Source organism: Alnus glutinosa, chromosome 5, assembly GCF_958979055.1.
Source record: "Alnus glutinosa chromosome 5, dhAlnGlut1.1, whole genome shotgun sequence".
NCBI lineage: Eukaryota > Viridiplantae > Streptophyta > Magnoliopsida > Fagales > Betulaceae > Alnus > Alnus glutinosa.
Window position 1 is genome coordinate 29637548 of NC_084890.1, and position 56626 is coordinate 29694173.

The window sequence follows — 56626 nt, forward strand, 5'->3', positions numbered from 1 at the left end:
CCAAATGTGTAGCCTTCATGTTGACAAACTTTTTAGTGATACATACGTTCTCTAAATCAGCTGGTCCTTAGAACTTATCATAAGATTATGATTAAGAATAATCATTTCATTTCAGGGGTCTATTCCACTGGTGGTTGAGTTCTAGAATGGCATACCAATCCCTATCTTCAGCTCAGATTAGCAGGATGTTAAGCCAAGTACTTCCAACTTTCTTGTGGAGTTAAGTGAAAAATGGAAGAAGAACCTGAGCCTTGAGACGTGGGGAAATTAAGTAATCCTCGTAGTTGATGTTTCTTTCTTGTTATTTCAAGTCTGCAGTAACAAAATGTACAGAGACAACTAGAATAGAAAGGGTAGATACATCTACCAATATTAAAAGCTGTAGACTGTATGTCTGTATACATGTAATGTAATGTAACATTTACAGTCATCTAGAGCCAAGCTATGTTGAATCTAATGACTGAATAAGGCTATCAGCTTCACTGATCACATCAAATGGGTGTCTAAAGGCTTTAAACCTCAATTCCTCGCCAAATATACTTGGATCCGTTATAAGTTCATTAACCGCAGTTCGGCCTTCGAGCATGCTTACTACTGCAGACATGGCGGGTCTAAGTGCCGGTGATGAATTAGTGCATAATACAGCTACTTTGATCATTCTAACTGCCTCCTCGTTGAACTCGGAACCCAACTTTGAATCGACCAGCTCCATTAGATTACCCTTTTGCATTAGAACAAAGGCCTGGAAGAAGCATAGAGAAGACAATGGAAATGAAATGTAGCAAATCAAAAGATATATATGTATCGTAGCCAAATGTACATAATAGAAAAATAAAAATATACACGTCATTAGCTGAACTCACGCCTAAAGCGAATGAGTCAATCTCAGCCTAGTTAGTTTATTTTGCTGCTCGAATCTAGAGTTACATATCACAATGACTAAGTCAGAAGGAAAGCCACAACGAAGCAACCATTCTTTGGGCTATGTTTCAAATTCATTTATTAAAAGGAAAAGATCAATCTTACCCAATCTAGCAGGCAGACATAATCCTCATTTGGTCGATATTTCATGTTGTTCTTCCCAGCAACAAGTTCCAATGCAACAACACCAAAACTATAAACATCTGCTTTATAGGTTAAATAACCCCATAGTGCATATTCTGGCGCCATGTATCCTCTGCAAAATAAAGATTTTATTTTGACTCCTGGTTGACTAGTATGAACTTCTTATCTTATATATTCGAAAAAGTCCAACATGAATAGAAACTTAGTTACCATCTCATATTTCTCTTGCATTAGCATTCAGTTATGCAATTGATTAGCTACTAGAATTGATTGGTAATCCATTCCATCAAAGATGCACAAATTATTACCGACAGGGAAGAAGATAATTTCATCACTTTTGAAACTTGCTAATAAATAAATAATGCCCACACAAGTTGTCTGGTCATTAAGCTCAAATTTAATGGGGTTGGTATTACATTTTTTTTTTTTGATGAATGAAAATCTGTGAACAACAATGTACAAAACACTCTAGCAGAGTAATCTACTAGAACCATAGGCCCAGAGGCCCTTACAACACAACCCACTATCTCAGCTCAACCAGTAGCCACTATACAAGCTACTCCCAACCTGACAATCAAAACAAAATTATATCAGAATTCAATACAGACAAACCACCTATACTGAAGACCCCATCAGCATCAAAACCCTGTTCCAGGAGAACCAGCAGCAGCCAATCTATACAGTAAGAAGCCAAGAACTGAAGCCCCTCAACCAGAAAAACAGCAGCTATACAAACAAAAGTGCGCACACCAGCACGACCCTTATTTCCAGCCCTATTCAGATCAAAAGAGTCAAAACCCAGACCTGAGCAGCAATACCAGCAACCAACAAAACAGCCAACACCTCAACCAGAATCAGCAACAAGCAGCCCAATCAGATCAAATCAAAACACGGATGGGAATATCCCAATTAGCACACAGCCGCATTTTCTCCACTGCTTTTAAACTTGCCCTTCCACATGATTCGGGATCTAACCTCCCAACTAATCCTTTGAACCATTTTCTCCTCCGAGATTAACATATTCCCAAACTTGACATCATTTCTTTGCCTCCACAAATGATAAACCACTGAGCCTCATGCAAGCCTACAAATCACAGCTTTTAAACTTTTTCCCTTTCAATCTTTCACGCCCTTTTTAATTACATCTTCCCACTCAAAAGGGATGTTATCCAGGTTGCATTTTTCCACAATGGCTTTCCAAATTCACGTGCTAAAACCACAACCAAAAAATAAGTGGTCCCTACATTCTATGCAACCTCTACAAAATAGACATTTAACCTCGCCTTTAGCTCCCCATTTCAGTAACCTATCCCCTGTAGAGAGGCTAATTTTTAACATCTTGTGGCTTTATAATTCCACAAGGTGTCAAGAATTTCTCTGTTTCACTTGGTGATGTAGCAGTTTTTGAGAATATTTGAAATGAAAGCATTGTTATAGGGAAACAGAATATTTGAACACATGTTTCTCCAAATTATATAATTCTTATTTAAGCCAAGGAAGTATATGTTTATGGGTAGAACTTATGTTAATGGTCGAATAGACAAATTTTTCTCCTTTTTTTCCCAATCCTGCAAATTTTAAGCTACAAGGAAATTGAGCTAATTGTTTGTTGCATAAAGTATTGGAGCATAAGAAATCTACAGCAGATGATTAGTTCATGTTTCATGCTTAGACCAGTTTGCAAAGCATGAACATAGGTTGATAACTGTTGAATCATGTAGTTATGAATTTCTCAGCAAGTATGTTTGTGTTGCGAATGTAGAAAGCGAGCATCCTACCAAATGCTGAATTCAGGCTTTACAGAACTTTCCACATGGAAACTTTCAAATATGCAGCCTTTAAATGCTTCTTTGTTCTGGCTTAGTTTCAAGGCAGCATCTCACATAGACATTAAGGTTAATATCTGTCTGAATTATCTCTTAGTCGATAACTACAGAGACCAAAAAGAAAAGCAACAAGTAGGTGTAACTTACATGGTTCCAGCAACTCGAGTGCTGATGTGGGTCTTTTCCTCTTCGTCAAGCTTGGCCAAACCAAAGTCAGAAATCTTTGGACTAAGGTCCGTATCCAGCAGCACATTGGTAGTTTTGATGTCTCTATGAACAATTCTCAGGGTTGATCCCTCATGCAAGAAAGCCAAACCTCTTGCTATGCCAATGCATATTTTCTGCCTCGTAGCCCAATCCAATTCTAATCGGTATTCCTCTGGACCTGCATTTTTCATAGACAATCCAATGGGGAATTCATCAACTTAGTCTTTGGACCATTTGTAGTGTTAGGTTCCAATGCTTCGGTCAACATAGAATACGAAAGTGAAAATAAAGCTTACCAAACAAAGCACGTGCTAGGCTATTGTTTTCCATGTATTCATATACCAAGAATAGTTGATTTCCTTCAACACAACATCCATACAATCTAACAAGATTTGGGTGTTGTAAAGCAGATATCATTCCTATTTCGTTTACAAATTCACGATTTCCTTGATTTGACTTTGAAGAAAGTTTCTTAACTGCAATTATAGTACCATCCAACAATATACCCTGCATCAGAAATAGAAAAATATACATTTTCAGGTATGTATTCATGATCCAATGAGATGCCTCTAGGTATGTAACAATTCACTCCCAACGCCACAATATTATCCGCTTTTGATTCCCCTAAACCAGACTTTACAGGAGGTCACCCATTCAGATACTATTCTTGTATAAGCACGCTTAACTACTGAGTTCTGATAGGTTTACGGCCATCACAACTTTAAAACACGTTGTGTCAAGAAGGGTACGAATATACATATAAGCACATCCCCATTTATATACTCAGGCGATGTGGGACATCACAATCCCCCCCTCTTGGAACCCAGTGTCCTCGCTAACGACCCTCAAAGGATCACCCCATTCTTGACGTCCCATCGAGTGCCCGCTAGCGACCCTCATAAGGTTGTGCACACTCCCCAAATCTTAGGTTGGACAATAACTCTGATACCATTTGTAATGACCCACTTTGTGACATTCCACATTGCCTGGGAATGGGAATGAGGATGTGCTTATATGTATATTTGCACTCTTCTTGACATAATGCATTTTAAAGTCGTGATGGCTATAAACCTATCAGAAATCAACAGTTAAACGTACTTATTTGAGAGTAATAGCAGGATGAGTGATCTCTTGGGAAGTCTAGTTTGGGAGAGCAAAAAGTAGACAATATTGTGTCGTTGGAGGTGAGTCGTTACAAGGTATATCATGGATAAGTCAAAAAAAAAAAAAAAAAATAGACATCCTAAAATTGAAGGAAGATGACATTGTGGGATACCTTGTATACAGATCCAAAACCACCTTCTCCAATCTTGTTTGCAACATCAAAGTTGTCAGTGGCTGCTTTGATTTGCCTATAGGTGAAAAAACCAGTTTGCAAATCTAATCCTCTCAACTCTGTTAACGGAATGAAAAGATGAGGCTAAGAAGTTAGATTACACCTTATAAATGATATAATTAATTTTTTTAATTGGTATTCTTGTGTCTATTGACTACTTAGAAGATGTTAGATAGAACGTGACCAAACAAACGCGGTGAGAAAGTAGTACCATACTGCTATTGGTCATAAACCCCAAGTTTACAAGATTTAGGGTTTCATTTTTTTTTCCTATGTCTGCATAGCAGTCAAAGGTGTATTGAAAAAATTAAAAAAAAAATTAAAAAAAAATTAAAAAAAAAAAAGGAGGGCAGTTCATTGGTGCCTATTACCAAGAGATGTGCCTTTTGGTTCTTCAACACTTATGATAAGATCATTTAGAGGACATTTCAAAAAGAGAGTTAATTGAAATCCATAATATTTTATCTCTCACATTTTTTTATATGGGTCCTTCTTAGACATTTACCAACTCAATGACCTCAAGCCATCCATCTCTCATGTAAATAAGCCTTCATTTAGATTTTATTAAAAACAATGATCCTAAATTTCTGTATGATCTGGTCACATCATATATGATTATGATTGAAACTAACTAACTCCAATACAAGTACCGGAAAAGCCAAAGAAAACTGTCAGGAAGACAGATTCTCATGTCTGCAATCCAGCAACGGTATAATTGCTTTGATGATCAACTTTGGATTGCTGGTTTTTCATCAAGGGACAAATGTTAAATAATATAACATGCAGACTGCAATGGTATATACAGCCCTTGGGAAATTGCTATACATTGTTTCAACTTCTTGAATAGTTGAAGAAGATAAAAATTATCCTATCTAATTTCTACATCAAAATGAGCGCCTGGTGATTACCTTTTTCCCTTGATATCCTGCCTCCTATGTATATTTTCCACATTAGAATGCCCAAAATCATAAAAATGAGCAATAGCACTGATACTACAGCTCCAACAATAATGAATATCTTCTTGTCATCATTGGGGGGACTGAAATCTGCAAAAGAGATAAGTAGTTAAGGAGATTGATTATAAGTTGCATTCTGGAATACAAGTAGTACCATACAGATAGACATAGGTGGACCAATCTAAAACAAGATATGAATGGATGGTTCAAACACACGGATATCAGAGTAAGAGTATAAAGATCATAAGAATTTTGATTTCTTCCATCAACTAGTAGTTTAATCTTGTTTTCAGTAATACTTTTTACAGCAAATAATCATGGGTTTTACCTGAACTATATCTTGCTATGTTTTTATTGTTTATCAATCTAATAATGAAGAAGCTGGATAGTAAAAAGATTCTCATACTTCATGAGATAGTTACCAGATTCAACAGAGATAGCTGAGATGAGAGGACCATATGTTCCTCTCTCTGGTGCACCTGTTGTCCCTTTCCCAGCCCAGTGAAAGCGGATTTGTAAAACTTTATTCCTCACAATTGCTTTAAATTCCCGAACAACTACTTTATCAACCCCTTGTGCAGCATTTTCAACATCAAAATTCTTTAACGCGAGTTTTTCCTGTAACAAATTAAATCAATAAAATTGTGTTCTATATATAAGCAAAACAAATATAAACTTGTACCTGGATATAAACATCAAATATCCGTCTTCCAAGACTATAAAAAGATTTGTTGTCTCTGAATACTATCTCTGCAAAGTATAGTTTCACAGTATAATTTCCATTTGCCAAGCAACGTGCATAATACGTCAGAGAAAGAGGAGAGAGTCGTGCACTCGTGAATAATTCAGAGTTATTCATTCTCAATATTGACACATTATTTGCTATGTATTGATCTGAGGTACTATTGACATCCCAAAAACTTCCACTGCTACTGAATCCCCAACTAGCAATGTTAGGAACAAATTTTGCTGGACCAGCTTGGTTTTGATCCCCTTCGTACTCTATGTTTCCAATAGTAGTTGCACTTCCACCACAATTTATATGCAATGAATACCGATCTACCCAGAAACAAAAACAACTTTTTAATGAAATAAAATATAAGCAAACATTATAAAGCAAAAAGGAAATAACTTTATCTTGCTTCATTTACTCAGTTGCCAATAAAAAGATGAAATATTTATTGTATTTTTTTCATTTATGAAAGAAAATATTAAAAGGAAGGCCTGGCAATATAATAAAAGCATACACCTCATAATTTGAATAAGGTAATATAAATATAATATAAATACCTTTTGAGCATGGATAGGTCTGCAGGCACTCGCGGCCAAGTGTTCTTAATTAGTGTCATAAAAGAAAGAAGTGAAAACTTAGCAAAATTAGAAAGAAAAAAGGAAATGCTTCTCCAAAATAAAAACGAAAAAAAAAAAAAAATGGTTCTTATAAGTTTACAAGCTAGAAGCTTACAAGTTGTTTTGTCCAGAGAAGCTCTCAAACAGATTCCTGATGAAATGAGAACCTAGTTAGTTTTCAAAAACTAGAATGCTTATGAAGAGGGTAAGTATGCAAACGTTAAGTAAACTTAAATTAAGATTAAAAAGGATAAGAAAAGCTCTAACAGGGTTTCTCGACAAGTAGGTGGTGCAGAGCTTTCTGAAAAGTTATTGTAAGAAAGATCTATTTGGCTGCACAAAAACTTATTTTCATTAATAACTCATTATAATCCCATAAGAAAAAGTATATTTGAAAAGGTTTTGATAAGCTAAAGATAATTGTAAAAGGAATTCATTTGAATATTACAGAAACACCTAGACAGATAACATTTGACCCTTATAGAAGTAGTATGACTAACCGCATCTAACATGTACTCTAAATCAGTAGTTTAACCTGTCAATTCCAGCTAAGACCACCAAATTTCCGTAACCAACTCAAAATTAATTGTCAACATCGTGTTTCCAAATATCAAAGATCCAACATAACAATGGAAAAAAAAAAAAAAAAAAAAAAAAAAAATTTCCCTCTCTTCTTTTTTACTGGATTCACATGGTGCAAGAAGAAAATCTATGCTGGTAGCAAAATCAATGGAATTCACCCATTCAATATGAATGACGGAGATCTCCCACGGGGCATAAAGGGATCATGAGATGAATCATTGTCCAAAGTAATGTATTTGAACATTATGATGTCTGTAAAGATTATATATCTGTAGCAACATTAAATAAAAATAAATAAATAACATTACAGAAAAAGAAACATGTCATGCAAAATTCAAATAGAGTTCAAGATGAAGTATATACTAGCGACTATCTCGGCTTTTGATCCAGTCTGGAATAGGCCCATTGAGCAAGTTGCTTGTCAGAAACCTGTTCAAATAAGCAACATAATCACGCTCTGGTTGAACACTTATCTATATCATCACTAAGGGAGAAAATTTTGAACGTAAAATATACCTTTTGATCATATGTGTGTGTGTATGGTAATCATAAGCACTATAATCTCTTTGATGGTAGTGAAATTCCTTATATCTTCACCTATAAATATAGGAGAAAAGCCAAATAATTATTCTGACTGTGCTTTGAGCAGCTTTTTAATTTATTATTTGAGCTTCTCTGCAATAGAGCTAGATTTAGGGTTTGACTCTACACTTACAGGGATTGCAAGTATGCTAGACCTTCAAAATCTGGAACCTTTCCTTCCAATCTGTTGAAGCTGAGATCTCTGCATGGATATAATGATGAAGGTGTTACACAAACAAAAAAGGAACATAGGGGTATGTTTGATAATGAACTTAAAATGTGGCTTTTGTGTTTCCTTTGAAAAGGTGTTTTAATGTGGTATAAAGTGAAGTTTTTTGGTGGGTGAGAAGTGTCTTTAGGTGGGGTTCACTTAAGAATTGTTTCGTTGAGTTTAAAAAAAAAAAAAAAAAAAAACACAAACACAAACACAAACAAACAAACAAAAAAACAAAACAAGAAAAAAAAAATTAAAATGGCCATATGGCTACCTTACATGGAGGAGAGGGATGGTTGCGCAGCAACCCCTATCTGGTCAAGGTGTCCGCACGAACACCCATTCTAGTCAGGGTGGTTGCTTGCCACCCCTAACATGTTATGGTGGTTGCACGCCCACTTCTAACTAGCATAGAGGTGGCCGTGCAACAAACACTCTTTTCTTTTCTTTTTCTTCTTTGTTTTTTTTTTTTTTTTTTTGAGTTTTTTAATTTTTCATTTTTTAAAGTAATAAGTTAGCCCCTAAACCTACAAAAATTTAAGAACTTGTTTTGTCAAAATACTCCTATAAGAAGGTGTGTGTTCTCTAAAAAATTGTTTTGGAAAGTGCTTTGTATTTTAAATTGTTTGTTAATGGTTTTGAGAAAAGTGTATTTTAGATTTTGAAAACTGAAAGTGTTTTCAAATACAGTACCAAATAAAGCCATAATATACACGAAGAAAAAAATTGAAAGAGAGAATTAAATGTCTATATAACAATGGAGGTGTAGCTTAAAACAGATTCACAATGCAAGGACTTTTATTATTTTCATTCTAATGAAAAGAATGCACCATAGACAGCCTAACTATAGTGTGCATTGTTCAAAGGTATCTTATAGCAGTTGCCACAATGGGACAAAGGAGTAGGAGGGGTGGATCATGGCTGACATGCCTACAATGAGTATTGGTTGACAACCTTAGATAGCTGCTTTCTAAAAGAAGTAGGCTGTAAAGATTAGAAGCAATCACTATAGTTTTTCCAAGGATAAAGGATGAAAGCAGATAACTAATTACTACATATTTATAAGATGACCGACGTTTCCTACCCTTTTTTTAAACTAATCTGACTCCAAAACTACACCTCGGTTTAATGGTTTCAGCAGATGATCTTAATTCTAGAAGATAATGACCAAAATCTTTATTTGAAATAGTTATCCACTATTAGCTTTAAGAATAGAGTACCATGAAAACCCAAAGACCATATATTTTAAGGTGCCAATATCTACTTATACTACTCAAAAACAATTAGGAAAAAAGAAAACTTCACGCATCTGTATGTATGAACAGTATAATGTTCCTAATGGGGATAGTCCAACCATCTGGGGTTTGTAGTTCAGTAATATTTCAGTAAATGAAAAAAAAAAAGAGGAAAACAGAAAAGAAAGAAGAACTACAGAATTTGCAGTGGTGTCATTTCTGATATATGTGCGGGGATTGGTCCAGAGAGATTGCAGCTCCTCAACATCCTGCAATGTCAACTGCCATCATCTAAGCAAAATTGCTCAAGTTTGTATCACTTTAGTTCTTGAAACTTTACAGAAAAAGAATCACTTACAATCTTGTCATGCCTTTCATGTTACTTAAGGGTGGAAATTCAGAACCCTCACCAAGTAAGTCACTAATCCTTCTGCACTAAATTGCATTATTAATAACTGTTAGTGTCTTAAGCAACAAGTCTTGTTAATTTGAGTATCACTTGAAGATGCGAAATAGATTATGCAACCCAAGGGTATTTCGAAGGCAGAACTTACAGCTCGGTTAAACTACTTAGGATAGAAATGCTAGAAGGAATGGGCCCCTGAAGACCACTAGCTTGAATCTCTCTGTTAAAAACAAAATTATAATGGGTTAGAACCTGAATGTTCTACTAGAAGAGATTTTAACATTATCAGGAAAAATAAAAAATAAAACACGTACAATTTATGAAGTTGTTTCCAACTTTAAAAGAAGTCAGGTATTCTTCCAGTGAAGTTGTTACTGCTAATCCTACTGCATATAGCCAAATTGGAAATGAGACTGAATAACATAGAAAGCTGAAGTTTTTCGAGTAAATGTATCAAATTACTATAAGTATAGAAATGGGTTGTAACCACTTACAGTTCCATTAATTTGGTTAGATTAGTGAGAGCTTTTGGCAACTCTCCAGTGAGATTGTTAGCACTAAGAATACTGCAGTCATCAATTGCGGTGTTCAGACTAGTTCAACTTAGTGGATAATTAAGAAAAGAATAATGAAATATGATTTGAAAATGAATAGAAAGATTAAAAAAGAACACTGACAGATTCTCCAGGTTAACTAAATTCCCAAGCTCAGGGGGAATAATTCCAGAAAACAGATTGTTCTCTATGCTCCTGAAAATATTCGTCAATAATAAAGCTCAGCCAAAGCAAATCAAAGTTTAGAAAAAGGGTGAGCATGAAAGATACAATACGAGCATACATGTATATAAGAGTGGTAATGTTTCCCAGGTAGTTTGGGATTTGTCCTGATAACTTGTTTACAGTAATGGACCTGCAATGGATCAGCTTAATGCAATAAGAAAGAGCATTCACTAGCCAACCTAAGACATGAATTCAGTGTTTTAAAATGGTAACAGAGTTAAACGTCCTGAATTCGAACCTTGTTTCCAATCACTTCTCATTTTAATTAGATATTTCACATGTTGAACCTCATTAATTAAATGAGAGTTTGGATTCACATGTAAGGAGGAGAGAGCTTTCAAATACAAATTAAAGGATTAAACTAACCCATTTCTATGAGCTGACTCTTTTTAGAATAAGTAGTGATTTTACGTTCAAGAAGTAACTTACAGGTATTCCAACTTTGTAGAACCCCATTCGGGTGGTATTGTACCAGCGAGGTAGTTTCGAGTGAGGTCACTACAAGCAAGAAGAAAGTGGGCTGTTACTGTTGGATTAGAAGCTCGAATCAATTTTCAGGAACAAATTGTTGGTGACTTCTTACATCGTCTTTAGGTAGGGTAGCTTCACCAGGGAAGGTGGAAGCACACCATCAAGATCCTGCCCTTTAAGAAATCTGTAACAAGAATAGTTATAGGTAAAAGATAAAATGTCATCTGATTATTACTAGGAGAAGGATCATCTTCACGAATTTATGTTTGAACAGACAATGGCAAAATCCAAAATTTCGCTGGCTCAGAAGTAAACTATCCTTCAACCCAATCTGCAATTTCCCAGATTATGGAGCTAAAAAGCAAGGGCTAAAGAGCATACATCAGAATACTAGCCCTCAACCCATCGAACTACAGAATCATAGTCTCCCTTTCCCGAGAGCGCCCCTTTGTCTACAGAGACAAGCGAGCGTCCCTTCATCTTCTAGAGCTCGTCTCTCTCTCTCCCCTCCTCCAATGGGCTCCTTCTCTCAGTCAGTGTTTTGATCTTCCTAAGAGAGCATCCCCCCCGCCCCTTCCGTTTTTTTTTTCTCTCTCTCTCTAACGAACTTGACCCACGCGCCACCCCCCGCAATTTCACCGGCCCCCACCGCTTCTGTTGGCCTCATATGCCTGTGCGAGTGCACACCCCTGCTTCTTTTGCTCACGTGGCACATTCACTTTTAATTTTAATTAAATAATTAAATTTAATATTTTTTTTTTTAAATAGAGGTTTGAAATTCAAACTTATACCTTAATTCATCTCTTATTTTGATTAAATGATTAAGTTTAAGAAATGAGTAATGTTATATTCTCTTTCAAATTAGTAGGTAATTTGTAATAAGGGTGAAAATCCAGGTGGATAATAACCACAAAAACCATTATAATTCACATATACAGCTACATATAGTGGTTATAAAGAATGCTGATGTAGTTAATAATCATGTCCGCATTTCTTTAATATAATATATATATAATTAAATTCACCAAGACGATATGATTTTGGTTTTCGTTTTGGATTCGGTAAGTTTAATACCTTTAAATTATGTTAGAGTTTTTTCATTATCATCTTAAAGTCATACCTCACTACATTTACTTTCTTTTTCTTTCTTTTTTTCTTTAGGGAATCCAAATCTCAATTACTTTATAAGACAATGACCTTCTATAGCTAATAATCATGAATTGTTTAACTAGTAAAATATTAATTTATTTAAGCTCACATACAAATTTGGATAGTAATCCAAAACATTAACTACATCATATGAAGATAGTGGATAATAACCGTATTTAATAACCGCAATAACTGCGCGTATATTGATAATAACCGCATGATACAGATACATATACGGATATCTAAAAGTAATAACCGCATTATATGAATGTAGATACAGATACAAATACAAATATTAGTAATAATTGTATCCACATTTTCGCTCCTAAATTTTGTAATATCTTTCTCAAACTTATTATAATTGAAACAATATTTCTTACAAACTATCAAAAAATTGCAATGTACCATTTTTGTCTCATGAAAAGACTGTAACACCTCCAAAAAAATCTCAAAAAGACAAATTCTCTTATAAATTTCAAAAAAAAAAAAAAAAAATGGCGCCATGGGATGATGGGTCACCAATTTTTTTTTTAAAAAAAAACATTTTTTATGTTTTAATATTTTAATGTTTTGAAAATATTGCATACTGACTACAACTACCAAGAATCAATATGTGTACATTTTCTCTTTCTTTCTTTTTTTTTTTTTCAAAAACAAACAAAAAAAAAAAAAAAAAAGAAGAGTATGGATCGGTAAAGTTAAGGGATCACAATCCCCTATAATTTTTTCTTCTCAAATTTCGAAATTTTGGCTATTTCTAAGCATCAAAACATTTGGAAATTGCCACATAATAATAAGGTGGCATATTACATTTGAGAATTGAGTATATTTTTACTAAGTTCTTGCTCTCTATTTTGTAAAAAAAAATTGAGTCAAAATTTATCTTTTAATTTTAAGAATAGATGTTTTTGCAAAAGTGAAGATGAAGTCTTTTGTGAGGAAATTCTTTTGTAGTTACATCGATAACCTACTACCTTTTTAATAAACGACAATTTTCCATTTAAAAATAATAATAATAAACAAATAGCATTTTTCAATACTTAAAAAGGGCTTAAATTGCATAATTTGATAATTTACAATTTCTTTAAAATTTTAAGATTCTAATCCAAAGTTAAGTAAGGAGCTTAGCCTAGACGGAATTGCATGGGAGGAAAGGTGATGTCATCTGATTAAAAGGCCATTAGGGACTTTGTATGTCAAGTTTAACTAATTTTTCTGATTTTGGTTGAACAAAAACTTGATCTATTCATAATTTCAACATAGTTGGATCATGGATGGTACAAGGTAAATGAAATGGAAGGGTACATACAATTTAACCACGTGACATAAGCCAGCAGGGAACGAGCAATTGCAGATTAGAGAATTGTTGTACAGTGGCCTCAAATCCAATTTTGGTGTTGCCCAGCTTGAGTCATTACTAGTGCATGGATCTACGCTGAAATTCCAATCTTTTTTCCCCACTTGTATACCTATTTCACCAAGGGCTTCCACTGCATTTATAAACCAACCTCATCAATTTTTTTTTTTTCCCATTAAATTTGCCTTAAAATGCTCAATAATTTAATCTCTATTTTAAAAAAAAAAAAAAAAAAAAAAAAGAAGACAATCTTATATTCAACGTGAAAATTTCATGTTAAGCACTTAAATATACTGATTAAAGGGATATAAGTCAAAAAGCACTTGAATTGGCCGCTCTCAAGAACTTTCTGCACAAATAGCCAATCAATGACCCATGACCCTTCCAACGGGCTGTACTTGAAAAACTAAAATAGAGATCTTTGGATAGCAGATGTGAAAGAGGTTTCATGGAATCATTTACTCAAGTGAGTGGTTAGACGGTCTAAAATTTATTTAGACGTATACATCTTATATAGACTCCATCTTTTCCAATATTTTGCCCAAATCCTAATTATCCGAATAACCGTTACTTTGCCCACCTTCATACCACAAATTAGCCTTAATATTCATCCACCCAAAAAGTTCATTGGCCAAAAATCCACTTTCACCCTTAATAAATTATTGGCCTCAATAAAAATATAAAACATATATAGAAGAAGAAGACGAAGAAGAAACTGTATTTAATTACCTTCATCAGCAGGAAGACGTCCTACTTGGGCTTTGACTGTGAATATTGCTCCCATGCATAGAAGCAATAATATGAGCTTTTGAAGGGTGAAGCTGATCATCCCTGGTCTTACCATTTTGCCCTCCGCCTCCACCTCCACCGCCTGCTTTGTTTGCCGTGAGATCTGTGTGGAAACCTGTATGAAAAAGATGATACACATCTCGCCGGAATGCTTGAATGCGACGACTAATTACGGCAACTTTTTCTTCTTCTTTTATATATAACCAGTTTCTGTATTAAAAGCTTCTTTGACTTTGAACATATATATAAAATGTGAAAGGTTTATATATTTACGCCATGCTCGATCTAGCTAGTCTTACTGGCATGGATAGTATGTCTATCTTCTCTAAGCTTCAATTCACTGGGTAAACCCTCCCCATGTCGAACCGACAGGCTGCCATTCTCTTCGGTTCAAAAAGCGTGCATGTCTCATTCACATTAGAGCGAGTCTTGGAATAATTTGTTCTTGTCCAGTTTTGCCAAGTTGATCCATTTTTATAAGAAAATTTAAATCGAGATTTAAATTATATTTTGGAAAAAATTAAATTTAGTCCTTAGGTTTTTTATCTTATTTGAATTTAGTCCTTGAGTTTCTAATTTCAAGAATATGGTCTTTAGGTTTTGCACAAATTTTAAATAAGCCCCTCTATCATTTTTTTCTTTAAAATTAATAGTTTATCATATTTCATGTATATCTTAATTGACACATTAGTGTCCATATTAGCACCCAATATCAATGCCACATCATTAAGCGAAGAAGAAAAAAAAAAAAAAAAAGAAGAAGGCCCGGCCAACTCTAGAAACAAAAACCATCTTCTTCGTTATCTTAATCTTTTAGATTTGTAACATTAGATGGAAAACCGTTAAATTTAATACTGATATGGACATTGACATTGTATTGGATGCTAGCATGAACCCTAAAGTGTCAAATGAAATACATATAACAAAAAAAATATAATTGTTAACTTTGACATTAAATTAATAAAGGGATCAATTTGAAACTTGAGCAAAAGCTAATGACCTTATGTTTAAAAATTGAAAACTTAAGGACTAAATTCAAATCATATGAAAACTTAGGGATTAAATATGAATTTTTTTTTCGTATATTTTTAATGTGAAAGAGACACGTTTAAAACCTTTAGGGATAGACTATAAATTAAGATTAATGCTAAAAATTATATTTTTATCCCATAATGCATGCCGACCTGACAGTCTTAATCAATTATTGAATCATACATTATTTAAAAATACAAAAAAAAAAATTAAGAATTAATTAAAACTACCACATCAACAATATAAAATTGTTATAAAATAAAAATATAATTTCTAACCTTCCTTTTAAATCAAACCAATTATCATACCATAACGTACGTAAGCCAAGAAAATCTTCGTGAAGTCATGAAACTAATAAACTATTATTGGAAAAGATAATGCAATCGATCATCGGATTTCTATATATCATCACAAGGACATTGATATTGGACCAGTCAAAGTTTAGCCAAATTGTAGTTTATTTTTTAAAAAAATAAAAATCTCTTTTCTAAAACGCCATATATTATATATATTCCACCCTTTGAATCTTTCTTTTCTTTATTAAAATAATTCTATATTTATTTTTTATTTTATCACATCTTTCTCTCTCAACATTTGCTCTCCACATTTGAAGAGTATTTTTTAAAAAATAAAATAAAATAATTAAAGAGCATTCAATAAATTTATTTAGAGAGTCAATATTGGGAGCTTTTTAGCGATTAGCTATCAAAATCAACTAAAAAGTGTAGTCCGTTGACGAATTGTTAATGGTCACTACACACACGCAATTGGCTAGTCAACGTAATACCCTTTTTGTTTGTAGCCTTGCCACTTTTCGACGAAAGATAGAAAGTCGACTCTAAAAATTTTCATCCTTTTTATATCGCTTCTATTACTCTTTAACAATTTTTTTCATTTTTCATATCATATAAATTATTTTTTAACAATTTTATTTTATTTTTTTATAAAAATAAAAAATAAAAAATTAAACAATCCCATTTACTTTATATTATATCAATCATTTTTTATTATTATATTAAAAAAAAATTACAACCCAAATATTTACCAAAACACACATTTCTTTTATTATAACCGGCACCGATGATGACTGCGTTTATAAAGCAATACCCTTTTCTTGCTGAATTGCCTGTTGGATAAGTTTTAGCCGGGAGCTTGAAGTGGAGTTTCTCTTAATTGAGTCTAAGGTTTCCAGCACATGATTTTCAAAGGGAACTCGTTGCAGGTAGAAATCTGATTTGAATTGGAGCTCTATTGGGTCTTTGATTGATGATACAAAAAGCTTTGCTCCCTAGTTTCAATTTTGCTGAGGTCAGATATATTAGGAGGACTGCTAATCAAGCGGCTCACCTTTTAGCAAAGCATGCGTTACTTTGTTCTTAACATTTTTAGAATTCAGACTGTTTAGTAATTTGCAAAATAACACTTTGAATGAAAAAAGTGTAGAAAAACAAAAGGATAACAATGGTATTAAGTTTAACTGAAGTCTAAAATTGATATGACAGTTATGATTATGACACACCCACTGCTCTAAACAACAATACAATATTTTTTTTTTCAAGCCACAACTCACAAGATTTGATCCGTCCATATTACAAAAAATAATAAATAAAATAAAATAAAATAAAAAACCTAATGATCCGTACTTGTAGCTGTAGTCCCATAGAGTTGTAGGCTTGTAGTTGTTCAGATCAAGTCCTTGTAGCTGTAGTCCCGTAGAGTTGTAGACTTGTAATTGTTTAATACTTGAGTTTTCGTAAGTTGTGCATTTCAATTATTTGATGATTTAATTATATTAAACAATTATTTTTATATTCTTTTAACCTTGGAGTTGTTGACAACTTCTAAACTTGAGACTTTCTTTGACTGTTAAAAAAAAATTGCCATGTAGACAGGGAAAAAAATATATATCTGCCTTGTCTTCCACTTCGTCCCTTCTTTGACCTCTGGACTGCAATTTTTTTATTTTTTTTTACCTAGTTATAGAGATGAGTCGACGTTTATGAGTTATGACAGAAAGAAAAAAATAAATGAAAAAAAAAAAAAACTACGGTAAAAGGGGGGCAAGTTTGCCCATTAATAAATTGCTGAGGGCATTCCAAGGATAGAAAAAAATTATACCAAGGTTTTTTTTTTTTTTTTTTTTGAAATGAGCTTGTATTCAAAGAAAGCAAGGTTAGGTGATATTTTAAAAGGTGGGGAAGATAATTGACCCTCTCGACTCCCTCCTTCCACCCCTGGTCTATAGTAAATACGTCTTTCAACCAGTTTGAAAGTCTTTTTCAGTCCGAGACACATGATTGAACTTGTAGAATTAGACTGCATTGTATTAAATTGGATTAAACTGTGATTGCAAAAGACAAATGTTGACCGAATTGTATTAAACTGTTTTATACGAGTGGAATAGATAAAGGCTATCCCAATTTTATATTAAATTTTTTTGTTTTAATCAAAATAGTTTTTGGTGAAAAATGAAAATACAGACAAGTTTTCATATTAAATTTTTTTTTAAGAATTTTTTTTTTTTTAAAAAAAAAAAACTAAAATGTAATATTTTCTTGAATAAATTAGCTCTCAAAAATATAAGATTTTTATTGTAGCAAATAGCATGCTATATGATTTGACGTGATTAGCATTTTAATACCAAAAATAAATAAATATTTAAGCTTATTGGGGAAATTACTATTCCCGAGAAAAAGTGGGCCCGCAATCGGATCGAGACCCGGTCGGGTCAGCCAACTCGAGATGATTCGGTCGAACGTCTGAATATCACATATGAACCACATGATTTATCAAATGTCCTGACCACCTGTTTGGGAATGTATCCCTGCTTATGGAGCTTTGCCTCGGGATCACCTTAAGAAGACATAAGAGGGATATGCGGAGGTCCCTGCCCTGATAGCTCTACGGAGATTCACGTTACCAAGGTAAATCTACTCTGACGCAACAAAGATTTACAAGGACAAAAATAACTCTAGTCATGTCTATGGATTTGCAGGGTCAAATCAAGCTGACAGTCTCAGAGGAAAACCCAAGATCTCTAAAAATCCAAAATCCCTATCCCTCCACTACTCCGGTATGCCTAAAAATACGGAATCCCTATCCCTCCTACTTGAAGTCATCTAGTAGTTGGACATTGAGAACCTTAGGGTTAAGCCCAACTAGGCCATAATGTTCCATCTGAACATTTTGATTTATCTCATTTTACTCCTAAGAATTCTCTGTTGACTTAGGCATCAGAGGGAGAAACGTTGGCCAACCACCAATGTGTTCTCGCTATTTTGTAGATTATTGAAGGCTCAGGGCATCGAAAGAACGAATCATGAGTTGACAGGTCACTAGACAGAAAACTGCACCAACAAAGCTCAATGCTCTTTTGAAAAAAGAAAGAAAAAAAAAATTCTTCAATTCGATAGGTGTTTTGGTGGGGTTAATGACGGAAAAAAGGAGAAGAAAATAGAGTGCATAAAAATATCATAATTGGTGAGCCCAAGCACTGAGTAATGCTACAAGCCAATTTTTTTTGTCATTTTTTTTTTTTTTTTTTTTGTCATTTTTTTTTTTTTTTTTTTATCATCTTGAAGTTGGTGTGACTTTTAAAATCATTATTGACTTTGTAATGGATTATTTTGAATTTTGATCCAAAAGTTTTTTTAAAAGTCACGTCAAGTCATCAACTTTGATAGAATAAAAAGAAAATAATAATAAAAAAAATTCCTTGCATTACTCGTCAAAATTGTTATTATTTATTGATTAGGTAATTAATTGAATTACTAACATGATTATGGGAAGCACCATTCATTCCACTTAAGGCCCGACAACATACTACTAGATCTACAACGAATTAGGCGCTGTAGTTTTTTTATCTAGTGAAAGGGACTTTTACGACCGGAGTTCGTTCATCCTTGTCGGTAGTGCCTCCCCCTCAACAACTTGCTTTTGATTGTTGTTGCAACTATCTAGTGCGAGTTCGGGAAGGGTTGATGGACATTTTGAAGTTCATGCCATTTGTTGTGCCTCTTGCCTATGCTGTTAAGGTAGGACTGGCAAAACAAGTACTCGACACGACCCGTGGAGACTCGCGATCTGTTTAAGCTATACCCAAACATTACCCGTTTATGTTAATAGGTCAGGGCTCCAGACACGACACGACAATTTTACGGGTCACCCGATACGACCAATAAAACTCGTTTAGCATAATGGGTCGTATCGGGTCGGGTCGACACGATCCGTTTGACCCAATTTGAATCTTGGGCTTTTGTTTTTAAGTTAGGGCTAATAATAATCTAATCCCATTTTAGACTGGTGAAAGGGATATTAATTATTTATCTGAATTGCTAGTGAGGTGAAACATACCAAGAATGCGGTGTAGTTTCAACACATCCCGAGTAGGAGGAACGGTGCCGGGGCCTTTGAAGACGTCTAGGCACAAAAGAAAAAGCTCCTGCAGCACTGGCCGTTGAACTCTCCGGCAGCATTTTCTCTTCGCAATACCCTTCTTCACATACCTAACCCTCTTAACATGGCCAACTCTGTCTCTTCCCTGCTCCACCACCGCTGCCTCCATTTTCACCGACAACTGAATCACGTACCAAATATTCCTCCAAATGCAACACAAATTCTAAAATATCTGTCTAGCAACCCTCGATATTGAAAAGCGCTCTGTTCTTGACAACCAACATCAACTTCGTATTACAAATCGAAAAAAAAAAACCCAATTCCGTAACACCCAGGATTATTGGATGCCCATAAGCCAGAAACAAACAAAACCAAGATTTACAAGAAGAGGGGGCGGTACGACAGGGTGGTGTTGAAGAAGAAGAAAATGGAAGAGGGGCGGCGGGTAAGGCAGCTGAAGGAAAAAGAAAACACTCTAATCCCATTTCCTCTTTTTTCTTTTTCTTTTTTGAAAAAAAAAAAAAAGGTTAATCATGTATGGCAGGTCACCTACAGAAGACACCATAGCGAAGAGACAACCATTAACCGAGACAGCTAGTCAAATGGCGAAAGACGTTTCCTTAGGAATTCAACCAATAGATACAAGTTAAGATAATAAGATACTAATGCTAAATAGATTAAACAAGTAACTAAAATAATAGTAAAAGAACATTTAAAAATTCAATAAAATCTGAAATTGCATGTTGGTGTCCGGACAGGTTGCGGAGGAGCAACATAATGAAAATAATAAAGTTGATAATTTTAAAATATCTTATTTTAATAAATGACTACGAAATAAAAGTGTCTGAGAGGATACACTAGCATATTTGGCTTATGTTTGAGTCAAGCCCTGAGTTACTTCTATGGTGAAGTGTGTGAAATCCACTCTGTTCACCCAAGTCTTTTTGCGAATAGACTTAAATATGAGGCTACATTGAGGGTTCAAGGTACTGAAGGATTATGATAACAAGATGATCTATCATACAGCTTGAGCCCTATAGCGTACAAGGTCGTGATGCCACCTAGTTTGGCGGACATTCATGATGAATTCCACGTTCCTCAGTGGTGAAAATGTGTTCATGATCCCTCACATGTGATGAGCCTCTTGATATTCAACCAAAATTGACTTATGAAGAGTTACCCATGCAAGTGGTGGATCGCAAAAAACACCAAATTGAGACTAAAACTATCAAGTGTGAGAAAATTCTGTGGTGAAATCATGGTGTTGAAGAAGCCACATGGATGCTTGAACAACAAATGCAGGAGCGATTTCCTTATTTGTTCGTGTAAGCCCATGTATGATTGTTTGTCATACCACTTTACTCAATGGTTTTGAGTAAAGTGCATACTTGCATATGTGTTTTGAGTAAAATGCATGCTTGTATATGTGGAAAATGACTAAGAGTTTGAGGCACTAAAGATAAAATAAAGTAAAAGGTATGGAGGACTAGGTATGATTCACCCTAAGTCATAGTTTGAATTATAAGTTTTGAACTAAGGAGGGGAGACTTAGTGAATTCACATGGACTTGTGATGAAAATATATAAAAGAAACAAGTGATATTTGTAAAGACCGAGAAAATAAATAGGGAATTTTGTAATTAATAAATTATATTTATTAAGTAGATGAGACTAATAATAAATTCTAAGTTATATTTATATGATGTTAATTAATATTATTAACTAACCCTGGTATAGTAAATAATTAATTATAAGTGTAAGTTTAATTGAATTAGATATTGTGGATTAAATATCAATTAACAAATGAAAGAATTAATTTGTTATGGGGAGCTACCGTAATTTATAGAGAGTTAGGGCTTTAAAAATAAAGGATATCCCACCATTGCCACATGTAAGCCTGTGGCTGGATGGAGAAGATAACCTTGTTTTCTCCCTCACTTTTCAGCCCCAGGGCCCGCACCACACACACACCAACACGTCACTCTTCCTCTCCCACTTTCTTTTCTTTTCCTCTCTTCTCTCTATTCTCCACGCACACTCTCTTCCTCTTCCTTTCTTCTCCTTCCTTCTCTTTTCTTCCTCTTTCCTCTGTTCTGCACACCCCACTCGGCCGAATCTCTCCTCTCCCCATTTCTTCATTCTCCTTTCTTCTGCATACTGTCACGCACACGGAGAGATAGAGACCGTGAGAGAGATTGATCGAGTGAGAGAGAAAGAGCTCCAGTCGAGTGGTCGGAGACCCAAAAATCCATGGGTCGCCGGTGGTTGATGCTGTCAACGCTGTGGAGCAAAGGCGCCGGTGTTTAGTGGGTGGGTCGTCACCAAGTAAGTCACTAATCCTTCTGCACTAAATTGCATTATTAATAACTGTTAGTGTCTTAAGCAACAAGTCTTGTTAATTTGAGTATCACATGAAGATGCGAAATAGATTATGCAACTCAAGTGTATTTCGAAGGCAGAACTTACAGCTCGGTTAAACTACTCAGGATAGAAATGCTAGAAGGAATGGGCCCCTCAAGACCACTAGCTTGAATCTCTCTGTTAAAAACAAAATTATAATGGGTTAGAACCAGAACGTTCTACTAGAAGAGATTTTAACATTATCGGGAAAAAAAAATAGAACACGTACAATTTATGAAGTTGTTTCCAACTTTGAAAGAAGTCAGGTATTCTTCCAGTGAAGTTGTTACTGCTAATCCTACTGCATATAGCCAAATTGAAAATAAGACTGAATAACATAGAAAGCTGAAGTTTTTCGAGTAAATGTATAAAATTACTGTAAGTATAGAAATGGGTAGTAACCACTTACAGTTCCATTAATTTGGTTAGATTAGTGAGAGCTTTTGGCAACTCTCCAGTGAGATTGTTAGCACTAAGAATACTGCAGTCATCAAATGGGGTGTTCAGACTAGTTCAACTTAGTGGATAATTAAGAAAAGAATAATCAAATATGATTTGAAAATGAATAGAAAGATTGAAAAAGAACACTGACAGATTCTCCAGGTTAACCAAATTCCCAAGCTCAGGGGGAATAATTCCAGAAAACAGATTGTTCTCTATGTTCCTGAAAATATTCGTCAATAATAAAGCTCAGCTAAAGCAAATCAAAGTTTAGAAAAAGGGTGAGCATGAAAGATACAATACGAGCATACATATATGTATATAAGAGTGGTAATGTTTCCCAGGTAGTTTGGGATTTGTCCTGATAACTTGTTTACAGTAATGGACCTGCAATGGATCAGCTTAATGCAATAAGAAAGAGCATTCACTAGCCAACCTAAGACATGAATTCAGTGTTTTAAAATGGTATTAGAGTTAAACGTCCTAAATTCGAACTTTGTTTCCAATCACTTCTTATTTTAATTAGATATTTCACATGTTGAACCTCATTAATTAAATGAGAGTTTGGCTTCACATGTGAGGAGAGAGCGTTAAAATATAAATTAAAGGATTAAACTAACCCATTTCTATGAGCTGACTCTTTTTAGAATAAGTAGTGATTTTACGTTCAAGAAGTAACTTACAGGTATTCCAACTTTGTAGAACCCCATTCGGGTGGTATTGTACCAGCGAGGTAGTTTCGAGTGAGGTCACTACAAGCAAGAAGAAAGTGGGCTGTTAGATTAGAAGCTTAAATCAATTTTCAGGAACAAATTGTTGGTGACTTCTTACATCGTCTTTAGGTAGGGTAGCTTCACCAGGGAAGGTGGAAGCACACCATCAAGATCCTGCCCTTTAAGAAATCCGTAACAAGAATAGTTATAGGTAAAAGATAAAATGTCATCTGATTATTACTAGGAGAAGGATCATCTTCACGAATCTATGTTTGAACAGACAATGGCAAAATCCAAAATTTCGCTGGCTCAGAAGTAAACCATCCTTCAACCCAATCTGCAATTTCGCAGATTATGGAGCTAGAGAGCAAGGGCTAAAGAGAATACATCAGAATACTGGCCCTCAACCCATCGAACTACAGAATCATAGTCTCCCTTTCCCAAGAGCGCCCCTTCGTCTACTGAGACAAGCGAGCGTCCCTTCATCTTCTAGAGCTCGTCTCTCTCTCCCCTCCTCCAATGGGCTCCTTCTCTCAGTGAGAATCCTCCCCCCGCCCCTTCCCTGTTTTTTTTTTCTTTCTTTAACGAACTTGACCCACGCGCCACCCCCGCAATTTTTTTCTCTCTCAGTGGCCAAGTTTGATTCCAACGAGTTTTAGTTTAAAATTATTTGTTAATTAAGGGTAAAATTTTATTTTATAAATTTTTTTAGGGGTGTAAGTGACATTTCACTTGTTTACCATATCATTTGACCGTAAACCTTAACGGTAGTGTTGACAATACAAAATTTTTAAACATTGGAACTCCGCATTATAGTTTTTAAAATTTTAAGGGTATGATTGTAAAAGTGGCGAAACATTAGGTTAGGCAGTCACCTGTTGAGCGATTTGTAATTTAAGCCAATCACGTGGACTGATTTTGCATTTTTTTTTTTTTTTTTAAATGGGATAATTATACCATTGGTTTTTCGGGTTGGCCTAAACTTTTTGTGATAAAAAAGTTTATGGAGGGTCATTGTGGTAAACTATAATTACAAATCAATCTTTGAACATGTTATCCATCCACCAAGTCCACCAAGTTAACAGATTATATTAGTCAGTTATGTCACATCCAATAGAAAGTCGACATGTGTCTATTACAATAAAAAAAATATAAAATATAATAACAATATAAATAAATAAAACAAATATATATATATATATAAAATAAAAAATACTGAAGGGGTGATTGCCCAAATTTGGGGGTGGCCACGCGCCACCCTATAGGTGGTCGGGGGTGGCCACGGCCGAGGGTGGCGCGCGGCCACCCCCAGCCACTGGGGCAGCGACCCCTTCAATATTTTTATTTTATTATTATTTTTTAAAAAAAGAATACAAATATTTTTGTTTTATTTATTTATATTTTTATTAGATTTTATATTTTTTTTATCGTAATGGACACGTGTCGACTTCCTATTATGTGTGACGTGACAGACTAATGGAATCTGTTAACTTGGTGAATGGAATACATGTTCATGAATTAATTTGTAGTTATAGTTTACCACAAGGATCCTCCATAAACTTTTTGAACTACAGTGAGTGATTTGTAATTTAAGCAAACTCTAAGGGTCAATGGTGCAATTATCTCTTATTATATTAAATTTTTTTTTTATTTTAGTTTTTAAGAGAATAATGGTATTATAATAAAAAATTGTCTTTTTGAAAAACAAAAGTAGTTTGATAGATCACTTTAACACACTTGGAAGTTATTTTAAAATCGATTGTTAGTTAAGGGATTTTTTTTTATATATTTCAAAAAAAAGAAAAAAAAACAAAACCAGAGAAGTTTATCCAATAGGCTCGATGATCCTATTTTCTTCCTTGAAATGTCCCCATCGTTTGGGCCCTTGAAAAGGATTAGGATTCTCTACAATTCCTTTAAATTTTGAGATTTTCAAATTTTAAAGAATTTATGTTATTTTTTACATCGAACAGCATGAAAAATGTTACATATTAAAAACGTGACATGTTAACAATGAAAATTGAGTATATATTTTTTTTTTTATCAAATTCTTACATTTATGTCATATAAAAGTTTTGAGCAAAAAACTGTGTTTTGGTTTAATGAAAAAGAAACGTTACTTAAAAAAAAAAAAGAAAAAAAAAATGAATGATTTTTTTTTTCGCTGCTTCGATAACCTGTGATATTTTTAATATATAATATTTTTCATGCTGTTCAGCGTAAAAAATGACATGAATCTCAAATTTTAAAAAAATTGTAAAAAATCTTAATTCCTCGGAAATGTTTCGGATTCGAACTTGTCATCAAATTCCCCCACCGACAATAAATTGGGAGTAGAAAAGTCATCATATAATTAAACTAGGAATAAATTTTCAGGTCAGATGCCAATAATACTCGTTGCATTATTAATCTCTCGTACCAAGAACTTGAGCAAAGCAACTCGCTTGGTGTTTGTTGGGAGTTGTGCTATTATTTATTACATGTCACGATTATTGCTGAGGCTTTCCATTTGCCTTCTTGTACTAGACTTTAGTTAAAAATTAAAAATTAAAACAATAAAAAAATTGCTCAAATATATCACTGATTAACTGGAGAAGTTTTTACTTTCTTGAATTTTGAGAGATTTACCAAACGTTAATCAAGACTCAAGAGAGACTTTTTCAACGTACGTCTCACTTTGAGAAAAATAAATTCTTCTAAAACTCAGCTTGATTTGGTGGTACTGTAAAACAAATTATAAAAGCTAGTTCATGAAAACTATTTATTTTATTATATCTTACATTAAAGAAAAAAAAAAGAAAAAAAAAAGAAAAAAAAGCTAAAACTTTTTATGATGGTATATCGAATAAGATGCAACTTTGTACATCTTTCAACCTTTTTACTTTTTCTATTCTTTGTTTTTCTGGACTTTTTTTTTATTTTTTATTTTTGTTTTTGGCGTGGGAGTTTTTTTACTTTGCTTTTTAATATAAACTTGGCTGTCAATAAAGATGGATAATGCGGTAGTCAGCATTAGTCATTTGAGCAAATGAGAATTGAAAGGACTAAGTTTTACCCTCTTTGACCCCTGGCCTGATTATCTAGCAAAATGATTAAGCTTCCATAATTTTGATTACTTAAGATTACTGTTTTTTGTATCACGACAAAGTAGAATTGATTTCTATAAGCTTAACATTTATATAATTTGAAAGATTGAACATCATGACCATTCACATTGCATTGGAATATCTCCATTCATGTCTATTTCTACCCTGTGGTGCTCGACATTCTCAAGCAAATTAATGTGTATATATAGCTAGATGAAAACAAGGTTTTTGCAAATAGATGGAATATCTCCATCATGTCTATTTCTACACCCAGGTCCACGAAATCGTTTGGTGGAGTAATTAAGTCGAACGTTTAACAAAAGGGAAACGATTTTATCAAACAGGGGACTCAATCGTTGATACTTGAAAATTTTGTGCAAGAGAGTCTAGAATCTTGTTGATAGAATTTAACATCGAGTCACAATTTATTCCAAAATCTTAAACCAATAGAAATAAATAATTTAATAATTTAATTAATATTTTAACATTTAAAAATATCAATATTTGTCTTTTGTGAGAATAAAATTAATTGATCTTCACTGTCGGTCCTAAAAAATTTTATTTTCTATCAGAACGTCCTTGATGACAGTCTTCATTGAAAATTTGCCATCTAATAAAATCGATCAGAACGTCCTTGATGACAGTCTTCATTGAAAATTTGCCATCTAATAAAATCGATCAGAACGTCCTTGATGACAGTCTTGTCAAAGTCATCTGCGATTTTGGAAAATTGGTTGTATTCACACCCCAATTTTCTTAATGTTCGTTGACATTGACTTGGAATGTCTTCATCATGGCTATAAAGGTGGGGGTAGGAAAGTCATGATGAGGATGGTGATTTACAGGACTTGGACCTAATCTGCATGTACCAGGAAATTCATTGGTTACTTGATGAAACTGTTTGCTTTTGTTGTCTGTCGGAAACTTCTGGTAGTCAATGACGTCAACGCCCAATTAACCATCTCACCCTCTTTTTCTCACCCTCTTATATATGAGTCTCACTTGAACTCCCACTAATTCCCATTAATCCCCAACATACACTACCCATGGAGAGAATTCGTTTAATATTTTCCCTTTTCGTGGCACTGCTTACGGTACAATTTCACCTGGCAAGACAAGTTGTTGCAACTTCTCCCAACATTACCACAGATCAATATGCTCTTCTTGCTTTAAAGGCTCAAATTTCTTATGATCCTCACAATGTTTTGACACACAACTGGTCCACCAACACCTCTGTTTGTAATTGGATCGGTATCACTTGTGGTTTCCGTCATCGTCGAGTCATCGCATTGAATCTTTCTTATATGAGCCTTGTAGGCACTATTCCTCCACACGTGGGAAACCTTTCATTTCTTGTTAGTCTAAGCATCCAAAACAATAGTTTTCATGGCTCTCTACCCAGCGAGTTGGCTCATCTTTACCGGTTGCAAATACTCTATCTTAGTTATAACCAACTTTCAGGCTCTATTCCATCCTCCATCTTCAACATAAACAGCTTGCAAGGAATAGATCTCAGCAATAACATGCTTTCTGGTATGATGCCCTCTATTATTTCCAACATATCTTCACTGCAAGCCATTGACCTAAGTGGTAATAGGCTTTCTGGTCCACTCCCTATGGATACGTTTGATAACCTTCACAACTTGTATTGGCTTCGACTATCTCATAATCAATTTTTCGGCCAACTGCCATTGACCTTGTTCAAGTGCAAACGACTGGAATATTTATCATTGGCGAATAATAATTTTACTGGAAGTGTACCACCAGAAATTGAAAACTTAATCAAGCTCACAGAGTTATATCTTTTCAATAACAACTTTAAAGGTACGTATGTTTAGTCCTACTTTAAATGATTGATTATATGGATGATTTCATTGACTTAACTTATTTGTTACAAAATCATATCTCGTCAAATTTCTCATTCATTAATCCAAAAAGATCTTTCAATTTTATTTTATTTTTTTGTTTGTTTTAATCTTTTTTCTTTTTTCAGTGCATTAATGTTTTTACTTTTTAAAATAGTTGTTGCCATGTGATCAGAGAAGAAAAAACTGTGGAGGCATGTTTAATTTAGTGTTCTTTTTTAGTCTTTAGCCACTTAAGCAAATTTTAATATTTGTTTCGAAATTGATAACTGTTTTACAGGGACTATCCCATCCACTTTATTCAAGTGCAAACAGCTACTAGTTTTATTGTTGGGGCCTAATAATTTCACAGGAAGGGTACCTCCGGAAATTGGGAATGTAACCATGCTTACCACATTACACCTTGGCTATAACAACTTTGGAGGTATGTTTAGTCCTGTTTTAGTTGATTAATTATATGGATGAAGTGTCACGTGCCATGGATTTTGTCAATTTTAATGCCCAAATCGGACTTATTGACTTGCTCATAATAAAGTGGTAGTTTATGGGAGTGAAATGCAATGAGCCCTAATTTAGGGATGTAAGTACAAACAGAGTGGCAATTTAAGGGGGTGAAATGCAATGAGTCATAATTTGGGGATGTAAGTGCAAATGGGATGGTAGTTTAAGAGGACAAAATGTAATTAACCCTTTGTTTTGAGAAGGTAAAACAAAAGACAAAAGAAGAGAATTTTAACAGATGAATCAATTTTTCTCTAATAGCGCATAAATCTGCTAACTAGCATTATTTGACCATGCAACACAATAATGTAAGGAAATAAATTATGGTCTTAAATTGGATTGATTAACACTTATGGTCAGCATGAAAATGTAGGAATGTTAAGTGAAAAAGTTGTGAGCATAATTAAATAATTTACCCTTAAAAATTATTTAGGATATGTCATAATCAATAATTAGACTCTCTCCTTTGCTTTCCTTTTTTTTTTTTTTAAATGAATAAATAAATAATGTTAGTATTCCCTGTGTCTTGAGCTGAAAAACCGAAATCAACTACGATAAACCATTGCTGGTAAAATTAGTAAGCAAAAAAAATGCAGTTAATAATCCCTTCTAGAAATATATAACTTTGTTTGATGCAAAACATTTTGGTTTCAAGGATCAATATCATGTAGGAAATGACGTTCTCTATTCGTATATGTGGATTGAGACACGTGAAAATGACATGTGTTTGTTGAGTATGTAAAAATCACATGCTTTTTTAATAGTAAAGATAAATTGGAAGAAATTTTATTAAAACTGTATGTCCATCTCACATGTTATATATATATATATATGGTTTTTACATGATAATAGATATATTTCATTTTTATAGATTAGGTTGGAAGAATTAAGTTCCTCTAACCCAGCCAGTTGAGAGGAAATCTTTGTCCTCCAAAATCCCCATTACTTTTTCCTATTAATTTTCGGATGCTGTGATCTCCTTTATATGTTTCCTCATTTTTTCATTTTTCTTAAAACTCAAATATAATTTACTCTCTATGTGGTTTGTTGCAAGTATCCGAAAGTATTAATCACAAAGCATTGCTGCTACTTTTAGTCAGCAGAAAATTGCATTTAGTAAGACATTCGATAAATTTTTTGTCTGATGAAAAACCCTTTGGCTTGAATAAATGCTCCAAAAACATTTTGCTCTGTTCGTGTATGTGGATTCATATCACAAGCCTATGCATGTACTTAAGGAGATATATAAAATAAATTAAAAAATATAAAAAATAAAAAACACCAAAAGCAAAAACAGAGAAGGAAAAAACATACTAGGGCTCATTGACTAATAATTGTTGGTCTTACACAATTTATTTGCAGTTGCCAAGCATGTTAATTGCTTCCTCAATCCACACCCATTTAACCAAAGCCTATTGGGTATTTCCTTCTTAAACGAGGATAGTGGGCAGAGTGGCTTATTTATTAATTTGCTCTTAGTTTGAAGTTTTGGGTTGGTTTATTAGACATCTGTTCACTTGAATGTATGATTCATTTAAAGCACAATGTTTTCCTTTTTTTGAATAATAATGCATGATTGTTCATATTGTGCTAGGTGCAATACCAAGAGAAATTGGTAATCTACAAAACCTTGAGTTGTTCAATATAGGTGGCAACAACCTTACTGGACCAATTCCATTTGAGATCTTCAATATCTCAACAATACAAGAAATTGCAATGCCTTTCAATAACCTCACAGGCCATCTTCCATCAAATGTAGGCTCAAATCTTCAGCGTCTTTATCTTGAAGGAAACAAACTAAGTGGAACAATACCTAGCTCTATCTCCAATGCTTCAGAACTCACTCAACTAGATCTGAACGGCAACTCATTCTCGGGCTTAATTCCAAAATCACTTGGTAATTTATGGCTCCTCAATTGGCTCAACCTAGCAGGAAATAACTTGATCATTGACTCTTCCACTCCAGAGCTCAACATTTTCTCTTCTTTGTCAAACTTGGCAAATCTAAACGTTTTAGATTTGTCAAATAATCTATTGAATGACAACCTTCCTAGTTCTATTGGAAATCTCTCTACTTCTCTTCAAAAGCTTTACATAGATAATTGCAATATCAAGGGTATCATTCCTAGAGAGATAGGCAATTTAAGCAACTTGATGACTTTGTCCCTACGGACCAATCAATTGGTTGGACCTATTCCAACTACTGTGGGAAGATTGCACAAGCTTCAACTTTTGAGACTTGATAAAAATAGACTGGGAAATCCCATTCCATTTGACCTTTGTCATTTAGAAAGCTTGTTTAAGTTGTATTTAGGTGGTAATGAGCTTACTGGACCGATTCCTGCATGTGTAAAGAATCTAACTTCTCTAAGAGCTCTTTACTTAGACTCTAATCGATTAACTTCTACGATTCCATTGAGCTTGTGGAGTCTTACGTATATCTTGGAGGTCAACCTCTCATCAAATTCTCTAAGTGGCCCTCTCTCATTCAAGATTGAAAATTTGAAGGTCTTAAGAGTATTAGAGTTATCAAGAAATCAACTCTCTGGTCATATCCCAACAACAATCAGTGGCCTCAAAGATATAGTCAGTCTCTCCTTGGCGGACAATCGATTACAAGGGTCAGTTCCTAAATCTTTTGGTGATTTGGTTAGCTTGGAATTTTTGGATCTTTCCAGTAACAATTTATCTGGAGAGATTCCCGAGTCCTTAGAAGCACTTTCACACCTCAAATATCTAAATGTCTCTTTTAATAGACTAACAGGAAAAGTTCCTGTAGGAGGACCATTTGTAAACTTCTCTGCTGCATCATTCATGTCAAATAATGGACTTTGTGGTGCTCCTCGATTGCAAATTCCTCCTTGTAAAGGTGTTTCTCGACCAAAAAAGACTGAAGCAACACGTATACTAAAGTATGTATTACCAACGATTGGGTCAACAGTGCTTGTAATTGCTCTTGTGTTAATCTGGACAAGATGTGGAAAAAGGAATACGAAAATTCCAGTGGAAGAAAAGTCATTACCACTAGCAACATGGAGAAGAATTTCCCAACAAGAACTTTTACAAGCAACAGAAGGGTTTAGTGTAAGCAATTTAGTTGGTAGAGGAAGCTTTGGATCAGTATACCAAGGGACTCTCTCAGATGGATTGATTGTTGCAATAAAAGTTTTTAACTTGGTAGTAGAAGGGGCTTTCAAGAGTTTTGATACAGAGTGTGCGGTACTACGCAATATTCGTCATCGGAATCTTCTTAAAATCATCAGCAGTTGTAGTAACATGGACTTCAAAGCTTTTGTATTAGAATACATGCCTAATGAGAACCTAGAGAAATGGTTGTATTCTCAATACCGCTGTTTGAGTATCTTACAAAGACTAAATATAATGATCGATGTCGTGTCAGCACTGGAATACCTTCATTATGGTTATTCAACACCTATTGTTCATTGTGATTTGAAGCCCACCAATATCTTATTAGATGAAGATATGGTTGCACATGTTGCTGATTTTGGCATTGCCAAACTATTAGGTGATGGGGATTCTATGATGCGCACCATGACTCTTGCTACTATTGGATATATGGCACCAGGTGATATTTTTAGCCTACAACTAGAACTTGCATGTCTATCATGCTACTCATGCATACACTAATAACTATAGCTTTTTGGTAGAATATTCATTTTAGCACTTTATATATATTTTTTTAAAATTTTTTTTTTTTCACTATCGTGCAATACATAATTTTGTTCTCATGATTACTTGTTATGTTCCAAATAGAGTATGGGTTGGAAGGAATTGTTTCTACAAGTGGCGATGTCTATAGTTATGGTATTTTGCTGATGGAAACTTTCACAAAAAAGAAACCTACTGATGACATGTTTGTTGGAGAAATGAGCTTGAAGCGTTGGGTAGAGGAATCATCAGCCCTTTCAGTAACTAAAGTCATTGATGCCAATTTGTTGACAACCGAAAGTGATTATGCTTCTACAGAGGATTGCATATCATCCATAATGGAGTTGGCATTGCATTGTTGTGCAGAGTTACCGGAGCAGAGGGTTAATGCAAAAAGTATTTCAATCACACTCAACAAGATCAAATTGAAGTTTCTACAAGATAGTGAAGGAAGCTAGTATGAGAGCATCAAGTTTGTTTATAGCTCTTTCATGTTTGTAATCTTGAAATAATATTACGAGACTCCCTTAATATTTGAAAACCATAGTTAACATATTATTGCAACAAATATTCCATGACATATATGTAGAAAAAGACAACAAAAAAAATAATTGTGAAGAAAAAACTTATATTTTTTATGCGTAATGAACTCTACAATAAAATTGTCTATTTATAATTGAATGAAGCCAAACAAGACAAGTACAATAATTACAAAATTATAGATTATTCCTAGCATCTTTGGTGCCAGGAGTAGTGTTGTACCTATAATTACTATATTTGCATGTTATGCTAACATACACCATTCCTAATGCCAAAGATTTATGGCATGCTTGAACATAACCCACAGTCCAAGATGTACATTATTTTCTAGAAGCTATGCATCATTTTCAGTTAGCAGAAAGATGAAGTTTCACTAAATCTAAAGGATGAACAATATTGTGGTAGTCAACATTCAGTCATTTGAGCAAATGAGAATTGAAATGACTATCCCGGATTATCTAGCAAAAACTATGGATTAATCTTCCATAATTTTTGATTGCTTAAAATTACTGTTTAATGTTTGACAAAGTAGAATTGATTTCTTGGAATATTGGTTACATGTTAATCTTCTAATTAAATTATTTGCTTGATTGAAAATGTGCATTAGATAATAAATTTCATATTTGAGTAGAATTAAAATTTCCAAGAAGCTAGATTTGAAGAAGAGAGGAGAGGAGGAGGGTTAGATCTTTGATTAGCTAGGGTAAAATATTATCCCAAAAAAATAATGAAAGGAAAATTTAAAAGATTAAATGATGTTTCTGTAAAAGAAAAAAATTAAAACATATAATGACATTTATAATAAATTTTAATTTAATTCTGTCTCAAATCAACGTGTCATTATATGTGTGGTATTTATCATATATAACTACCGATTATAAGTTTAACATGTTGATTATATATATTGATCCGATTATTTGACCATGCACACCACCTGATGTACAAGACTTGTAAATAAAAATAATTTATATTCGAATTTCAAATTTTGAGTTATTTTTAAAGGATATTTTTTTTTTAGATGAATTATAACTTTATAGAACAAGAACACTAACAAATAACACACCAAAAACAAATCTGGACCGAGTCCAAAAAACGGGACTCACAGGGGAGCAACAAGCAAAACCCCAAATAGCAAACACTTACTACATCAAAGCTAGCAGATTATAACAGACAACTACCAAACAGAAACCTAACAGATTACAACAGGGAGTGAAGATTCCACTTATACACCAACTTTAAACAAGAAGATAAGCTCTTGAACCTCCCTTTAGCTAGAAGTCTTATTCTAACATCCCAAAAAACCTGGACCAAAATCTGAATGCGGTATTTTGCTGGAGGTCATTACGATGCTTCTAGAGATGATACATCACTGAGCCAAAACACAACAGACCTACACAGGCTTGCAGACTCTTGCCATGGAAATGAGAAAGACCCCAATCCACAACATCATCCCAACAGCAAGGAGGATCAGCAAAACCACATGCCTTTATAGCAGCCCTCCAAATCCTGCAGCTAAAGCTGTAGCTGAAAAAAATATGCTTTCTACACTCGATGCAACAATAGCAAAAAAGTCAATTCAAATTACCACTAAAACCCCAACAAGACAGTTTCTGTTTTGTAGTGAGAGCGTCTCTAAACACAAGCCAGAAAATGAAAGAATGTTTAGGATTAGCCATAAAAAACCAAACCAACCTCCAACAAGCAACTTCCAGAAGCTTCTCTCATAGATTATCCCAAGTGTCAGCACATGAGTGCCCTTGCTAGACTTCAAAGGGGGCATATCAGAATCCCCAAAAGTAATTTCAAGTAGCTGGCTCTGGCTGACAATCAAATCATCTGATCTAGCCCTTTGCCAAAACCAGTCCTTATTCTTGATAATAGAGGAGTCTTGCATCATTAGAGAGCCTAGAATCATAAATCACACGACAACCATATCTCTCCAACAAATAACCTGCAGGGTGCCAATGGTTATGCCAGAAAAAATTACTACTAGTAGCTTGAGAAGCTTCTTCCAGCTCCAAGAATAGGACTGTATATCCGAACCTGCCAAAGACTTGTACCTTTTAGCCAATTCAAATCAATCCAGGCCACCCACAATGACCCAGCCTTAGTAAATTAATAAACTCCAAATATAGTTTAACATCGAGTCCTGATTCCAATCAACACCCATTTTGAGCCCTAAACCTCCCTCCTAAAGGAAAAATATTTTTACAGGTAAATTACACTTATATGATCACTAGTAATTTACTGCAGCTTTTCGGATTTAGTTGATGTCTTCTATTCCATTACTTCCATACACATATTATTAAAATTATTAAAAATCATGCGAAAAATAATTAGATATTAAAAAGACTGATTAGAGAGGAAAATATAATAGGCGAGCAAGTGAGCAGAATCATATATATGAGCGCATCTCATCATATAACTAGTTTCTTAGATACATAATTGTAGTACGAGCAGTACATGATAATACTCTTTTTCAAGTCATTTGAACTACTACCACCAAGCATGATTTGACTTGGGATTGGATCATTAAAGCCTCCTGCGGAAAAAGCAAAGGAAATAGTTTACACTTCTATTGAAATTCCAGTTAACAAGGACATCAAGGCTTCATGATGCAGGAAGGAAAAACAAAACAACATAAAATTAAAAGTAAATTTATGTTAATTCAGAATCTCACCAAATTAACGAAAATAATAAAACAAATCAACGTCTCACGGGCCTTGGCAACGTCTCACCATTAAAAAAAAAAAAAGTCACACCTCATAGCTAGGAACAAAACTGTTTTCTTAATTCATCATAAACTATCTATTACAATAGAATATTACACTTAAATAAGCTCATAAACTAAACCCTAAATGTAAACCTAATGTGACTATCGGGCCAAGGCCAAGCCCATTATTAAATAATAAATAACCTAAGCTAATGCGACTCACTTTCGGGCTAAGCCCATTATTGAATTACAAATAATTTATAACTTTGAGCCAAGCCCATAATTAAATTCAAATAAAACTAATAATCGAAATAAACTAGAACAACAAATTTATTCTTTTCCCGTCCTGCATCACTTCATCTATGTAAAGAGGTTTAACTTGGAAAGAATAGTTCGCATTCCCTACTAATTGCAGCTAAACTTCAAATGCTCTGCTACTTTAAGTTTTTCTCTTTTTCTTTCTTATATGGGGATACACACACACGACACTCTCTAAGCTTGAGCATAAATACCTGTTCTGTTAATTTCCTTCCAAGTTCCAGAATAATTAGATGTTGTGAATGTCATTGGACCAACCACAAATATAAAAACGTTTTCTTTTATTTTTTCTACATTTTTGAATTACATGACCCTGTCGTCATTCAAAAAAAAAAAGAAACAAAAAACAGAACAAAAAAAAGAAAAAAAAAAGAAAAGCAAAGAAAGAGTAACAAACGATTATTGATATCTTACCTTTTCCTGCTTGCTCGCAACTGAATCACTGTCTCAACCTGGAAAGATAGCTAGCCCACGTGAGAGAATGCAGAATGGAAACACTAACATCAGAATGAAAATGGGCCAATTTGTAGTTATCATTAATATGAGATAAAAGGTAGGTTATCATAGAAATTGATTTTCGCATAAGCTTACATCCGTATCTTCCTTTTCTCTTCTTTTCTTTGGCCTTGAGCTTACTGACACGAGACGAAGTTGCTTGCACTTCCAAAACTCCGTCTGCTACATTCAGTAGAGCAAGGCTCTCCACATAAGAATCGAAATAAAGCCAGTCACTTACATCATAAATGTGAAGATACCAGGATTGTTCGCTATTACGTTCGTAAGAACACAAATTTTCCTCCTGGTCCTCTAGTAGAACTTCACCGTTCTTTGTAAAGCCTATCGGACCACATGAATATGATCCACACTCAAACTTAATGTCGATCTGCTTAGTCCAAGATTCCGCTGTTCCATACTCTTTCATCACCCACACGGACATATCCTCCTGATTGTCCCTGTAGGGGATAACAGCAAGCAACCCATCAACTACCGACATAAAAAATTCGAAGGTTTCCTCGCCTTGTAAACTCTTTGGCATAGCCATTTCACGAAACACCTCATCCTCCATATCGAACGACACGATAAAATGGCGAAACGGGTGCGGGTGCTCAGGAGTGCAAGCTGGCCAGTGGACTGCCCCATTAAAGAAAACATTACGTAACTAGCCTCCGCTCATGGGTTCTCTAAAGTAGTAGGGAGGACCGGGGGCCGTAAAAGAGCGCCATGCACCAGTTCGAAGCGTATAAATCTCAACCAGAGAATGAGTGGTGCCTTCGACATATACAATCCTCACCACTTTGTAATCGTCAGTCCTGGGGCAATACCCAAAGCCATGAGTTTCGGGTTCAAATCCCCGAGGGCCAATATTAGGGTGCAGAATGGATATGGCTTTTTGAATACAAGGGTTGCAGAGAACGTATGAATCAAAACCACTGGTGAGACAAAATAGGCCGTTAGACGAACCAATTACTTCCATGCAATCGTACGAGCAACGCGATACCATGAAATTTGATGGATCTTTTTTGTCACTGACATCAAATTCTTGAGTGACCAAACTTCTCTTTTGTACTTCTGCATCAAGAGACAGCAGGTGGATGCGGATGGCAGGGGATCGGTCTTTCTTGAATGGGTAGTCGAAATGGTGGAACACAAGGTTGGATGGGTATTGGGGGTTGGAAAGAGCGCGGCTGAGGTGGGTGGCGATGAAATGGGGGCTGGAGATGAGAGAGCACCATGTCTTGGAAACGCACCTGAATCTGATCACCGACTTCACGGGCAATCGTGATAGGATTTCGGCGATAACTTCATTTGGGAGACTGTTTGACATCGTGCTCCTTTTTCCGGGGACCGAAGTCCGAAGAGAAAATGAAGAAGAAAATTTTTGAGAGAGAGAAGAGCTTTTTCTTTTTCTTTTTCTTTAGAAAAAGCTGTTTGAGTCCATTACCGCCCACGGTTTTTCCTGAATTCCTCCCACGGTTTTCGTCTATCCACGCAGCACGCCCGTCGCACGCTCTTCAAGAAAAAAAAAAATCCTTGGCAGTTCGATCTTAGTAGCAGAATTGAGTGAAGAATGACGATTCCTCTTTTCTTGTCCCACTTATACAACCAACGCCTGTCATTTCAACTAGCTATATAAATGAGTTGAGCCCAATTATTGTTGTTTCTCTTAATTTCCTTGGAGGCCGTGGATTTCTTTTTATCTCTTTTTGGGTTATAAATGTCAGAGTGTATGTAAATTAATATGAAGTTGGAGATTTGATTAAAATGGTATTGTTTTTAATAAAGATTTAATTATTTAGAATTTATAAATTTAATGATATTGAATCATTTTAAATTAAAATATGTGATTAGAATTATATTTTATTTAACTCTATAATTCACTCTAAATAAAGAAATATGTTTAGAATTATATTGAATTATGCTAAGTTGTAAAATTTTAAAGAGTTTATTCATATTATTTATTTTGTATTACATCCATTTGTAAGGATAAAAATGATGCTGTCTTTTTAGATATACAAATATAAATATTTCAAATAACTGTCGGTATCCACGTTTACATCCCTTATATTCTCAGTTACCAACACGGTTTTACTTTTACACGCCTGTCATTTCGACTTTTCATATAATTAAATTTCTTTTAGGTGTTTTCATTTCCAACGTAAAAAAAAGACAATAGAAATGAGTATACAAGCGTCCTTTTTTTTTTTTTTTTTTTTTTTTTTTTTCTTTTTTGTAAGCGATGAAATTTTTTTAAAAAAAAATCTTCCCAGTTTTCAACATGGTTTTACGCGCATGTCATCTCGACTATCTATATAATTGAGTTTTTTTGTTTGATATTTTCATTTACAACGTAAAAAGGATGATAGAATATTAGAAATAATTATAGTAGCGTCGGAAGCGATGATAAATTTAGCACTTTTCCATATGCTTTCCCCCATTTCCCATACAACCTTCAGACCTCGACATTGACAATTCTTTCACTTTTCCAGTTTTACATTGGGATTTCAACTTTCCATATAAATGTATTTTTTTTTTTTTCCAACTCAAATGTATAATTTATACCCAATTTAAGATATATTGATAAGATTCTATGCACGTGGATCCACCATATATAAATTTCATCAATATATTTTAATTTGTATAAAAATTATGTAAATTTTTTTTTTCTTTTTCTTTTCTAAGTCTTTTCATTTCCTTAAGCCCAGTATACTGCGTTCGTTAATCCTTCTCTGCTATAACACGCGTTCTTCATAAAAAAACATTAATTTGCAACAACACTTCAAGGCCGTGGATTATTACTATTTATTAGATTACTTAGAATTTAGAGATATAATCATCATAAATTAAATTAAAAGATTTTGATTAAAACTATATTTTCTCTTGGCTTTATACTTCACCTGAAATAAAGATATTTAATTAAGATTATATTGAATCACGTTTAGTTTCAAAATTCTAAAGAATTTACTCATATTATTTATTTTGTTTTGCACTCATTTCTAAAGATAATGACGCTATCTCGGTAGATCCCAATCTATGTACCGCATAGTCTCACAATTTTAGATATCATGTAACTTTTAAAATAATTATTAAATTTGAGATAATTATTATTAAATTTTAATTTAATAATAATTTTAAAAGCATGCACATGACATTTGGGAGGAGTCTAATTCTCTTATAGCATTACTCGTTTTATTTTGTTTGTAATGGAAGTTGGTTATCATTGGAATTGCGTTTTATATTTTTTAAGTTTCTTTTTTTTTAAAAAAATTTTTTTTGTTAAATTGCCCCTCAAAATGAATTTAAATATATTTTTACCATTACTTTTTCATTGAATTAATTGGACCTCGCCAAATATGTTGTAGCACGTGCTTCAAAGTATGTACTTTAGGCCTATGTATCGGGTAAGTTGGTGTTGGAAACGGATCTGGCTTCAGTGCTGCTGCTGTAAATTAATGAATGGTTCAGATTGTTTCAAATTCCTTTTAGCTGAATCGTAGTCGTTTTTAACTCAAAGTTGCCTAAAGCAAACGTTTCTTGTTTGACGCCGTTTAAGGGTATTGGGAATGTCTTCCTCTTCGTCTTCTTGTACTGATGAGCGACCTTTATCTTGTCCTCCGATAATTCTTCTTCTTGCCCATATTAGTTTGAGCTTAAATTGGGTCTTTGGTTGAGTCTTGGTAGTGCTTGCAGGACCCATTAACCCAACAAGGTCCTGGGCCACTCTTGAAACCTCAAGGGTTCAGCGAATGTCAAAATCAGTCTCGTTCTTGATCTGGGTCACGCTTTTTTCACCACCCGCCATTTCTTTCTCTTCTCAATGCTCATCTAAGTACTACACAAGAAGCTTAGTGTGAGAAAGTTTCATTTGTAGGGGCTGAATGTTTAGGTTTCTCTCTCCCTATTTCCAGTGAATGAAGATGAGTAAAAATGGGTCTCTCTCTTTCTTTGTTTCCTTTGCATTTGTTGAAAAATAATGGAAAGAAATGGGTTTTTGATTTTCTATTTCGGTGAATAAAGAGTAATTAAATGTCTCTCTCTCTCTTTTGCAAACAAATCAAGATGGGTTTTTTTTCTTCTTCTTTGATTGTATTTGAACGGGGAGGCCTTCTTGACAATTCCTGTCAATACAGGAGGTTTAATAAAAGAAAAAGCAAAAATCTGCATGACTTCTTCAAATCCAAGCGTGGGTCTTTCTACTTACCTTGCTTGCTTGCGCAATGACCAGTTTGCACAGATATGGAGAAGCAAGACGAAGAGGAAGACGTTCCCACTACTAACCTTAAACGGTGTCAAACAGGAAACAATAAGAAGACAACTTTGAGTTAAAAACGATGACGTTGTTGTTAAAAGGAATTTGAAATAATCTCAACCATTCATTAAATTTACAGCAAATATTTAAACTACAGCACCGAAGTTGGATCCGTTGAAACCCTTCACCGACTTTTCGACCGAAATAGTATGGTAAATCAGGTAATTATCCTACTTTTTCCCAATAAATAATATATTTTAAATTTTTGAATAATTAAAAAAAGAAAAGAAAAAAAAAGAAAAGGATAATTCGGTAATTTTTGGTTGGGTAATTCGGAGAGAGACTCTTTCATAAATTTATGAATTTGCTCTGAATCAGCGTTGGCTAAACCCTAGGCAATTTCCGATCCAAAATAAATAAATCAACGGTGAAGATTAACACATCTTTTATAGCTTGAAGAAGGTTCTGGCCAAAAGACACATGAGATGAGATCTAAAGATAGTATCTGCAAGTATATATAGTATTCACGCAGACGCAGGGAAAAAAGATAAGAAGGGAAAAAAGATAAGAATATATATATATATATATAGCAAGAATCACATACAATCATCATACGTATTCACAAAAGGACAAAATTAGCTAGGCAAAACTAATAGCACCTTAAATGGAAGCAGAAGGTGAAGAATAAGAAACGGAGAGACCCATCAAAAGGAAGGACAAGAAAATTGCAGAGCCAACACATAAACAGCGATTTCACTCCATATTTTTATGTCTTCTTTGTGCGTGAGAAAGAGATGTATTATGGTCTGTTTGCCAATAGAATTGAATCAAGATTCTTCTCTATTCATCTCTACTTTTTTCAAAAATAAATTATATTTTATTAAACTTTTTTAAATTTTTTCAAATTTTATCTCACAAAGTTAAACTTCGAAATTCGCGTAATGAATCAGAATTATATTCTAAGTTCAAAAAATTCAATTTTCAAACGCACCATAAACAGAGCATATGGGCGTGGCGGCGGGAAGAGAGTGATTCGAGTTGCTCGAGCTCTAGAGTTAGGTTTACTGCAGCAGATTTGGGTTTTGGACTTTGGGAAAAACAATCTATATATATATATATATATATATATATATAAAGTATCTAAACGGAGTTGTTTTATTTAATTATCAGAACGACGCTGTTTTGATAACAAGTCAAACGACGTCGTTTAGCGATCTTGAGTCAAGTTGGTAACTGACAAAAATCAAATTTTCATCGACCATCGCACAACTATATTTTCGGAAAAAAATATTTTTCCAAATTTCAACCTTTTAATTTAACGGTAGGCGGTTGAAGGTGGTTAAGTAGCGGTCGGTAAGTTTTTAGTAGCCGGTAATCGGATAATTTGTCCACCTCTATGTATATGCATGCAAAAATAGCCCATTTTTGCTTTTAATGCCCATAAAAAAAGTAGAGGGTCAATCTAAGTACGTGCCTCTAATAGCTTGTAATTAAAAGTGACCAATTTAATTTATATTTATGATTTAAGACATTGCTTTTACAAGAGCATACCAATTTATAGCGAATGTAACCGAAAGATTTACTGTTTTTAATTCAGGTTTAAAAATAAATCATGACCTAAAGCTCGGCTCAAACATTCTAGACTTATAGCATACTACCTATCTTCATATGTCAAATCACATGAAAAACAGGGTGAGAACATCCATTAATTTAACTCAATGAGACACAATATCATTAACTCCACCGCAACAGACATAGAAATTAACTAGAAATTAAGAACATAATAATATTGTTAGTTACTAACATTAAAAAATTCAAATTTATTTTGGAAGACAAGTTGGTGAATGACTCTTGAACAACGTCAACTAACACTTGTACAACTTCAGCTCAATTATTGATTTTTTTGCTACGAAAGCCCTCTCACACAACATATAAAAAACATTCTCTCTCCTCTCCCCTCCTTGCAACTAGGGGTGTAAATAAGCCGAGCTCGAGCGAGCCAGTGCCGAGCTCGAGCGAGCCAGTGCCGAGCTCGAGCGAGCCAGAACCGAGCTCGAGCTCATTCATTACGAGCTCGAGCTCATTCATCACGAGCCCGAGCCGATCTCGAGCTTATTCATCACGAGCTCGAGCCGAGTTCGAGCGGTAATAATTAAGTCAAGTCGAGTCGAGCCGAGCTTATACGAGTTTAACATTTGTTCTTTTATTACCATTAATTCTACTTTCCATAAAAGTTAGAATTAATTAATAAGAATCATTAACTTCTCGTAGTTAATTAACCAACACTTTATTAAGGTGTATTAATTAACCATTAACCAACAATTAATAAAGGAGGATTAATTTACACATTAAAGATCGAGTCTAATAAGTTGTCTTATGTGTCAGGTCATGTGGGACATTGAATTCTTACAAGAAGCACTTGTTATTAAAACATGTGATTCTCACATGTTAAGGGACACATGTTAATCTTATATGTGAGTTGTATTAAATTTCATACCTACTGGTTTGTAGGAAATTTATGTCATTTAATTATAAATAAAAAAAAATGTAACAATAGTCAATATAAATATTAAGTTAAAACATTAATAATTATAATAATTATATTTTCATATGGTTCTATATATCAAATGATAATAATACCTTCTTTTTTTTTAAAGTCTAATGATAATTCTTAGATCATATGATTCATATCTAATGGTTATGTAGCACAAATGCACAATGTTATATCATATGATCTAAATTCTAATGATAACACCTAAATTATTATCATAATTAACACATTAGTAATTCCAATCGAACCAATCGACCAATCCTAATAACTTAATTTGGGATTATATGAATTACATTGTCATTATATATGAATAATATGATTAAGTTTAAAAAGTGTTATTATAATTCGTATAATTAATATGAATTCATACTTATGTATATAATCTATATACCTAATCATTGTATCTAAGACTCTAAGTATTATTAATAATTATTAGATACTTAAAATCTTACATCATACTTAATCAGTGTATCTAAGTATCTAAATACTTAATCATTTTATTTGTATGCTCATATGATCTTAGATTTTGAATCACGTGATGACGGTGATGTAATGATTCATAAGTATCTAATAATAATACTTATAAGTTATAACATTGAATATAGTGAATCAATAATTACATGTTATATGCTACAATGTTAATTATATTATTATATGATCATATAATCATATTATATTACATAAATAATATAATATGAATTATATGATTAAGTATTTGAATTGTCATTATATCATATGATTATATGATTAACAATTAAGTATTAATATTATTCACTTTTACTATTTTATATACATATTGATACAACCAAATAATTATAATTAATTAATATTTATTGACTATTTTTATTTGTTACTTAATTCATGCTTATATATAGTATATTGTACAAATAAGTTATATATTAACAAATTAAAACTTATTTTTAACATATATATATATATATATATATATATATATATATATATATATATATATATACGAGTCGAGCCTTAATAAACGAGTCGATCCTTATACGAGCGGGTTCACGAGCTTTAATCGAGTCGAGCCGAGTTTATACGAGTTTGCATTGTTTAATAATCGAGTTTGATTTTCGTGTTCACGAATAGCTCATTTAATAATCGATTCGAGCACGAGTCGAGTTTATTCGAGCCGATCCCGAGTAAGCTCACGAGTAGCTCAGCTCGTTTACACCCCTACTTGCAACACTCATCCTATGCAGCTGAAAAAACACAGACCCCATCAACATCTCCAATTTCTTTCTACCAGCTGGCCATCAATCCAAAATCACCAAACAAATTTGCAACTTTCATTGCCAATAAGAATATCCTTTCAGTTTATGAACCTCTAAAAACAAAATAAAACTCAAAATCCTGCCCTCCATTCTCGGCCAAACTAGGGAGATGAAAAGCTTGTTCTTACTCGAGTATTTTAAGACCTCTCGAGTAGAAAAATAGCATAAATTGGATTAAAGCTAGCAACCGCCGCCTAAGCCAATTCAGCTATGATCTTTCAATAATATATCAGCAAATGTAGGGTTAGAACAATAATATAGGGCTTAAACAAAAAACGATTACAGACGTAGGATCAAAAATTATGCATAGCAGTTTAATTACTACCCATTAAAAGCCCTTCCAACTATCAAACTATCCAATAATTCATAATTGTAGTACGAGCAGTACATGATGATACTCTTTTTCCAGTCATTTGAACTACGTATACAACCACCAGGCATGATTTGACTTAGGACTGGATCAGTAAAACCTCCTGCGAAATAGACAAAGGAAACAGTTTACACTTAACAGAAATTCCATTTAACAAGGACATCAAGGCTTCATCTATATAAAGAGGTTTAACTTGGAAAAAATAATTCGAATTGGGTCAATTCCCACTTTTAAAATAAAATTTGAAATTGTAGCAGCTTTTATGACAGAAACAAGATACATAGCACCAATAAAGAAAAAGGTTGGAGATATTGTATCCAGAATTTTATAATGTCGGTTGCAAAACTTATGAATACCACGGTTGCAGAAAGGGTCATCCGCAGTTTCCTAAGTACATGATTCACATGAACTTCTCCAATAGAGAAGTACCCTTTCAGAAACTGTCTTATGAGTTAACTACTACACTATATAGCTACCACGCGTCGAATCACAGTACTTATGAATACCCATCTACAATTTGCTTACGAGGAATGATCCCAACTGTTGCAACTCCACTGTTTTAGTTCTTTCCCTAGACGACAATGTAATAAGATTGCTCTAATCTTTCAGCTTCATTATATGTTTGCAAAACAAAATGATAGGTTACCGTGCATCAATAGCAGAGGAACTCTTGTTTTCACAATGAAAGATGCAAGGTGGGCAAGTAGATGATTGTCTAGAACTAATCGTGTGACATAGGAGATCCGTCTATATCACTATATAGAGCCACAAGTGCTTAGGGCGATGCCAATATTCATCCATTTTACATGCCAGGTGCTAATGGATGGTGTAACTTATGTTTCAAATAGAATGTATGTTCAAGGGGGTTAAGAGTATTTTTGCCATTAGTTTCTTAAGACTAGTTGTGAGGCAATCTAAGTTTTCTCTTTAGACAGGTAGCTGTAGCGTGAACTAAGTGCAGCTAAACTTCAAATGCTCTGCTACTGGAAGTTTTTTTTTTCTCTCTTTTCTTCTCTTTTTCTTTCTTATATGGGGATACACACACATGACACTCTAAGCTTGAGCATACCTGTCCCTTTCATTTTCTTCCAAGTTCCAGAACAATTAGATGTTCTGAATCTTGTCATTTGACCAACCACAAACATAAAAACATTTTCTTTTATTTTTTCTACATTTATGAATTACATGACCCTGTCATTGAAAAAGTAAAAGAAAGAGAGAGTAACAAACGATTATTGATATCTTACCTTTTCCTGCTTGCTCGCAACTGAATCACTGTCCCAACCTGGAAAGACAGTTAGCACACGTGAGAGAATGCAGAATGGAAACACTAACACCAGAATGAAAATGGGCCAATTTGTAGTTGATTTTCGCATAAGCTTACATCCGTATCTTCCTTTTTCACTTCTTTTCTTTCGCCTTGATCTTGCTAACACAATACGAAGTCGCTTGCACTCCCAAAACTCCATCTGCTACATTCAGTAGAGCAAGGGACTCCACATAAGTATCGAAATAAAGCCAGTCACTTATATCATAAACGTGAAGATACCAGGATTGTTCGCTATTACGTTCGTAAGAACACAAATCTCCCTCATGTTCCACTAGAACTTCACCGTTCTTTGTAAAGCCTATCGGACCATATGATCCATACTCAAACTTAATATCGAACTGCTTAGTCCAAGATTCCGCTCTTCCATACTCTTTCATCACCCAAACGGGCACATCCTGATCGTCTCCGTAGGGGATAAGAGCAAGCAACCCATCAACTACCGCCATAAAAAGCTCGAAGGTTTCCTCGTCTTGTAAACTCTTTGGCATAGCCATTTCACGAAACACCTCATCCTCTATATCGAACGACACGATCAGGTGGTGAAACGGGCGCTGGTGCTCTGGAGTGCGAGCTGTCCAGTGGACTGCCCCATTAAAGAAAATATTACGTAACGAGGGTGAGCCGAAGGGTTCTCTAAAGTAGTAGGGAGGACCGAGGGCCATAAAAGAGCGCCATGCGCCGGTTCGAAGCGTATAAATCTCAACTAGAGAATGAGTGGTGCCTTCGGCATGTACAATCCTTACCACTTTGTAATCGTCGGTCTTAGGGCAATACCCAAAGCCATGAGTCTGGGTTTCCAATCCCCGAAGACCAATATTAGGGTGCGGAATGGATATGGCTTTTTGAATACAAGGGTTGCAGAGAACGTATGAATCAAAACCTTTGGTGAGACAAAATAGGCCGTTAGATGAACCAATTACCATCATGCAATCGCGCGAGCAACGGAATTCGATGAAATCTGCTGGATCTCCTCTGACATCAGATTCTTGAGTGACCAAACTCCTCTCTTGCATTTCTGGATCAAGGGAAAGCCGATGGATGCGTATGGCAGCGGATCGGTCTTTCTTGAGTGGGTAGTCGAAATGGTGGAAAACAAGGTTGGATGGGTATTTGTGGTTGGAAAGAGCCCGGCTGAGGTGGGTGGCGATGAAATGGGGGCTAGAAATGAGAGAGCACCATGTCTTGGAAACGCACCTGAATTTGATGACAGACTTCACGGGCAGTCGTGAGAGGATTTCGGCGACAACTTCATTTGGGAGAGTGTCTGACATCGTCCTTTTTCTGGGGATTGAAGAGGATAAAGAAGAAAACATTTTAGAGGGAAAAAAGCTTTCCGAATCAGTTGCAGAGCCTCTTAAAAATTTTTTGGTTTTTTTTTTTCTTAGAAAAAGATGAAGAAAAGAAGACAACATGAAAAGAAAAAGAAGCAGTGGCGGATGCATTTATAGGCCAGCGTGGCCGCTACTGGAGTTAAAAGTGGGTCTCCCGATGTGTCTTGGGATCGTGTACTAATTATATTTTTAACATTTTTCTAAATATATATATATATATATATATATATATATATATATATATATATATATATATATATATATATATATATCTATATATCTAATTAATTTTTCATTGCTAGCTAGAGTTAATGCCCCTACCGCCTCACCGCTTCTCTAAGACTAATAGCCCACTTTGCCCCACCACCTTTTCCCTTTTTTTTTTTCTTTATTTTTTTTTTTGTCTTCTTGTAAGTCTGTAAAACACGTTACTGCAATGGCAGATGCATTCATAAGCCAGCAAGATGTGCCCCTACTGGAATAAAAAATAATTATAATAAAAATTCTTATTAACTTTTCATATCTAGCTGGAGCTAATGGACTCTACGTACGGCTTTACCTCTTCTCTAATGCTAATAGCCAAACTGGCCCAACACCTTTTCCTTCTTTTTTTTTTTTTTTTTTTTTCTTTTTTTTTTTTTTTTTTTTTTTTAAGTGTGTAATAAAACGTAGGGAAAAAAAAAAAACACAAGTTCGAAATAGGCTCAAGCTACTACTACTCTACTAGTGTTAGGGACTTTACATGGGCACTTAAAAAATAAAAAAAAGAAAAAGAAATCACAATCGTGTGGTGGAAGCCAAGAAGTGCTTGAGAAATGAAATGAAAAAGTAAAAAGTTTGAGATAGCCTCTGTAAAACCAAGACGTGCACATAAGATATCCTCTTCATTTTTCGGAGCAAAAGAAAATCAGTTTGAGATTTTAGTTGTAGTATTTTAATTTGAATGTGATGTGCATAATAAATCGAAATTATAAAATTTGTCGTCCATTGCAGAATTATTTTGATGATTGGAATGTTGGCAGAGGCCACCCTAAAACGCCTCGGGGATCCACCACAGATGTAATGTAGGTTAGGTTTTTTTTTTTTTTTTTTTTTTAAAAAAAAAATTAAAAATGAGAGGAAATAGAAAATAATAAGTTATTTTTTTTTATGGAAAATGTAGTTTATTCCCAAAGGAATAGCTATTCCTCTAAAAATTTAGAGCAATAGTTATTCAAATGGAAATAAAGAATAGATTCGTACCAAACAAAGGTCATGGAATAGTCATTTCATTTTAGAAGTTTATTCTGCGATCCAAACGAGGCATTAAGACATTGCATTTACAAGAATATATCAATGCATAGCTAATGTGATTGAAAGATTCACTATTTTTAATGCAAGTTTAAAAATAAATCATGACCTAAAACTCGGCCCAAACATTTCAGACTAAAGATAGCATACTTCCTATCTTCATATGTCAAATCACATGAAAAATAGGTTGAGAACATCCACTAATTCAACTCGACGAGACACAACGTCAATAACTTCACCGCCACGGACATATATACTACATTATATGTCCCTTCAAATTAACTTAGAATATTCCAAAATAAGTAGAAATTAAGAACATAGTAGTATTGCTAGTTACTAACATTGAAAATAAACATGACAAATTTATTATGTAAGACAAGTCGATGAATGACTAGATAAATCTTACTAGACATTTACAATATTTATTTAAAATTAAAAACAAACATTAGTAGAATCGAGTCAAACGATTTTATTAGATGATTCAAAAGTCATAATACCGTGAGGCAAATACAAAGAAATATGCATTCTCTAAAAGATGCTTTTTTTAAAAATCTTTTCATATGCACATGAATTCTCTAGAGTTCTTGATATTAGCATACTTTAGGCAATGCAGATCCTTTCACATAATGGAAGCTCTCTAATATTTCTACGTTCTTCGACTGGCGGTTCGTTCCAGCACGTGGATGAACAATTTGTTGCACGATCTAGACGACTGATGGAGCAAATCAAAACCTTATACGACCAACTTGATGCCATATTGCCATGGATGTTGCTAACAATCGTCGCTGTCAACGAACTCCACGTTTTGTAGATGAGGATGATGTGATTACTTTTAACGAGGCATGATCTCAACGGAGGAAGGTACAGTTTGACATGTGGAGTCCTCGGTGGGCCACCTTGACCATTATTCGTGAGCCTCCAATTCGTCTACCAAATCCATCTTATGTGGATGAGAAAGATGAATTTATTGATGAAGAGTTCCAAGAAGACGAGTTTGTTGATGAGGAGTTTAAACATAGACATGTTTATGAAGATGTCGAACATGAAGATGTCGAAAATTCTTCATTAGGATTCATAGGTTGGGAATCTCCACCAACCTAGGATACCGATATCAATGATGGAGATCTTGTGGAGGTTTTTTGTCGAATGATCAAGACGATTAATCTGTAGTAGATTAGGTTTCACCACTAATCTATGACATCTATCCTGGGAAACAAGAACCATTGGAAAAGGTACATTTCTCAAGTGATATTGACAATTTTGTTGATGAGAGTTCTATACATAATGTGCTTGGTGAAAGCCCTAAAAGTAAAGTCTTTGATATGGATGTTAACGAAGTTGATTTCCTTAGGGTAGAAAATATTTTATCAAATTTCCTTGATGTGAATGTTTTTTTTTTTTTTTTTGGTTTTTTAATGAGAGTTCTGTACATCACATGCTTGATGAAAGCCTTAATTAAAGTGAAGTCTTTGATTTTGATGTTAATTAACGAATTTGATTTTCTTCGGGTAAAAAATATTTTATCAAATTCTCTTGATGTCAATGTTTTTGATGATTTTTATGCGGAGAAGAATTTTATGTTTAAAAGTGAAGAGATCGTTGATTCTATTTGGAAGATATTAATGGCGCATGAAAGAGAGAAGATATGTGACAATCGTGTAATGCTAGAGTTCTTTAAATCCAGTGAGAAAAGTTTTGAAGTTAACCATCACAGTCTTATGGTGATTAGTGAAGTATTATTTCTTGTAGGATGTTACATTATTTTGATTTTGAAGGGAAAGGGATAGAATAAATTGATTGGGCATCCGAAGAATCGAGACAAGAATCATTGAAAGAATGACATAATAATCACCAAATGGAGCACGAGCAAGGCTATTATTTTCCATATACTCCCATACACCAATAATAATATATCCTTTTCAGTACAACATCCATGAAGCTTAATTCACAAGATTTGGGTGTTGCAAACAAGAAATCATGCCTATCTCATTTAAAAATAATTCACGATTTCCTTGTTTCGAGTTAGATGAGAGCTACTTAAACTGCTATGACAGTAGCATCATCAGGTAATTGACCCTGCACCCAACATTTATTGAGATATATGAGAACAAAAATCCATACTCAAATAAGAGTTTGTTGCAGTATAACCTTGAACACTCGACCAAACCCACTTTCTCCAACTTTGTTAGCAGAATCAAAGCCATTACTAGCTGTCTGCAAATCTAGCCCTTGAACATCAAACGCTCTTAGTCGTTGTCTGTCCGCTTATACAACCAATTACTCGCTTCCTTTGCCCCTCACTTAAATGAAGACTTTTGTTTTAAGAGTTGAAGCCTACATGGAATTCGTTAAGAAACTTGAACTCAACGACGACCTGGATCAACTTTATGACTTCGTGGTCTACTTCTCCTCACAATTTTTTCCATTATATACATGTTTTAACGAACTTCACTTATAACTCCTAATGTTTTTATCACTTTTAAAAAAAAAAAAAAAAAAAAAATCAATTTAGGGTATTTATCCTTCAATTTTTTTATTTTTTTTTAATAATTACAACTATTCGTTAGAATTTTCCGTTAAATCATGTCAAAATTCTAAAAATACCCTCCCTTTTTTTAAAAGAAAAAAAAGTTGCTATGATTTAGGGTATTTGTTAGAATTTAACGGAATTTGCAAAATTATCCATGTATGAATCTTTGAAAAAAAATAAACATATGTAGGTATTTTGGAATTTTTGATATGATTTAACGGAAAATTCTAATAGAGGGTTGAAATTGAAAAAAAAAAAAAAAAAAAAAAAAAAAAAAAGAGAGAAAAAAAGGGAAAGATTGATATTCTAAATAGACACTTTTTTAAAATTTGGATACCTTTTTTCAAAAGTAATAAAAAATTAGAAATTGTAAATGAAGTGTTCCCTTTTTTTTTTTTTTTTTTTTGTACTTCTTGTTTTGTAATATGTAAAAGGATACTGTTTTTTAGGTTCAATGTGACAGATGCGCGAATGTGTTTACTCTGACTTGTTCACTCATGGGTATCAAAATGAAGGTTTGCTTTAATCTTATTTTTCTAGGATTTATTTATTTATTACTTTATTCATTTATTTGGTTTATATTTTTTGAATTTTAGTGCCCCAATTGTCATAACAAACAAAAATGGATAATAAAGCCATCTAAGACTGCGGATGAAGCATTTATTGGTGAAGAGGTTATTAGAGAGAAGTTTGCAAACCTCATGGAACTTAGTTGTTTTGGAGTCAAACCAACTGGATTTGTGTTTGGCAGAGACAGCGGTAGCAATTTTATTTCTCTTTTTCATAGCTAAGTTTCAAAAATTTCAAGAATTTATTCATATTATTTATTTTGTTTTGCATTTATTTATCAGGTTAATGACACTGTCTTTGTAGATCCTTATGTCTACTGCGTAGCTTCATAACTTTGATGGTCACGTTGCAATAGTTCAAAACTTATCTGCAAGCTTATTGAGAATTAGTCTACCATAACTAGTTGTTGATTCTTTTTTTTTCTTGTTTTTTCAAAGTGTAGGCGAGCTCTTTGGTCAGATGATATTTTATTTGAGTAATTCTAAAACATAAAGTCTTCTGTCTTTTAAAATGTCATATGGTTCTTAAAATAGCCATTTCAAGTGTGAATTCTAATCCTCCTTATAACATTACTCGATTTATTTTGTTTGTAATGGAAGTTGGGTATCAATTGGAATTATGTTTTATATTTTTATTATATTTTAAGATTGTTTTGTTATAATTTTTAATTAAATAGCGCCTCAGATTTTTAGATATATATTTATCATTACTCTGTCAGCGGATTAATTAGACCTCGCCAAATATGCTGTGGCCCGTGCTACAAACAAGTACAATACAGTAAAAAATGTGGGAGCTTAATATCAAGAAAAATTGTATGGAAGTTTTATTTGCAAAATAGAATTAGAAATGGTAGCATGAAACTATTCGACTTTCTCATATGTAAATTGAATTTAAAATCTTTGTATACAAAATATTTTCTTAATTAAAAAAGGGACATCTTCTCAGTTTTCATCTTGCGACAAATAAATTGAGCCTTCAAATTTTTCATCTATCCCTTTAGGAAGACATGCCGACTGACATTTTGTCCATAGTAGTCTAGTGCTTGTAGTGGCTCTCAATTCAACAGGCAAAACAATTAAATTATATTAAATATAAAAAAATATTTGGGAAAATTCTCTCTTTAATTCAAAAACATACATTAAAAAGGACTACCAAAGAGAAATAGTGCATTTATGAGGTGGATTGAAAATATATCAAAAAGATGAAAATAAACAGAAAAAGCATCCCAGATAAGAAACATACATGTTACTTCCTTCCATCAAGATTGAATCCGGTACATTTCCGCTTAGCAAGTTGCCAGTTAAAAAGCTAACAGAAGCAACATCAAATGTTTAGTATGTATTAAAAATACTAGAATGCAAAAGCAATTGACCAAATCCTGTCAGAAATCTATGGTTGCATTTGGTAAGAGATACATGACATGGTTCTGCACCAAATAGCAAGTTTGATTATAAAAAAAAAAAAAAAAAATGAGGTGCATGTGTGCAGTTGTGCGTTCAGGTGTTTGTGTCTATATAAATCAAGTTGTCCAGACTTGGAATGATATTAAAGTATGTTACTGATGAAAGTCAAAATATACAATCAATTACAGCCTCTATTTCGATATACTTACAGGAACTTCAGGCGCTCTAACTTGATATTGGTGGGAATCTCCCCAACCAAATTGTCGAAACTGACATCACTACAACAATCACAAAGAGACAAGATAATCAATATCCAACCTTGGAACAATTTAGAACCTGGTATGTTGAAGAAGAAAGGGCACTCAAAATTTTATAGTTTGAAAAGATAACCTTAGTTAATAAGGCATTATTCACTTAGCATTACTAGAAGCTATTTCGCTCATGAAAGCAAACATTGCTTCTATCAATATGCTATGCTTTCTAGTAATCTGTTACCATCTAGATAGGAGCAAAGCAGACAACAATTATAAGAAAAGAATTGAAAAATGATAACAACAAGGAATTTGGGCAACATATTTATGCCAACTGGTCTCAAAGTATAGCTCAATCAGCTGGGAATCACGCCTCATAAAGCGGACTAGTTTGAATCTCTCATTTCCCCCTCCCCTTGAAGTCAAATACTTATAAAAGTAAAATAAAAATAAAGAATTATGCTAACTAGTAAATTGACATGTCACAACTTCCTGCATCTTATAGTTCTCTGTTGTTTCAATCTTATTGGTTGGCCAATTTTGTGTACCAAGAACTTACAGGTGTGCAAACAAGTGCACATCCATATGTTGTGCAATCATAATAAGTATGTGCGTAAGTGTGTCTACAAATTTAATTTGTTCTCAATGATGTCTTCAGTTTCTGTAATTTGGTTTCTTAAGGAGAGTGCAATATTCATAGTTTGTGAAGCCAGATTGTTTTTTAATATATCGATCTTTGTAATAGATTTAGAACTTTTTCTACATCATCATTCAAACTATTTTCTTTTCTTTTTTTATAAGTAAGAATTCAATAAAAAGTGCAGAGGGGCACAACCCTAGTAAACAGGAAGTATACAAAAGTGCCCCTAATCAGAGGAAAAAAACGAGCAAGAAAGTAAAAAATTAGCGAACGACATACTACCCGAGCTATGCGCCGACACCCAAAGATATAACATATTAAGCACATTCAAACTATTTTCTACACCTTTGCTTTTATTTGAGGTCTTTCACACTAATTTTAATGTTGATATATTGCTTTTCTTCCTTGTATGAACTTTTACAATGTTTTTTGCCAGTCTAATTGTTTAGGTGATGAAATCATTACAAGCTTGAAGCAATGCCAATTGTTAGAATCCATAAGCGTTTATAAACATTTCGGACCTGTTTGGTTCCTTTTTTAAAACTCACAAAACAGAAAACAGTGCAAAACGCACTACAAAACATGTTTTGAATTGAAAAATTGTTTCGGAAAATTATTCTTGAAAACAGCCTATTGATAAGCGTTGAATGTTTACATTCAAAGCCCCTTAATTTACATATGTTAAACCCTAGTTTGTGTTGTTAAATAACGTGTTAGTATGTTTTAGTGTTTCATCTCTTTTTTAGGTCTTAATTGAAAACAAGAAAAAAAAAAGTCAACAAGATAAGCCTAATGAAGATATGTGAAGTTCAAGTGTTCCTGCCTAGAAGAAGAAAATCGATCAAGTATATTCGATTGATCGAAATTACATTGAGTGAAACAATCGATCGATCGACATTCGATCGATCGAAATCTACAAGGCAAAATAATTCGATCGATCGACTTCGGATATTTCAGAAAGATCTTCAGATGTCGGCAGCTTTTTGTGTGGCTCAAATTCATCCTCAAGTTGTGCGGTTCTAAACAGAAGTTGTCACCATCATTTTGTACGGCTGAGAGTGATTGTTAGAGCTAAGTTTGTTGTACCAAATCCTCTATAAATAGAGGATGGACGTGTGGGTTAGGGATATAGTTAGTTTTAGTTGATAAATTGTATTTTGAGTTTTTGTGCATCCAAGTGATGCACTCTTTTCTTCATGTTTTCCAGAGAGCTATTTTCAAGGTATGTTTGTGTTGTAATTTAGTCTAAACTCGTTTTTATAGTAAAGTGAAGTTGGAGTTTAATTCATTCAAGTGTTCTTACTATTTTCTTTATATTTCCAGCACTTCTTTCTTCTTCTTCCTTTTGTTTTGTGTTATTTATGTTGAAAACAATTCTGGAATCCTTAGATTCCAGAGCCCATAGCTTGTTCTTTAATGTTCTACTTAGAATTTCTTTTCTTTAAAGCTTGTTTTTGAATATCTTTTTAGTTGTTAAAGTAGATTCAGTAATTAAAGTTAGTAGTTTTTACATCTTATTAGTGTGGGTTGTAGTTTTTATATCCTCTAGAGTAATGGGTTCTTCTTCTTCTATAAGAGAATTCCATAACTCCATGAGTAGCTAAATTAGTTGTAGGGTGTTGATGAACTCTCTCTAAGGGCCATGGGGTAGATTGTGTTGTTATTGGATTTCTATACAAGTGTAATGATTACATAACCTAAGGATGGTTGTGTAATGGTGCTCATGACATAATTTATGTGAATTTGATAAACTCATGCTAGGGAACACATATCTCTCCACACTCTTTCTAGTTTAATTATTGCTTAAAGGTTTTTCCATTCTAGTGTAAGTTTAGGTGGAGATTATGTGTTGAACTAAGATGATTTATGCTTTTTCCATGAATGTGTATGCTTATTAATAGACCTTATAATCCATACTAGGAAGCATGAATCATTCAACCCTAGATTTGAGTTGAATGACTTGTGTATGAATAGATGGTTTATCATTGTCTTTAACTAAAGTAATTTCATATTGAGGTCGTCGTGTGATTGACAATCATTACGCGCTCGTATTGCATTTGTGAAATAAATCCGAGAGGAATACAATACACCATGTGTTTAAGGATTGAGTGAAATCAATGCCCTACACTTTCTTTATTCTTAGACTTTTCATTATTACTTGTTTAGCTTAGTGTTAGAACAAAACAAATCATCTTTTTCATAATTAAATTAGGTAACATTTTAGGTACTTCATAACTTGAACAACTTTCCAATCCTTGTGGTACGATACCCTCCTTAGTACTATACTACAAAGTCCCGTACTATTGCGAGTGGTTAAAAATATTAAAATCCACGTAGTTGTGAAAACC

At 33.9% G+C, this 56626-nt stretch overlaps 5 protein-coding genes and 2 long non-coding RNA genes across 10 annotated transcripts; 1 reads left to right on the plus strand and 6 right to left on the minus strand.

The window, feature by feature from the left end:
* Positions 1 to 341: 341 nt before the first annotated feature.
* Positions 342 to 11631, minus strand: LOC133868128 (probable LRR receptor-like serine/threonine-protein kinase At1g07650). Of its 3 annotated transcripts, none has more exons than XM_062304950.1 (22): positions 11122 to 11631; positions 10968 to 11036; positions 10597 to 10668; positions 10437 to 10508; positions 10254 to 10325; positions 10074 to 10145; positions 9908 to 9979; positions 9712 to 9783; positions 9551 to 9622; positions 8038 to 8106; positions 7686 to 7751; positions 7008 to 7073; positions 6856 to 6891; positions 6681 to 6724; positions 6073 to 6449; positions 5813 to 6008; positions 5343 to 5480; positions 4375 to 4493; positions 3395 to 3605; positions 3039 to 3276; positions 1027 to 1177; positions 342 to 742 (listed from the first exon to the last, which is right to left on the minus strand). In XM_062304950.1, exons 8-22 carry the CDS (start codon positions 9729 to 9731, stop codon positions 443 to 445), a joined length of 2103 nt encoding a protein of 700 aa, XP_062160934.1. In that variant the 5' UTR covers positions 9732 to 9783; positions 9908 to 9979; positions 10074 to 10145; positions 10254 to 10325; positions 10437 to 10508; positions 10597 to 10668; positions 10968 to 11036; positions 11122 to 11631; the 3' UTR covers positions 342 to 442. The 3 variants fall into 3 exon arrangements, with proteins under 3 accessions (XP_062160934.1, XP_062160933.1, XP_062160935.1); XM_062304949.1 differs by having other exon boundaries at positions 9712 to 9788; XM_062304951.1 differs by lacking the exons at positions 10437 to 10508; positions 10597 to 10668 and having other exon boundaries at positions 9712 to 9788.
* Positions 11632 to 22071: 10440 nt separating this feature from the next.
* On the minus strand, positions 22072 to 22797 carry LOC133868134 (uncharacterized). The gene is made up of 4 exons (XR_009900298.1): positions 22723 to 22797; positions 22540 to 22611; positions 22360 to 22431; positions 22072 to 22268 (listed from the first exon to the last, which is right to left on the minus strand). It is a non-coding gene; the product is annotated as an uncharacterized LOC133868134 (long non-coding RNA).
* Positions 22798 to 22886: 89 nt separating this feature from the next.
* LOC133868131 (uncharacterized) lies at positions 22887 to 23566 on the minus strand. Its single transcript, XR_009900295.1, has 3 exons — positions 23403 to 23566; positions 23255 to 23323; positions 22887 to 22958 (listed from the first exon to the last, which is right to left on the minus strand). It is a non-coding gene; the product is annotated as an uncharacterized LOC133868131 (long non-coding RNA).
* A 3686-nt stretch (positions 23567 to 27252) lies between these two features.
* LOC133868127 (putative receptor-like protein kinase At3g47110) lies at positions 27253 to 32993 on the plus strand. Its single transcript, XM_062304948.1, has 4 exons — positions 27253 to 28194; positions 28516 to 28659; positions 30331 to 32322; positions 32511 to 32993. Exons 1-4 carry the CDS (start codon positions 27417 to 27419, stop codon positions 32861 to 32863), a joined length of 3267 nt encoding a protein of 1088 aa, XP_062160932.1. The 5' UTR covers positions 27253 to 27416; the 3' UTR covers positions 32864 to 32993.
* Positions 32994 to 35340: 2347 nt separating this feature from the next.
* Positions 35341 to 37918, minus strand: LOC133868130 (F-box/kelch-repeat protein At3g06240-like). Its single transcript, XM_062304953.1, has 3 exons — positions 36568 to 37918; positions 36391 to 36428; positions 35341 to 35487 (listed from the first exon to the last, which is right to left on the minus strand). Exons 1-2 carry the CDS (start codon positions 37040 to 37042, stop codon positions 36424 to 36426), a joined length of 480 nt encoding a protein of 159 aa, XP_062160937.1. The 5' UTR covers positions 37043 to 37918; the 3' UTR covers positions 35341 to 35487; positions 36391 to 36423.
* LOC133869230 (F-box/kelch-repeat protein At3g06240-like) lies at positions 37136 to 37801 on the minus strand. The gene has a single exon (XM_062306185.1). The coding sequence runs from the start codon at positions 37799 to 37801 to the stop codon at positions 37136 to 37138; it is 666 nt and encodes a 221-aa protein (XP_062162169.1).
* Positions 37919 to 44556: 6638 nt separating the features above from the next.
* On the minus strand, positions 44557 to 47674 carry LOC133868129 (F-box/kelch-repeat protein At3g06240-like). Of its 2 annotated transcripts, XR_009900294.1 has the most exons (3): positions 46318 to 47674; positions 46181 to 46218; positions 44557 to 45036 (listed from the first exon to the last, which is right to left on the minus strand). XR_009900294.1 is itself a non-coding variant. In XM_062304952.1 (2 exons), exon 1 carries the CDS (start codon positions 47574 to 47576, stop codon positions 46335 to 46337), a length of 1242 nt encoding a protein of 413 aa, XP_062160936.1. In that variant the 5' UTR covers positions 47577 to 47674; the 3' UTR covers positions 46078 to 46218; positions 46318 to 46334. The 2 variants fall into 2 exon arrangements, 1 of the variants encoding a protein (XP_062160936.1); XM_062304952.1 differs by lacking the exon at positions 44557 to 45036 and having other exon boundaries at positions 46078 to 46218.
* Between the last annotated feature and the right edge of the window lie 8952 nt (positions 47675 to 56626).

Bases quoted from the DNA above. Each gene is read 5' to 3' on its own strand.
- LOC133868127 (XM_062304948.1), top strand. From the start codon at position 27,417: ATGGAGAGAATTCGTTTAATATTTTCCCTTTTCGTGGCACTGCTTACG. The intron at 28,195-28,515 runs GTACGTATGTTT...ACTGTTTTACAG, and splicing joins TTTCAATAACAACTTTAAAG to GGACTATCCCATCCACTTTA. The intron at 28,660-30,330 runs GTATGTTTAGTC...ATATTGTGCTAG, and splicing joins TGGCTATAACAACTTTGGAG to GTGCAATACCAAGAGAAATT.
- LOC133868128 (XM_062304951.1), bottom strand. From the start codon at position 9,731: ATGAAAGGCATGACAAGATT. The intron at 7,074-7,685 runs GTATATACTTCA...GTTTTTGTGCAG, and splicing joins AAAAGCCGAGATAGTCGCTA to CCAAATAGATCTTTCTTACA. The intron at 3,606-4,374 runs GTATCCCACAAT...TTTCTGATGCAG, and splicing joins GTTTTGGATCTGTATACAAG to GGTATATTGTTGGATGGTAC.
- LOC133869230 (XM_062306185.1), bottom strand. From the start codon at position 37,801: ATGTCAAACAGTCTCCCAAATGAAGTTATCGCCGAAATCCTATCACGA.
- LOC133868130 (XM_062304953.1), bottom strand. From the start codon at position 37,042: ATGGAGGATGAGGTGTTTCGTGAAATGGCTATGCCAAAGAGTTTACAA.
- LOC133868129 (XM_062304952.1), bottom strand. From the start codon at position 47,576: ATGTTTTCTTCTTTATCCTCTTCAATCCCCAGAAAAAGGACGATGTCA.